This window comes from Scleropages formosus, chromosome 6, assembly GCF_900964775.1.
Source record: "Scleropages formosus chromosome 6, fSclFor1.1, whole genome shotgun sequence".
NCBI lineage: Eukaryota > Metazoa > Chordata > Actinopteri > Osteoglossiformes > Osteoglossidae > Scleropages > Scleropages formosus.
In genome coordinates this window covers 20073982-20146070 of record NC_041811.1, presented here as the reverse complement: position 1 = coordinate 20146070, position 72089 = coordinate 20073982, and the positions used below count along the sequence as shown (strand labels likewise).

The 72089-nt window shown below is 40.1% G+C and overlaps 2 protein-coding genes and 1 long non-coding RNA gene across 4 annotated transcripts in view; 1 reads left to right on the top strand and 2 right to left on the bottom strand.

Annotated features, from left to right (window-relative positions):
• Positions 1–4025: 4025 nt before the first annotated feature.
• Positions 4026–5161, bottom strand: LOC108925048 (uncharacterized). The gene is made up of 3 exons (XR_001965373.1): positions 5014–5161; positions 4443–4528; positions 4026–4276 (listed from the first exon to the last, which is right to left on the bottom strand). It is a non-coding gene; the product is annotated as an uncharacterized LOC108925048 (long non-coding RNA).
• Positions 5162–17912: 12751 nt separating this feature from the next.
• On the bottom strand, positions 17913–51253 carry antxr2a (ANTXR cell adhesion molecule 2a). Of its 2 annotated transcripts, XM_018736810.1 has the most exons (18): positions 50919–51253; positions 50548–50718; positions 47954–48025; positions 45517–45588; positions 45139–45220; positions 44256–44360; positions 44054–44122; positions 43245–43325; positions 38284–38344; positions 38106–38201; positions 36284–36353; positions 33018–33096; positions 32825–32920; positions 29888–29932; positions 29331–29426; positions 28953–29120; positions 28536–28616; positions 17913–19018 (listed from the first exon to the last, which is right to left on the bottom strand). In XM_018736810.1, exons 2-18 carry the CDS (start codon positions 50697–50699, stop codon positions 18980–18982), a joined length of 1464 nt encoding a protein of 487 aa, XP_018592326.1. In that variant the 5' UTR covers positions 50700–50718; positions 50919–51253; the 3' UTR covers positions 17913–18979. The 2 variants fall into 2 exon arrangements, with proteins under 2 accessions (XP_018592326.1, XP_018592325.1); XM_018736809.1 differs by having other exon boundaries at positions 50548–51253.
• Positions 51254–68937: 17684 nt separating this feature from the next.
• LOC108924972 (PR domain zinc finger protein 8-like) overlaps positions 68938–72089 on the top strand; it is a 6316-nt gene continuing 3164 nt past the window's right edge. The window contains exons 1-3 of the mRNA XM_018736660.2: positions 68938–69189; positions 70403–70630; positions 71429–71651. Of these exons, the coding sequence (XP_018592176.1) occupies positions 70406–70630; positions 71429–71651 (448 nt within the window). The 5' untranslated portion in view covers positions 68938–69189; positions 70403–70405. The remainder of the gene's footprint in view (positions 69190–70402; positions 70631–71428; positions 71652–72089) is intronic.

Here is a 72089-nt window from a genome sequence, read left to right as displayed (position 1 = left end):
AAACCCTGCAGTGCGTATCGATAGTGAGCTTTCTATTACATCTAGATATTTGCAATATGAGTAATCAAACAAAATGCAAAACATTCAAAAGACCACAAGCAGTCCATTAGCTAACCAGCTGGTTAGTTATATTCTATGAGCTGGCTTTGCTCAGTCGGGGAATACATTTGTTTGTAATGCATTGTAACATTGAATTGAGAAGGCAATGGTCTGTATTCTGTGCATAAACCGCGCTCATTTTTTTTTCCCCCCCAACATGATCACACAGTACAACACATCCTTTCATATTTCACTGTTAATGCTTTATACAGAACCTTCAGTGTTGTTAAATAAATTATTTCATTTATTAAAACAGATATAAATATTAAATAATTATATACATTGTTATTCACAATACAAAAACACTTGACTTGCTGAGAGGTAAACAGAAAAACCTACCATCGGATACATTTTTTGTAATGGTTGTCAAGAGTATATAAATGTGAATGTATCTGGTGTAGATTTTTAAGTGTCACCTATTTAAAAACTGGCTCTTTGATCATTACTAGATTATAAGACCCTGTAGTGATCTGAGCTTCTTTCCTTAAATAATGCCTGAGGAGTGGAGGGCAGCAGGTAGTACAGCCTTGAACATTGTTCAAATCCCCATACCTCCTATAGTAACCCTGAGTAAGGTGTTTACCCTGAATTAATATAGTACAAAAATACCACACCATATAAATGGATAAATGATTTTAAGTAGGTTATTATGCAAACCCAAGAGTTTTTTTTTTTTGAAAAAGGCATCATCTAAATGAGTAATAGTGCTATAGACAAGATGCCACACGTATTTAGAGTTACGTCTGGATTTCATAGCTTAATGTACACTTCAAGATGGAATCCAGCTTCTTGTTTTCTAATGACATGATGTGTGTGGTGTGTTGCACACTGATGATTTAAGTCCACTGCATAGTTTCTGGTCTGGTTGTTGTTACTAAGCAGTGGTGAACAGATTTTTGTGTGCCAGCAGCATGTGCAAGGAGCTGGGCTCACTTTCCTCATCCATGGCCTCATCTTTGCCCTCATCCTCTTCCTCATACTCTATCCTCACATTACGGTTCTGTTGGCGATTGAAGCGCCTGGCCTTCTCACTAGATCGGGCAAGGGGAAGGGAACGCACTTGTTAACATGTCAGATATTGGTGATTTATTCATTTAGGAGACACAACGTTCAGCTACTTGCAATGATTTACCCATTTATAGATCTTGTTTACTGCAACAATTTAGGGCAGGTACAGCAGGATGTGGGATTCAAACCCAAGTAGACTGAATTTAAGATATTGACAATAACCACTATGGTACCTGCTGCCTGAAGTTATGAGCTAGTTATTTGTCGTTTGAAGTTGAGATACTGACCAGTAAACTTGTCGCTCCTGCTCGGGCAAGGCATGCCACAGGCTGGCCAGCTCCTTGGTGACTGTGGTGGATGGTGTACCTGGGTGGGAGCTGAAATAAAACCAGAAAAACAAAGAGTTTTATTATAAAGCATTTAACAGATATTTTAAAATATGACAGATTTCAAGGAAAGATTTTTTTTGTTTTTTGCTATTATAACCTTTATCCAAGTGAAGAGATTATGATTTTTTTATTATGTCAGGACAGAAGAACCTAGGAGGTGTGCTAACTGTAGACAGGTAGAATTGAGGCCAGGTGTAAAACGGCACAGTGGAGTACTTCAGAGACCCTCACCGATGGTAGAGCTTCCTGTTGATCCGACAGAACATGATATAACCATTGACGCACTTTTTCCTCAGGTTTGGCTGCGGAGGAGGGTGTGAACAAGAGCGCCCCCTAGGACTGGACTTTATTTTTCTTTTTTGATTGGTCAATCTCTGAGGTCCCCTTTGAGTGGGTGTCCGGTTTGAGTCCTTATTTTCAGTCTCAATGGATGGCACACTACTATTTGAGTTTACCACTATCACAGGGAACTTTATGGTTGCAGCAGAGTCACCCGCACCACATTCTTCCCCACCAGGTGAAAATGTCTTCTGCTCTGTTCTTGGACTGCCTGATGAGCATCCAGGCCAGGCTGGAGCATCAGAAGGATCAGCTTCTGGGCTGAGCCACATGTCTTTAAATAGTCCTGTAGCAAACGGAAGATAGTCACACAAGTGGCACCGAGCTCCAAAGTGTGGATTGAAGGTCCATTTCTCTCACCTTTCCGCTCCTCCTCTCCTTCTGGGAACAGGCCTTGGCAGGGGGAAGTAAACAGAGAGGGGCTCAAGTTGAGGCACTCCATAGGGCTGGAGTGGTGGAAGGGGGACACCAGGGAGCGCCATCTGCGCAGAGACCCCAAGCCAAGATGGTTGTCCTCCTCATCCTCCAAGAAGAGTGGCCCCAGCATGGGGTCTCCCAACAAAAGTGACTGCATTCTGATAGAAGAGACAATGTACGATGCACATTTACCTAGAGATGTATTTCGAATGTCAGTGAAGTCACAGCTAACATTGTACATCTGAGGTTGCCGTCATGCCAAAGGTAATTAACATAAAGAGAATGGGTTGTTAATCTTTTTAACACCCAAATATAAATGCTTTGGATGTATATGAAATGAGAAAATTATTATTATTAGGGTGACCAAAACATGGAAGATGGCCTGGGATATGTGCTAGTTACTTGAAACAGTAAAGGTTGCTGTGAGGAAAAAATAATAGAGATATAGAATGTGTTACTTGTTTCTTTTACTTTTGTTTCTTTTTCAATATTTCACACATCTACATATTTTGTGAATGCCAAATTTGATATACACCGGTTCCTCCTCATACGAGGACAAGTAGGACTGAAAGTCTGTTAGTACCTTGATTTATTCGTAAATCCAAAATCACTGTTAGCTATAATAAATTATTTTAAAGACTTGTTTAATCATTTTTTAAACTTCTAACAGTATTAAAATGAGTTAAAAATTAGAGAAAAAAATTCTGTCATTTGCACAACCTCCTAATCAATCCCGACGGGAGACCAATCCATTCCATTAGCAGGTGCAGTGTTTGTCAGCTTTTGCCCCCTTTCAACTTTCTTTATTAAACACATTATGTGAAACTTAAAAATACAGGCATCCTGTGATATACTTAAAGGTCAGTTTCTGTAAAAGCCTAGAATAAGGCTATAATATACTATACAAAAAAACTACAGCTTCCTATTTTTATTAACTTCAAACTGCATTAAATTAAAACATATTTAAAATGACTAAAATTAGAAGCATGGCATTTCATCAGACTCCTATTTTAATTCCACTTGTCGTCTGATTCATGTTATAAACGCGCAGTGCCGTCTCGTTATCGATCATGGACACTCACAATACCAGACTTTAGATGTAAACACTACGGAAGGGCACTGAATGAAGGTGGTCTCACTCTCAAGCGGAGAAAATGCAGTTTAAGAAATTATCAGGAAAATGTTTGTGTCTTCAAAAATGTGTAACTAGAACGTTCATAACACAAGTAGCAAGTGCATATATTTTAAAGTTGTGCAGTTCATAAAAAGAGCTATTATCTTGATTGAATAAAAAAATCCTATCAACGAAACAAAAACATGACAAGCAGCTAACCCTGCATGACCAGCTAACCCTGACGTGGAAGCTTCCAGAATGCTGCTATCAGAACTGTCATCTTCACTGAGCGCTAGGTCCTCCCAGACAGAACAGAGGTCACTCTCTGCGAGCAAGGTGAAATCTGGTTCCATACAATCCCCTGGAAAGGTAGAAACGGCATGTTTTGGATGTATAACCTGCAAAGAGGGGGAATTCAGGACAGTCTTGGAAAATTTCAGTGGAATAACAACACATTGAGCAGCTCTCAAAGTGGCCACGGCAGAGCACGTCTATAGTGCTCGTAATGGTACTCTAAATGCTTAAACTTGAAATATCAAATCTGGATGTTGATTATTATTGTTGTTGTTGTATTGTGGCAGCTTCCCGAAGTGCTTTCAAATTAAAGGAAAAAGAAAAATACAGCACATAACAGTAATAATACATTGGATTTTGAGTCTGTGAAGAATTCCGACAAGGTGTCTTTCTCACTTTTTAACCCCCAAGCAACAAAACACAAACGCATTTGTGTCATTCAGACAGTGCCGTCTTTGTGTGGTCAGAAATATCTAAAATCTAATACCACCGTGTCTTTCGTGTGAAGAACAGAAAAAGAGTCTCCCTCACGTATGTCACTTATGCTGAGGATGCAGTCAGGGGGGAGTCTGTTCTCCAGGTCTTGTATAGGTTTTTGGAGAATTTCCAAGTAGGACTACATAGAGACAGCGGGGCAGGGCCAGGGGTATACAAACAATGAATGATCACATTACACAATAGAGTACATATGAATTTGATCATATTCACTGCAGAGTCAAGGTGTCATCAATCAGCAAGCAGGAAGGATCAAAGTGTTGGCTGGAGAAAAGGGTCAGAAATACCTTGGCAAGAATGCAGCCTTGCAGGGTGTTGGGGATGGGCAGCATTGTCACAGTCTTTCAGGCAGGAAACACCTTGCTGTCTGTTCCTACCAGAGGTATTAATTTTTGTTATTAGTATTAACTGGTACTTAGAGTACAGAGACTTAGGGTACCTGATCATTATATACAACAGAGTACTCTTTGAGTCTTTCTGGAACAATTCAGGGTATGTACCTTCGATCAAGGATACAACATGAGTAGCATGGAGCGGGGCTTGAACCTGCAACCATCAGGTTTCAACATTTATAAACCACTCTTTTTCCTATGCCTTTCTAAGTCTTGTTGGCAAACTCTTTATAGCATAAATCAATCCACTGATGTAATAAACTGCGAGTCGTGCCAATTAACAGTGTGAGCTACTCTTGTCTTCGGCCCCAGTTGCTCCCGAGGCCATTTTCTCTTTCTGCCGCTAGGGGGCTCAAATAACTCATTCGTGTGCCAAATAACGATCCTTATTTTGACAGTTGCTAAAATCGTAAATCATATTCGTTCAGCTATATTCGGCTAAGTCGCCAGCAAACAAGTTGCTCACCGAAATTCAGTTGTGCTGGCGAGGCGATGATTTTAAACACCGACTAAAAACCAGGCGAAAAAATACATTTAAAAAAGAACAGCAAGATAAAGAAACAACAGTACAACGAAAATCTGTTAGGGGAGATGTACAAACAGTAACCGCAGCGCAGAAGTGAGCGCCCGCACTTTTCACGTTGGTTTGTTTACAGAAGGCTACGGCACGTTGCTAGGTGAGATATTCAGAGGGCGCTTGCTGATTGGACAATCTCATTCCAACGCGTGATTGGTCCAATCGACCTTTCACCTTTTACACTGTACATGGTTGCCGGTTCCGTATTAGTCCTTGATGCCGAGACCGAGCGTCTTGACTGAGTTGTCCCTATAACGATCCAGATCAAACTGGACCCAGAACCTTAGCACGTTCAACCTCTGGAGACAACGTCAGCCAAAGAACAGTATAGGGCATACTTGTTGAGCACTGCATGTTTTTACGTAGTATATTGTAGCGGCGGGGTGAGGAGAGAATTCCCACAATGCCTTGCTTTCGTAGTAGTTTTTTTCTTTCTGTTTTATTTCTTTAAAATGTGTATTTCGATCTGTTAATGACATTAATAATGTGTGCTCGACGTTGAGTTAGGTAGTTCTACACAATTTATCTGTAGCATTTCGTTGCCCGCAGTCATTATTTCTACTAACTTTACGTTTCTTTTCCTCACCGTGTTTGACTTAAACTTTGTGGGGCCCGAGTGGCGTTTGGAGAATCATGGAGTCGGCACCTGACCTGGGGGATTTTTGTTCGGAAAAGGCTTTGAATGTGATTTTAAAAATGTTATAAGGGTATTTGTTTTTTAATAATGTGTAACATTTTCAGTCTTTATGGTTGTTGTATGAATGTTTGGGTGTATTTGTGACAGTGCTATTTAGAGTGTTAAATTGAGTTTTCGTGATACCACGTGACTTGTGACTTATCCTCTGGGGGTTTTTGTTCTAGTCACTTATCAATATCTAGTTACTGTAATAAAGTCCCAAGTGTGTTCGTAATGCGGTTATTTACAATTTCTCTTATGTCAGAATATATTGTCTGTTTATTCAAAATGAGTTGGTGGTTATTGTACACATTAGTGATTTTTTCTGTCACTCAAAAGCTAGAACTTAGTGGTATATGATGTGTATTTTTTTTTTTGTTTGTTATCTGAAGTGTTTTTTAACTTTATAGATGTGGTGTTTGTTCAGTGTCAGTGATATTTGGTTTCATCTGTGTAGTAGTCCCAACAGTAGTCAGTGAAAGACAATCATTACATTTATTTATTCAGCAGATGCTTTTCTTCCAAGCGACTTCCATTACACTATGTATTGTTACTATCAGCCCACACACCTTATTCACCAAGATGACTTACACTGCTAGATACACTACTTACACTGGGTCACTCATCCATACATCAATGGAACACACTCTGTCCCTATGAGGAAAATATTCTCACGTGCCGCGTAATGTCGCTCGTATACATAGCTGAATAGCGTCAATGGACAACGTATTTCCTATTCTTCTGTTTTCTGCTAGGCAATTGCTGGAGCTTCCTGACCCAAACCACATCCATGCCAGCTGACAGGTCTGGTCAGTAGGAACACACCACATGTTTAAGGCTCGTTAATCCCATTTGATACTAATCAGGTGTTAATGAGTGTAATTCTTACAATAATTCAGCCCATGTGTGTAATGGCTACAGATTAGACTAATCGGTCACATTTGATTAGATGTCAGGTGTAAGAAAAAACAGTGGGACTGGGCAGACTTGGGAAAGCTTTCTGACCTGACCATTCAGTGCATTTTCTGTTTCTCTTAAAACTTTAAAACAACAAATGGAATCAGTGTATATGTATATGTATGTATGTAGACAAATGTGATTTGCTGTAAGAGAGTGAATTCAGACTGAATATTGTATGGAAGCTGTGAGAATTGTTTTGGTTTCCTTATTTAGAATGAACAGTTTTATCTACATATATTCATATAGCTGTAACACCCCCCCCCTCAAAAGCAACTACATTATTAATCAAGTTATTTACCTATGTGTACAGCTGGGTAATTTTTTACTGAAGTAATTCAGGGTAAGTTTCTTCTTCAAGAGTACTATAGCTAGATGTGGCATTCAAATATGCAGCCTGCAGGTCCAAAGGCACTGGCTCTAACCACCATGCTACCAGCTATCCATCTTAAAGCTAATATGCTTCTTGACCACTTTGGTTACCATCAGTAATCTGTAATGATACAGGGGTGTTCATGTCAACAAGTAACTGGTATTCAGCTTTGTACCAAAAGATTTTTTTGTGTTGTGTTGTCATTTGTGTTGTATGTCCTCCATTGCTTTCTATGTTTCTCCCACACAGTTCTTCTAATATGTATGTTGGTTGTTATCATTTTCTTTGTTGCCTGTTCCTTTGATTTGGGTTTTTATGTTTACTGTTTACAGGTCAAGGCCTTGGGGCAGCTTTTTGAGGAGAATGCTATATGGGGGAAGAAATGGTATAGATTTGTAAATTTGAGGAAAATGGGGGGGGGAGAAAAAAAAAGGTGTTTTATGTTGCAAGTGCACCCATTTTAGCTCACATCTAAATGACGTGGTGTATGAGAACAAAGGTTTCCTGCTAGGAAAACACAGGCATGCCATGGTTCTAAGAACATCTGGTCCAGTGAACCTCTTCATAAATTCTTCTAGTGACTGTAGCCGCTCAAACCACCCATATATCATTGCATCACTGTTGTGAACAGCTTAAATCCATACTACTTACCATCTTTACAGTCCTTACACTCACTGAAAATCTGTTGCATTCTGAAGCTTTCATAGACTGTATAACCAAGCGAGCAGGACTTTGCTCCTGCATGTTTGTGAAATTCCTATGGACTGAGCGTGTAATAAATTCAGGCTGCACTAATTACTGTCGCTCTTTGTAGTGCAAGTGTGAGTCTCTTACAGGCCTTAAGTATAACTTTTTTTTTTTTTTTGCTTAATTAAATTATACTTACTAAGTTGTATGTTTGTTGCAGCAGTGAACAGGTTTTTCCCCTGATACCAGTAAAAGATGAGGAAGGAGCGAAGGGCAGGAACGCAGTGTCTGGGGTGTGTCTTTGTGGTGATAATGTATGCAACAGCAGCATGTTGGGGATCACAGTAATGTGGCTAACTTGTTTGGGTTGTAATGAAAAATAATGTGTGTGGGACTCTGACAGTATGCACGTTTGTTGCCAGAAGGACACTCTTGCTGCGGCGGAGAGTTACGGACAGCTGGGAGGGAAGGGGTGGATGCTCATAAGTGTGGGAAGGAATATCAAGTGGCAGGAAAGTGAGTCAGTCTTGATGTCCGTCACTTAAAAAAAAAAAAAAAAAAAAAATGTTGTGATCAGCAGCCGGTAACTAAGAGTCAGAGCTACTCACAAGTGATTTATGCTGCAGACAGTCCAGCAGCAAGTGTTGCACAGTGTGCAGTGTTGCAGACATTCCAGACAAAATCATATTCCACATATTCATACAGAATTATGGCATCCAGCACTTTCACTGCACTTTTATGTTACTGAGAGTTGATAAAATCATGTGGTTTTATAAAAGAACCGGTAACTGGGAATGTCATGTTGAGAGATTTACATGGCAAACAAAAAAAAAAAAAAAAAAAAGGAAAAAAGGGTCACAGTGACCTATAAATGCTGCCAAAAAAAGCCCAATATTTTGGCAGTGCACATATTATCATTGGCTTCACTGCCACAGCTTTTCGTCCTGAAGGCAGAAATGTTGCCAAAGTCAATGCCGGAACCAAATGTTTCATTTTGGACGTAGTTTCAAAAGTCTTATGCAAAGATGTGGGCTGGCTACTCAAGTTAGAGCGGTGCTGCCATTTGTAAACAAGGCTTTTTATGTGGGTGTAACGTCTGTATGCAAGCTGTGTTTGCTCTGCTTTTGTTGAGCCTCGCTGGTAACTTGGGTGTTCTCCATTTTGGAGAGGGGCTGTTCCATGGCAAGAGGCTTCCATCTCTGGGATCCATCACATCCCTCCACGGCTTTGACTCGAAATCGCTCCCCCGGTGACGGAGTGAGAGTGGGTGTGGCATCCCACATGTGACCCTCATTTGCTCTTGAGGATTTTGGACGGGGGAATGTAGATTCAGGGGAGGCTGGAACTGATGGAGCGTGACTGTTTCTGAAACACTCTTACAGTAGACCTAAGACTGCACTAAGCCAGGAGAGGGATTTGAACTGCATGCAATGCAGCTGAAGTAATCTACCTTTCCTCAAATACCTCATCACCCCTGCTTACAGTATCAAAATGTCACCATTAAAATAATAGTTTACTGCTTTTTGCACTTTGTCTATTTAAATAGATAGATGGGAGGTGGCTGCTATGTTATCCACTCACTGTAAAATGTTTTACTTTTTTCAATAAAGACTCATTTGTAGCCACTGTGGGCATAACATCTGGTTTATCTGTGGATACCTTTATTGCTTCTTCTGTAGATGATAATATTTGAATCAATATTTTGACTTGGAATTGTGCACAGCTTTAAGGTATTGTTCAGTTTGCCTCATTAAAGCTACAGCTGTCGTGAGTGTTTAATTTCAGTGTTACAAGCTTCATACTTGTAATTTCCTATAATAGCAATGCTTCTATGAATTACTGCACCACTTGGTTTGTTTAACCTTTTTTGTCTCAAAACCAGCTTTAGTCTTTATTAGGTCAGCAATAATGTTGAAACTGCCACTGTTATCAAATGTTAACTAAGTGACAATTGGGAGCTTAACTGATACAATAGAAGGTTGTGCGATGGTCTTAGTCATCCAGAGTCTGGTATATATTGTAGATATAAATATTTGTGTTGGCATGCACTTCATAAATGTATTTAAGCTGCTAGATGACCATTGTTATGTTCATAACTTGATTTATTCACAGATCCAAAGCCACTTTTACCACTAATCCTGATGTCCCTCCCTCCATTTAGTCATCTATAACTGAAACCCAAGCTGGACATTTCAAGATACGATACTGTTCAGAGTACATGGCTGTGTCTTCATTTGCAGCTTGTGTGATTATTTTAGACAAACCTGTTGCTTTATAGGTGCAAAGCTCACCAAGTTATAGTACAAATGTTTTGGCTTTCTTTATACATCTTGAACCTCAAGTATGTGCTTACATTTGAGAGATAACACTGTAGCCCTTACATTTTTAACAAGTGACCAATAAATCAGACTAATGGCAGAGATGGTTGATGTGTTTTAGCTGAGAAAGCAAATCCAGGCAGATCTGGCAACAAAGAAAAAGACAAGATGGTTCCGGAAATCATGAACCTGAAGTAACAGAGAACCTTTTTAATGAAGCATGTTTTATTGCATTTCTGCCTGTATTAATTTATGGTGGTTTTTAGTAGGATTGTGGGTGGAAAAAGAACGTTTACAGTCACTAGTCCAAGTTCATAGTTAACAGTCCCAGTGCCAATATGACGAGGCTCAAGTTGAACATATCTGACGTGGCTGGTTTGGAGAGGAATCTCCTACGTCACTACAGTGTTATTTCTCATAACTGCAACTGGGAAGATGAAACACTTCACATTAGTAATGCCTGCTCTGAACGAGAACTCGTGGAAGAGGAAAAAGAATGAAAGGGAGAGGAAATGCAAAAGGTACAAAAGCAAAAGCTCGAAGGTTCTCGGTTCTGGCTCCAATGTGATGGAACGGCCTCCCCCTCTCACTCAGAACTGCTGAATAATTGTCCACATTTAAAAATGGTCTTAACTCACCTTTCCAGGTTCACCTCACCCATGATCCAAGTTCACATAATGTATAAATGTTCATGCACTATAACTTTGAGATCTTACCTGTTAAACATGTTCTTGTTCAACATAGCTTTTTCAAAGCAATGTTAAGCAAGCCTTCATGCAGCTACTCCTGTAATGCAATATAAATGTTTATATTATATGTATTACTAGGAATCATCGATATTTGGATAAAGTTTAATGCTGCTATTTGTGTGATGTACATTGGTTCATATGGTGGAAAGTCACTACTTTAGAATCGTGCATCTGCATCTAAATTTCTCTTCCTCCTAATGTAATGCACACATTGTATTTTCTATGAGATGTACATCACTTTGGAGAAAAGCATCTGCTAAATGTAAAGATTTGTTTTTATCTATCTATATAGAAATTTTACACTTGAGTTTTGAGTTAATAATTTTGTTTTTTTCCAATATGGATTTATACAAAGCTAAGTACAGTCAATGGCAGAGCCCTGCTGATAGTAATGTTTACAATTATAGGATAGTATTACTGCTAAGTAGTGTAGATTCTCAACTTAATTTCAGTCATTTACTAAACTAGTCCTGAGGCAACAGAGCAGGTAATTCTGGACAATTACAGTCTTGTGAACGCATTGCAGCACATCAGCAATGTTAGTTTGATTTATTTCAAGGCATGTATTGATTTTAGAAAAACAGATATTATTACCTTGATCCACATCAGTCATTAAGCATTAATATTCATCAAGCAACATTATCTCCCATTCTGAAACTTGCTTGTGCTGCGTGTGCATTATCAGCGAGCCGAGGCCAACGCCATGCTAATGAAGTTGTAAAGATGAGTACATTGCTACGCACAATTTGGCTATCCATGAAATGACTTTAATTTGCTTTTATGGCATCAATGAAAAAGTTCTTCCTGTCTGTCTATCCTTATAATATTACAATGCCACTGTAGCTCTTGGTTTCTATAAAATTTTCCTTAATGTTCAAAGATGATCTTAAACACCATGAATTTAATGGGTACTGCTTTGTACTAATGAAGGTGATAAAATTGAGTTATTTCTGTTTCTGAGAAAGTACTTGGTGAATGTAAAAAATGGTCTCATTTACATGTTCTATTGAGCTTGTGTTTAAGGAGAATCGTTTATATGCCCTGTTCAGAAAAGTGTGAAAATTCGTAATGTAGTTCTTAAAACACAAGAAATGTGCCAAAAAATTTTTCCTCTTTGTACTGGTTACCATTTAGAAAACCTGAAAAAGTAAAGTGGTGCTTCCTCTGTTTTACTTCATATATTGATTGCATTTCTGTGCAATTTTTTTTTTTTTTCTTCATTGTGACAGATACTGCACATTTTTGAAAGTTGATGTATAACTGTCAAAAGAGGGTTATAACACTATATGTTCAGTTGGAATCCTGAATTTTATGTGAAGGAAAGAAATAGTTTTAACTGCATATAGTACAATACATAATCATTCCGGAATGATTTGAGTTTGTGAAGGAGGTGCGTTTCATGGTACGAATGGAGCTGTCGTTCAGCTGGGGTAGTTGAGATTGTGGAGTTGTGGTATTTGTTTAGAGTGAAGGGCACCTAACGTGTGGAGGGGGTGGATCTGGGATGCCAGATTGTTGAGCCTTCCGGAAGTTTCGTGAGCCTAATTCAACGAAGCACCGACAAAGAAGGTGTTCACCTGACAACCTCAATGATATACCCATGTTGGTGCCTTGTGGTTGTGTTGGTTAGGGAGGGAATTTAAGTGTCTTGATATCAAATCAGAGGGGGCGTGGTGGAGCAGTGGGTTGGACCGGGTCCTGCTCTCCGGTGGGTCTGGGGTTCGAGTCCCACTTGGGGTGCCTTGCGACGGACTGGCGTCCCGTCCTGGGTGTGTCCCCTTACGCCCTGTGTTACCGGGTAGGCTCCGGTTCCCTGCGACCCCGTATGGGACAAGCGGTTCAGAAAATGTGTATGTGTGTGTGTGACATCGAATCATGGAGATATAGCTGTTGGCAAAGTTGGATGTTGTCCTTTGTGGCTTCATGGTAATGTTGGTTGGACTGGGTCCTTGTGTAAGGCCATTGTAATATATGCACGGGATGTAGCATCTTGTCTTGTGTACCTTGAATGTATATAAAAATAACAGCAAGTTTTCCATTGGTGTTTGAAAGGATTTCAAGCAAACATTAAAGCAAAAACAAAATGCAAGCTATAGCTTGCATTGTTTTTCAGTGAAGTCAGTTCCATTTTTTTTTTTTGGATACTCCCATAACTGTGTGTGTGCATGCAAATAAAGGAATTTTTAGAAACTGCCAAAACTCTCATTCTATTGAAAAACAAAATTAAAATGTATCGTCTTTCTTCACATATAGTAACATAATTAAATAGATGTACATTAAATTACATCTTACAGATGAGCTTCTGAAAAGGAACATACAAGTCAGAGTAAAAAACATATTATAGACGTTTTGTTTATATGTATAACTGGGTATGGAAACAAATACTTTTTTAAAGCCAAGCACTAAAGAACAAAGCTGCATTTAAATATAAGCACTGTTCTGCACTGAAGGTTAATCTATATTAAAGTTAAGAACATGTCCAAGAACATATTGCATTCAACCTACATGCAATATGTCATCTGGTACTGCCAAAGTGATAAAAAGTGTTTGTGTGAGAAATAGAAGTCATTTCACAAAATATGACATCTGTAGCACATTGTGTTAATTTCACACCACATAAGTAATAATCATCTCATTGTACAACTTACTGCAACTCAAAATCTTGGCTCCATATACAAGTATCTTGATGGTACAATCTTTCATTTGTTTCCACATATAATTATTAGCACGATAAATGTCAATACTAAGTGTTTAGCCTTCTCTACTATACCCGGGGTTACACACTTAAGCATGTCAACAGTAACAAAAATAAATGGAGTGTATATACCTCTTTGAACCAAATACACTGTAATACTCTATTGCCGTTTTATAACATGTAATACTGTATTACATTCACAGGCAATGAGACATTGTGTTATTAGGATAAAGATAGATCAGATGAGGACAAACCTCTCTGGTTCATTGAACATTTATTTTAGGATGAAGCAGGTGTTACTGCATGTTCGGTATTACACTTATGTAATTACAGGTGGCTTTTCCTCTTGGAATTTGGAGCTACGGTGCCCTACCCCGAAATGTGCTGCAAATGAGGTCCGTCCATCCATTGGAAACCTAACCCGGCAACGCAGGGCGCAAGGCCGGAGAGGGAGGGGACACGCCCAGGACGGGACGCAAATCTGTCGCGGGGCACCCCAAGCAGGGCTTGAACCCCGGACCCGCCCCACAACAGGCACTGACTGAACCTGCCGCACCAGGTAGATGAGGTGAAACCTTTAATTTCAATCACACTTCGAGTTTACTTTAATAAGGGAGGGAGTGGAATTATTGACAGGGAACATCATGGTTTCTTTTTCCAGAAATTTTCACACATTATTTTGTATTACATCCCGTGAACACCTATTTTACCTATGCTTCGGTGTTGTGTAGGCTGTTTTATTTGATCATTTAAGCAAAAAGCTACTTACTCTGCTTCTTTGAGGGTTAACTGGAATATAGGTTCTCCTGACTGTCCGTTTCTCACAAGGCATCAGTACTGATTAACACAGTTTCGACAGCCATCCTGATTTTTCAGGACCATGACTCCCACGGTTGGCAAAAACACCTTATGTAAATCACCAATCTGGAGCATGTGGTGGTCAGCAATAGAGGCTTGGTTATCGCCAAGGACCTGGGTTCAAGCAGATCCTCTGTGGAGCTTTTACATTCTATCTAGACATTCTTTAAAACTGGCAGCTTCATAAACTAAATAAATTTCGTCGAAGAGGCAGGTATTAACAGTGTTACTATGTGCTTTTGTTCTTTAGCACTCTGTGGCTTTATGGAACCATACAATGTTTTACTCTGTAGTTACACAGGAGTCCACAAGGACATCTCATAATACATAAAAGTCCATTAACTGTTCTTCCCTCATGCTGCCCAATATTATTATTAGAAAACGAAACCGCTTATCGCGTGCCGTATGGGGCGACAGTCACATGAACAGATGTAAGGCATCAGTGTTTTCACTAAACAAGGAGGTCAGATACGCATTATTATAAAAATCAAATATTGGTTAATACATAAAATTCCAAATTTCAATTGATTTCTTGGCTTTGTCATTTTAATGACATGGAAGGGTGTGTTGATTTTATTAGCAGCATACTAGCAAGTACAGTATATTGATATAGGAGATTCTTAAAGATTTGACTCATTCCAGCATCCCTTTCAACCTAATGGGCCTTGCCTCTGGTGCCAAGTCCATCTGTCAGTATTTATTCTTCTGAAATTGAAAATCCTTTGCCGATCGACTCCCTCACAATGCCAACAACATCTGTCACCTTGAAATATTTGTGTGTGAAATAAGCACATCTGGAAAGTTACAATTAATAAGATACATTTGCAACTGAAACAAATTCATATACAATTGAAACTGCTTCAAAAGTAATGCTTCATAGTACCACTGCTGTAATTTTCGGAACAGAAACACAACATAGGAAACAATCTTGCAGTTTGTTTAGAATTACAGTAATTTATAGACTATTTTGGGGGGGCGACACACTAGAACTTTGAAGTGCAACTGCTTGATTTTTAGCTTTATAACTTAGGCTAGAACTCTAATCATCATGAAAAAATAAACAATTGGGCAATGTAAATTAAGGGAACTCATTTATAGCTGACATTATGGCCCTTAAAATAAATTAGTCCAGACTAATAAATTTTAGGAACATTGATTTTCAGGGTATGAAAATGTCACCTTTTCATTTTGTCTTTTAAAGAATCATTGTTATCTATATTTTCACAGCCTACATATATCACTGAGTAGAATTAGATGTCTTCTCAGCTTGGTGTGACTCCCCTTCCAGGTGTTCATTGCTCAAGGACATGTTCCTGGAGGTATCAGTGGGAATATTCAGAAGCCCCTCCTTCCACAGACATATCATCTTGTGTTTTTGACATCCCTCACCTTCTTTCCTGCGTTCCTTCTGACGGGGTCAGCCTTTAACAACGGACAAGTCAGCACACTAAAGTTCGGCCATCATAATTAGCATCAGGACCTCAAACTGGAAGACCCGATACGGGATGCAAAGCAGACAGTTAATTACAATCTCATCTTCACAAGGAGATTTAATGAATTTCAAATTGCATCAATTACAAGCTAATAGTGTTACATGCCTGGATGTTGGTAGTGACTAGTGAAGGGTGGTGAGACATCCAGTGTTAGTAATATTTTGCTTGATGAAAAATACCTTTTTGTTCACATTGATGTGAAACTCCCATACATTTCATTACAGAATTGGTCACTAAAGGGGCTTCTCAATCTTTAGTAATAAACTTTATAACTAGGCAAAGGTATAGACTTGTTACATTTATAAAATGTATATTTTTCACTTAAAACAAGGTGGATTTAGAGTTTGATACCTTACTGTAGGAATTCTGATAGAATTCAAGATCAAGTCTGCTAGTGCCTCCAGAGACATCAAATTTTGGACAGTACATGAATATAACAACATGAGGAGGAAAAAACAGTAGGTGTCCCTTTAAACATTCATCTTCTCTCTGGTCAGATATCTCAATATTGAGTCTTTCAACTTGACTGCAGGGGACATTATCTGAGTCACACATCAAATTATCTGAGAATAATTTGATGCTTGAATCATCATGACATTAACAGTATTCTAGTGCAAATAAATACTTAATACACTTTACACTTAATACACTTTAGAACTATATCTAACAGTGATTTGTGCAAGATCAGTCAATGTGGAGATGGATAACATATAAATGAATTTAGGCTGGCTTTAGACTGAACAAAGCAAAACGAAAGATTAGCAAAAAGTCACTCTAATGAATAAAGTGATTAATCATTACATTTATCAGTTTTAAGCTGTCCACCAAGTGGACTATGATGTCAAGTCAGTCACTTTCAGCAGATGACAGTCTCATCCAACTCAGCAACGTATAGAATTAAACACTCATTTAACAATTCAATACATTTACATACCAACATAAATGTCACTTTTTCTAAAATAAGTTTATTTTTCTTCCAACATTGCACTAATAGCAAGCGAAATCCAAACTGAAACCAGTATACATGCATTTGTGAAAACGCGTATGGAGATACACCATCACACTGGAACACTGAAAACACTACCTGCACACTGGTACTTAAAGCACACGATTCAGAGATCTGTGACCCTGCACACTGGGACATAGCGGAAGGGCATCTCCTTGTCCCATCAGCACCACTGCCTATTTGGGAGGCTCTTCTGGACACACCCCAGTCCTCTCTCCTCCTCATGTTCATCTGCTGGATCCAAAGACGCAGGGGTAGGTCTCACCGGGAAATAAATTTTCCCTGGGTTAAGCACAACTTACTAGATGACGTCTGTCTGGCCAAGGTAAGCAGATGATGACAGAACAGTAGATGCACAGTTACTTTTAAATGACAGACCCAGTTTTGAAGGTTTCTCTAACTCAGCATTTATGTATCCTGCCATTAGACACACACAAGTCCAGTATATTTTTTTGGGTGCATCAAACTGTACATTACTCATACATAATTATGGCAAGCATTTGCAATACCAAATATCTGGCAACTTTCATAAACAAGAGGGAAATTATGCAACATCCATGTTGTGAAAATGTGCTCATGAAAGTTTACCAAGAGAAAATGTAAAAGCAACATGCTGTTCTTATGCTACAACTGTTCACATTAGATTCATGATGCAGCTAAAATCAATCACTTGAATGGCAACCTCTGAATAAATGTTTTTTTAAACTTCAAAATCACACTAACTTAAGTGGAAGAGATACTAATTGCTGTAGTACTTAGTATTTAATACACAGTTTTAGAAATTAACATGTAAAAACATTTAACACGATATAAAAAGTAAACTAAACATTGTTTGCCAACATCATCATGAATATAATTATGTACTTAATTTTTTTCACCCCAGTGTGAAACAGTTGATTTTTTTTTTTCATGAATACAAAAGGCACAAATAAGATTTAAATTAAAAAAAAAAAAAAAAAGTAATAAAATAGTGCATGTGAAATATTTTAATTTGGGTACATGCTTGCAGTTTTTACATTACTAACAACATGATCTGTTAAAGACTACACTGTGAATTTAATTTAAAAAGACAGGGAAATCCAGGCTTTTAACATTACATTGACGCCTCAGAACCGATCAGACATAAAATCCAGTTTTGGGCCAGTGTTTAATTCCAACACTATGTGATATTTAGGAACCTAAAAAATCTGAAATCGTGGCAAAAAATGAGGATGCCTGTATTAAATTCAAAGTCTTAATTCTCTGCCTCCATGTCTCAATACCCTAAGTATCTTTGGAATACAGCTCTGTCGGAGAACAATGAGCCTTTTGATCCTTAAGCAGTCTGACTTTGAAAACTATCAGGGATGCCACTGTAAACTTCTTGCGCCTGTACCTTGTTCCCATTCAAGATTCCTAGAAAAAGAATTCCTAGAAACTGAACTTGCCTCAGGGCTGTGCGTACTTCATGCCATCCACTCAATGTGACCAGCAGTCAATAATGGTAGAACATAATTGGCATCAATGAGACAGCTAGAAGGGGTTGAGTCAGCCAGTCTATTTGAGCTGTCCGATGGCTAAAAGGCTCCTAGGGACACGTCAGACACCCAGTTCCCAGACGCCCACTTTGTGGAAAATACCTCCATTTTCTCACTTTGATCACTGCAGTCTATAAGAAATACGAGTTTCAATAAAAGGCACAACACTGTTAGAAAGTGTATCTTAAGGCAACAGTGTGATTAAAAAGGCAATTAACAAAGGCACACAATGAGGTGCAGTTGCTATATTATCTTTTTTTGTAAGTTTGTAAGCAAGAGCATACAAATCTTCTACTTCAATGTATTGAGTTATAAAGATTAAAAGCCACAAAAAAGTGCTCAAAAAAATTAAGGAAGAAATACCCTATATTGCAAAGTATAAGGATATCCTAAGTGCACATAAAGAATAGACGCAAAATGATAGTGGTTGTGGGTAAAGAGGGGTGAGGTCTTCGAGATCTGTCATTCTTCATATGTCCTCAGTAGGTAGTAACCATTCCATGCCAAAGACCGCAGACTTTTTCGCCTAATAGTTCTGGACTCGATTAAAGTTAATACAACGCCCCTGAAAGAAAAGGAAAAAAAAAAATTAATGGATAAATACCATGGTCAAACATAGCATTCACCAAGAAGTAACCATACTGAGCTGTTTACTGTCTTATTAAAAACTTTTTATGCAGCTAATGAACTTGTTGGTAGGGTCCTTTCATACAAGCTTCAATATAAGGGGAAAATACCCAAAAAACCTGTTAATGTGTCAAGAATATTTTGCTTGAATATGACATTGGACTGGAAATGAAAGGAGATTATATATCTAATAAATAACAGGAAAAAGTGGACTACTAACAAAATCATAAAATCCTTAAAGAAGAAAATACAATACATAAAAGCTCCCAATCTCCAAAAGAATCTCCCCCCCCCCGATGATTGTGACAAATCTCTATAAAATAACGTAGAAAAATATTTTTTTCTAAAGACTTCGTAATGAAACAAATAAAAACATTCCCATGGCAACAAGACTCACTAATGGTTGCAGACAAAACACCAAACAAAACCCGAACTTAATGAAGCAATCAGTGCCCTCTGGATTCAGCCAATAGCTTATATTCATGTAATCAGTTATTCTATAATCAATGGCATGTGTCACCAGCCACTCATTCTTTTTCTTCTTAGGCATACTGAAAAAATTAAAAAGTTCCAACTATTCAGGAAATAAAAAGAAAAACAAAGAAACTGCAGTCAAAAATGGGTGGCAGGAATGGTCAGAGTGTGTCAACATATGTTTGTGAGAAGGTCCACACACTGGGGAGGGGTCCTTACACCGTGAGTCCAGGGCCTGCATATGGGCCACACAGCAGTGCCATCTGTCTTACCAGTGAGCAAATCAGCACTGAAAATCCCAGCTGATGTGCATCTCTTATTGTATGAGACCAGCGAGGTACATTAAAAAAGGGAAGCATGCTTTATTCTTAGTTTTTCTTTTGTGCTCAATTTAAGCATTCAAAGTACAGATGTGAACAGACATGCCAAGGGAAAAAAACAAAACAAAAAAAAATTTTTTTAAAAATTTGTTGATAAGAACATAATAAACCCTCAAGGGTCACGGTGCCAATAGCAATCAAATATCAAAGCTGGGGTTAGAAAATGGATGAGACCACAAGGTCGCAGGTTCATGACCTTGGGTGGGCTGTACCCTAAAAGCAAGCTGCTTTTTCTTTCAGGCTTCGTGGGTTACCAAATCAACCACCAGGAGGCATATCCTGTCCTGAAGTTACGTATCTTTACTAAGACATGGTGGTCATATTTGTTGCACCTTAAATGCTCACATTCATTTTGAACTTTTTCTGTAGTATGTTTTCCATATGTGGAAAAACAAGTCTGTCTGACACATGTAGAATCTCACAGGTAAACCCCCCCCCCGCCCCCTCAAAACTTTTTTGCAATGCCTTCCCCTTAAACCCGGAAGTAGCCATCCTTTACTAGTGACACATGGTGGCTAAAAATAATCCCACATTGTCAATGACTTGGTGCAGCTGCTTCTCGTGCACATCCTGTGCAGTACCCCTCCCCCATGCTGACTGGTCAATGCCGGCGCGCATCATTTCCAGCGAAAGGCTCTGGGCAGCGTCACATGGACCCTGAAGAGAAGGGGGACCGTCCAGCCGTCCTGGCGACGGTGGCGAGCGCACAGACGGAGTGGTGAGGCGCGATGAGGCACAGATGGCTGCCAGGCTCCAGAGGGATCCTGTAGAGGGCCAGAGCGGTGCCACGAAAAAGACCCCTTTCCAAACAGCAGTGGTGTGTTCAGCCCTGTGCGGCAACGCTACAGCTAACATTTCACACACTGCTACATGATCAAATTTAGAAATACTCTTAAAAAAAAAAAACAATAAATAAATTTAAATACAAGAGGGATACATTTGGAGGAAAAGACAACTCCAAGTATTCTTCCTGGCAGAACATTTCTTTTGTAGATGTTATAAAGGAACCATCTTTCCTAATGTCATCTGCGATTTTTCCTTTCTTTGCTGGGGCCCTTGCCACATGCACACATAGGAGAAGAGAAAAGGAGAAAATAAATTACAGTAACAACTGCCATGTAAGACATTTCATTATGGAAGGTTTCAGATCCTCTACATTTATGTTCAGGTATTAATAACCTATACATTTGTTCTCCTTGCCTCTGACCGCATGAATTCCTAAGGGCAGAGCAACACATTTCAGACATCCTTAATGTTACTGCTTGTCTTTTTGTGTAACTATTTACACTCACTTCCAGGAAGGTACACATAAAGATTTGGAAATTGGCTTAATTCTGGAAAAAATAAATCCCGATCAAATCATTTAATTGTTACTGACTTCAGTGCAGATCTGGAGAAAAAAAAGTGTCTGGTAATGTAAATAACTGAAACTGACTGAATTTGCAGGGACTGTTAGATAAACCTATCTGCTCTAAATCTTAAAAAAAAAAAAAAACAGAGATATTCTATCGCAACTAAGGGAGTGTGGAAGTTGACCGTTTCAGGTAGTTCATCATGTTGCCTGTAGAGAAAAAAAGCTTTTAGGGCAATGCAGTGTGTTTAGGCTGTAGAGACTGTTGCTAGCAACCTGTGCTGATGCTTCTGTTGGCACAAAGAAAACATGCCAGTGTTATTCTATGGTGACACCAACCGAGAAGGAAAAGCAGCACACTCTTACAGTGTCATGCATGCAAGGAAATTAAATGCTACAACTATAAAAGCATTTTACACATAGCCCCTAAAGCACATTATTAGGATTACTGACAAAACCGTTGGTAAAATAAATAGCTTATACTGATGATTATCTAGACTCATTCGTGAAACTAGCTGATACATTTTTTTCTCCCCAGACGCAGCTTTACAAAAACAATTGAGCGGACATGTCTTATTCACATCGCAACTCGCTGCATTATCTCCCTTTTCACAGGAAATGTGTGTTATAATAGTGCCAATATATATCTCCGAGTCCGTTTCTAAAACAAAGAAGCCCTTCCAGTTTTATACAAAATCAAATACAAAAAAAAATGTATATAATTGAATAGGTGAAAGAAACACGATGATAAAAACAAAATGATGCCATAAGGCTACGTAAAGAAGCAATGAACAACTTTCCCATCACATGTGGATAAGTCCTATTCCCCCTTTCCATGCCCTCTGAGACAGGATTTTAAAAAAAAAAAAAGTAAAATAATTTTAAAAAACACATAGCACACTCGGGTGAAGGCTAGCGACAAGAGAGAGTACATCGTTTCCTCTCTGGCCACTGACAGCATATCTGTGTGCAAGCGGCCGCTTGTAAAATGGGGGCTGACAGGGAGCAATTATTCTAATGCAATACATCCTAAACTGAACAAGAGTGCCAGTGAAGAGGTGTCAAATGCAAGTAATTTGTAGTGACACGGGCTAGAGGTAGCCTCGGCAACTGGTCCCACCCCCTGCCTCCCCGTACCCGCTCCCTCGCTTAACCAATGCGAACCGCATAGTAGCAATACTGCTGGCCACAGTAATCACAACACTAGTATGATTTTGCAACAACAAAGACCACACTCCTCAAGCTACTGACTGCTACACAACGCCGCTTTCATTCGGTGATGACATCGTACCGTAAAACCGTTTTTTTTTTTTTTTGCGCGACAAGCAGCAAAGGATTTCATAAACATGTTTGCACAGATATGGTGAAACATCACCCTGACTGGAATTAGTTGCCCGAGTTGAGACAGAATATGGTTATTTTGGTTTCCATTGCTGGTGTTCTGTCACTTGATTTCTTAGAATTGATTTTACTCTTTATAAATTCCCATTTCTATTTGTCCACATTCTGAAATGTGGATGCCATTTAAGATTTTTTCTGTGCTGGTAATATTCCATTCTGTTTCAAAAATAGTCCTTTAATTAATTTAACACCTATTAATGCCATATAAGTGTGGAGAAAAAAAAAAAGAAAACATACATCTGTTACATACATATATTGTGAATATTTAAAAAATAAAAGAATTTCTTGCAAATTACTTATTTCATGTCCTTTTAATGACACACTGCAAAGGTGACATTTAATTTAACTGAACCAGAGAAGTCAGTCGTCACACAGAGGTGTAAACGGTACAAAAGTGCTCCATCACCAATCCAAAAATGATCTCCTCTGAACAACTGCTCATTTTCCAAGAGAGCAAGTTTCAATAAATACATAAACAACCAGCCCAGAAGGCGGTTACTGCTGAAGACTATCCACAAGAAAAGAATAACATAATTACCACTCGACTTTCTTATGAGATTAATAGAAAGAAGGTGGCGGCTATTTCAGTGAAAGCAAAAAGAAATGAAAGCTATTAGTATCAAAAAGACAGACTCAACTATATGTGGGTTGAAAAAACATTAATTCACTGTTTACAGTGAAAGTGTTCCAGGAACTATATCAAAAGTACCACATTAGACTCAGTACCTATTTTAGCTGATGTACATGACTACGAATTAAGTATGCACATGCCTATATAAGGGAATTTTAAAACACTGACTGACTTATCTAAATATACCCAAACAAACAGCAACATTTTACATTATATATAATTTATGTAGCATGCTATAATAAAATTAAAAACATACTTCAGGCACATTTAAAAATGACCTCTGGTGTGTGCATACTGCACGGCCAGGGTGTGCTTAATATATGACTAACAAAAAACTACCGCCGAATTTCAGGACAGAAAGGACAACGGGCCTCCCCCCCGTCGATCCCGAACCCCACCCTCCTGCTCTCCTCTCATTTGTCATTCACATCTTTCTCGCCCTTCTCCTGACCACTGAAAGCTTAGAGGGTCTCGAAAAAAGTAATCCTGTTAAGCGGGCCTGGCTGTTTGGGGACCCACCCAGATAAACACGACAGACATTCGCAAATTTACAACCAGTCGCGCGGACATCTGCCCCGCTTTCCGCAGTCATCCCGAGAGGAACTAATCTGGTTAAGAGCACAGGGCGTTCCATAAATCCACGCGCTAGGACGACGGTTAAAGCTGTCACGTCCCGTCTGGGGGAGCACACGCTGAATTGAACCGTCAGCCTTCCACTTACGCCTTGTTAGGGGTAACGAGCGTATCCGGTGATAGTGCTAACAAGGTACCCCGGGTCAGAGCAGCCCAGACAGAGGCTTGGGGGGGGATCGTGTCATGTGTCCTAGTATCTGTCGCTGTTGCCATCACTCACAGTCCTGGCTGCCTGTCCATCTACAGTTTGGGCACCTTTACTGAAAATAAAGGGGTCACTAATTTACCAAGTATGTACATTCTTACAAAACAAACCAATGTAGTGACTGCTCTCTAGAAAACTACGGGGAGAAATATTATAGACATCTCTGCTAATTCCATTATTTGTGTTTCTCTTCTGCTGCTATCTCAACCTGCTGACAGGGGTTCCACACTTCCACACTTACTTACTGTATGTTCATTTAAATGTTCATGACCAATACGATCTTTAAATTACACAGCAAATCTGTAGATGTGTAGGAATGATCTCAACATAAAGAGAGCAGTTTACTCGGGCCTGCAAACAAAAAGGACCCTTCAATAAAAAATTAAAAAAAAAAAAGAAAAAAAAAAACCTGGTTTCCCTAATCCCTTTGGCTAAACTACACTGTCAGTAGTGGTTGTCCAATGAAAATCTTTCTAGTCTAGGACAACGGCTTAATCTGGGTCCTAAAACTATGTCACGATTGCCTCAAATAAAACTAATTACCTATAGTGTGTTTATTAAGAACTACTGTCTTCTATTATTCATATCATCTCTGATTTTACATTTAAATATTGCAAATCCAATTTCTTACAAATGAACAGCATTTGAGTTGCATTCCACTGCACGTTGTTGGACATAATGGCGGTAGTGCAAGTAAAAGCTGTTTATCACAGCCAAACGCCACTACATGATGTAACAAACAACACTATACCCATAGTAAACAGAAACAGTAACCTCGGGCATTCATTAGGGCACTTCACACAATTAATTTCCACTGTGTGCAAACAAGGGAGCGTCATGGTTATGAGCTCTCGTCGGATTCAAGCTGGCTCCAGTGCAAAAAGCTTCGCTCTGGCAGAATTTGCCAGGGGACGTCTTGTCCCTCGGTTTATCATGGGCTGTCGACCTCATTCCACCGGATGTGTCACCCTGTGCCACAGTACTGCCTTGCTGCACTCCACATAGCGCCATTATTTAAGAGCGAGACATCAGCACCATGGACCATGACTGCATATTTACAATGCAAAAACACCCAAGAAGAATAACTTTTCTTTTTTAATTATTTTGGAAGGGAATTTTAAGTATTTACAAATGCAGTCAATGTCAATGTAGGGCTACTTAAGCTAGAACAGAGTTTGTGCTGGGTAATAAAAAAAAGTGTCATACTGAGAGTGGTTTTAATAAGGATAAATGCATGCTAGACCTCAAATAAATCAACGCAATCTCACTAGTTCAGTTTCAGTGCATCTTAATTGCCTGACTGAGCAGACCTTGACTATTAACACATCACACTTTCTTTCATGCATTTGGTCTTTTTTGCATTTTGGATCTATACTTTATATTACCACCAAAACCTGTTCTTGGGCACACATACTCAAGCTACCTCGCACTGGACCAGTGTCCCATATAGTGTGCTCCCTGCCTAGCCTAGCACATTATGTTTCCTGGATAGGCTCAGCACCACCACAACCCTGCCTCAGAACAAGCCATGTTTTGGATATTGAGTGTGGCTATGGCATATTTAAGTGACAGTAGAGGGAAAAGTGAAGATATGCTGATAAGCTCCAAGGCAATAGACCACTTTTCTAGTTGCATTCGCATTGTGTTTAGTCCAATCTCTTATCTCTCACAGAAAGCTGTACTGGAATGGAAGTGGATCCTACTTGATTCAGTTGTGTACAATAAAGTGCTTTACAATAAACAAAACACTTATCAGAACCAGGTGTTTTCCAACTGAATGAAACTATCAGGCCTATGCGTTTCATCAGTTCTTCACACCAGTTCAGCTGTGCACAGTATCAGCCACTGCAAGATACTTTACCATGGCAAAATCTCTCACTAAACCTTCACTAATTAAGAAAACCCACTGAAGTACTGTGAAGAACCCAAGTGACAACAAAATGGAACAGAAGACAATAAGCCACATAACCCACACATTCCATGTTAAATACCAGAACCGCAAGCCCAGATAAGCCCTTGAGTGAAGCCCACCACGTAAATGCCAGCAGCACTAATCCACCGTTCTCTTTCTCGTTTCACCTCAGTACTGAAGCATCGAGGGTTACTGTCTGGTTATTATGGTAATTTATGTACCATTTGTAAGTGAGCTTTTTAGTACACTTTGCGGCCTGCTGCTTTGTAACAAAATGCACAGATCCTGCCGAGGGAGCCGACAGGCTCTGGCGAGAGGGCCTTCAAAGGGGGCCAACCTCCCTATCAGGGCCTGTCAACTTGCCGCCACTTCGCCTACCTGGCCGTCCCAAGGCGCCCTGTGGAAACTTGGTGGCAGATGTTGCTCCGCTAAGTTGGCTCTGAAGGGCCTCTGCTGCTCCCCTGTCTCCCCGACAACACAGCCGGGCTACTTTGGATCTCTGTATTTGTGCCTGGGGCGACTTTCACTGCCGCAGCTGAGTCCAACCCCCGCCACTGCCTTTGGTGTGGGAGCCCCTCGGGCAGAAAGTGGGAGAGCGGGGGCCACCCTGCTCCCCTAGGCTGTCTCTTCTGACAATCCAGGAGTGTATGGTGGGGAGAAGGGGTGGGGACGGCTGGGCGGGGCAACGGACAGGGACCCCTGGGATTCCTTGTCAGGAACAGATGTCCGTGACAACCTGCTTCCTTGCACCTGTATGAGTCGCTGTGACAATGTGGATTTGCAGCTGAAAAATTCATAACCCTGGAGGTCTCCCACGCTACATCAAAGGCTCCACGTATGCAGTGTACTTTGGCTCCTGGGCAACTGTAGACACTGCAACTGTGCCTGCTACCAGCAGGAGATCAACTGCTCTTCAGGGCTGCATTTGGCCAACTTGATCAAAGACCCAAAAGTGCATTTTTCCCCTTCAGTGTTTATATGTCAATCACAAGTGACTTCTATGACACATTTGAGCTTCGAAAAATAAATAAATAAATTCAACACCAGCATTTATGTTATTTTCAGGAACAGTATTCAGTAAAATCAAAATTAAAACAAAATGTACTATATGACAGCCTCACAGTTGTTGCAAACTTGAAAAATCGCTGCTACATTCACATTTAGGACTACTCTATGGTCCCACATGTACCATATCACCCATAGGCAGCTCTAGTTAGGTGCACCTCACAGAAGAAACGTTTTGGAATCAATGGCAGATTAGAGATAGAACACTGTACAACATTGTCTTTTTTTCCTTTTTCCATATCACACACAGCTCATGTAGTGACTGATAATATTTCCTTCCCCAAAAATACAATATGTGAACTGAAAAAAGGACACATGACTCATACAGTCAAAAGAGGTAAGCTCACAAAACAAGAGGCCTTTTTGTAATGTGTCATAAGACATTTATATTAATATCATATTAATAGGGTATTTAAAAAAAGAAGGGGTCTTTCCACTTGGATTTAAGGCCAAATTAATGCAGAAACTTGGTATTCATATATTACAGCAATGATGCTTGATGCAGTATGGTCTAAATGAGCTCCTCATGCAACATTTGCATTTATTAATTTCACAGATGCTCTTCTCCAAAGTGACATACAATTTGGAGGTGGCTACTAAAAACTGTCCAGGATGCTGTGGGTGCAGACACCAAAGAGCAGATTGAGGTGGGGGTTTTCATGGGGTGGAGACAATATGAAAAACTGCAAGTGGGTTATGGTGTTGGGGTGGGTGGGGGCAGCAGCGTTAACTGTCGTTTGTGGTTCCATACTTTAATTATCTATTTTTTCCTGCAACTGCTGTGTTCACAGCAATGCAGTGGAATCTGGAAATATTAGGGCTATATATATACACACACACACACACACACACACACACACAGGATTGAAAAATACTATTTATAAAATCCATGCTGATCACTGCAGAGATCTCAACAAAGGACAAAACAATTTTGTTTGGAGGACAGTCCACCAACTCAATCACCTTCCATGGCCCTAAAAAGGGGACTTAAGCAATAACGTGTTCGGCTGAATTTTCACTTCCATATTCGGTCCTGTCTGTCACATCCTGCCGTGAACCACTCCAGCTGTTGGTAACATGACTAAACTGTGACTAACAGAAATAGAGATGCACAACACTTGGCAAATCTCACCTCTACAGCAAACATACCTTGCTGCACTGCACAAGGTAGAAGGCATCTGCAGGCACCACATTCAGTGGCTCTGTTTATGTTGATTCTTAATATATTTCCTGCTGTAAAATTTAAATAGCAGCTAATGACACGTCAGTACACATGCAGGGCATGTTTTGCCTTTACAAGAAGCAAAGTGCTACAAACAGTCTCTCTTGCTCTCTTTCATTACAGAGGTAGTGGTTTTTTCTGGGTCATGCCAGGCCCATTGTGTGTTCAGCTTGTGGCTAACCTTTTCTCCCCCCGTTGGCCTCATGAGAGAAACACGGTCATACTGCCGCCGTAGGAGAGCCCACAGAGCATCAAGACGCCCCTGTAAAGAAAAAGCTAACATTACAAAATGTCTATAACTGAATGGGAGTAGTCGAGGAATAAAAGAACAAGGATGAATAGGGTATTGAGACATTTCTGGTGTGCTACCATACTATGCAACAAAAATATAAGGTGACTGGGACAGCAGTTTCGAATAGCAGTGTAGTACAAATTAAGCATACTAGTCAAGGTTACAAAATAACTGATGTGCATTAGTTGAAGCACACTTCAGTAAGGTAATGTAAATTACTTTTTAAAATATCCAGTGTTATGCACATAAAAAATAAACAGCAATGTTATTATTAAAAGTTACAATTAGTGCACCACTTGGATTTACCTTAATAGGCGTATACCACTTGGACTCTTGTTGGTAAGTAGGGGGTGGTCTTTGAGGAGTTTTCTTCATGATAGGCTCCTCTGCCTCCTCTTTTATGGTCACCACTGCATTTTTGGCTTTCTCCAATCTTGCCCCTTCCTCCGTGGAGCCTTTTTCTCCCCAGCGCACCTACATCAATACCAAAATGGCTACTGGATGATTTTCCCCCCCGTTCTGCACACTGACCAAACAAATTCTGCGATACAGTAAAATATTTAAAGACATGAGAAAACAACAAGCTCAGTAGGACACTCACAAGGTAACAAACAAGGCCTTAGTTTGGTAGGCGTATAAGAATATAAACAAGTATGTGTAGGTGTTCGTGTACAAGTGGCTGACCTCCATTCGTTTAATCCCTCCGGCACCTCGTCCCCCATAGTAAGAAGCATCTACAGTAGGCCATTTTTTCTTGGGAAGGGGGTCTGGCTCAGGCTCCTTGACAAATGCAGAAAAAAAATATTATTTTTGTTGTTGTCAGACTCTTGCTTTTGTTCATTTACATTCAACGGAGACAGCAGAAATACTGCTGCTGCTGTTGTTTTTGTACCTTCTAGTCGTTTGCACTTCAAGAACTGCATTTTCTTCTCAATACTGGATATGTGCATGACTAATAGTCATCTGCCTTCAACATAGAAAATTTGTCATATGATGTAAACAGAACTTATATTGTGTTAATGCTTTCTCTAAGGACTAAAAATGCAACTTGACCTGTTGTGGGGAAAAAAGTAACACTGCCTTGTTTGACAAAATAAGGAAAAGCAGATTTGTAGCTCTTCTCTCAGTGGGAAAGTGAGGTTATCACAGCATTCAGCATTTCTGATGCAGAAGAAAAACAAATTGAAAACAAAATAAAATTGTTCTTATTCCAAAAAAAAAAAAAATCCCAAGCTGTTTACCGGTTCTCGTGCAGGTGGGGGTGGTGGAGGGGGGTCCTTGATAACCTGTAACGGAGTCAGAAGCATATGAGCAATGTGAGCTGTACAGCGTAGCACTCTTCCCCTCACTGTTTTCAGGAAGTCTGAATAAGCTTTCAACAGAACCTCTTCAGGCAAGCATCACTGCCCTTTTTAATATTTTAATTAACTGGACATGGTTCAGTGCTTTTAAATAACCCAACAAACAGTCTTTGAGATTTAATTAGCAGTCAGGCACTGCCCATGGCCTAATTCCACAGACAGGTGTCTGGTAAGGCCAAGTCAGAGCAGAGCCATCAACCCAGTTAGTTAAATATTCCTACTTGCATTTAACCAAACTAAATATTCTTTATTATTAAGCATTTTAGTATGAACATGGATTTCTTGACACCTTAAGATTTTTCAGTAACATGCAATTGAAAATTAGAATTTGCACAGAATGTCATCAACAACAGAATGGCATCATCCCACTTGAAGTGCTGCGTGAAAGTTTTTTTTTTTTTTAAGCCTCTAGTGCTCACTCACACACTGACCAACTATGTAAAGCTCAGTCATAGCAGTTCACGGCCTACACCGGAAGCTCACAGCACTATGCTAAGCAGGGTAAGCCCTGGACAGGATACCAGTTCATTGTCAGTTAGTCTCAGACACACACACACACACACACACACACACACACACACACACGTTCATGTACTACAGACAAATACTTTGAGAAAATACCAAACGTATTCAGCATTTTTGCATATGACCATCTTTCTATTAAAATGTAAGAAGCTTGAAAAAGTAGTTACACAGGGTACATGGCACAGTGGTGAAGATAATAATGCTGGTGCCTCACAGCTCCTTGACTTTGGTTTCCGATATGAATTTAAATCTGGCCTAGTCCACGTGGTGTCTGCATGTTCACCCCATGCTCACCCCATGTTCAACTTGGTTTCCTCCCACAGTCCAAAGGCATGCGCAGAAGGTGGTAATGGTAAACCATTTCCGTACCCTCCCCTACCACGAAAACCACGTGAGTGGTGCCAAGAGATTGTTTCGATTTGATGACACTTACCCAGCCCTAGAGTATACTGAGGTAAGGCAAGACACACCAAACAGCATACAAGTTCTATTTTACTACTGCATGAGGTTCAAGAGGAAGAAGAAAGCTGTGAAAATGTATTCTGCTACAATCCAACCTTAAAACAAAACAGCACTTTCAGACCTCACGTAACGTACATTTCAGGTCTCTGGTTTGAGATAGTGATTAATTTAAGCAATTTTAGGTACGAAAACCATGGTAAAATCTGCTTCTATTGAAGAACTCTGATAGTACATTTATTAGATGAAATAATAAGCGGTCATCAATATAGTATTTGAAATTAATCTCAAATTCTGACAGCATTATCTCACACACCTTCCTGTCTTCTTTTTACTACAACTTGAGAGAAGCCCTCAAAACGGGAAGCAAGCCACACTTCAAAAGACATAAATATACCATAGACATTTGATACTCCTTTACCAAAGTACTCTTATAAAAAAAAAATTCCAGAGAAATATGTCACATTATCAGCTGAACAACTGCTTCATTCATATTAAAGAACAGTTACACTATGGAACTGTGGTCATTATAATAGAAAATAAGCACTCAACGCCAATGAATTAGTCTAATATAGCTGGCAAACTGTAAAACAGTATACTCTTCATGTAGACCCCAGGCTGAAAAATTACTCTTATGTTATCATTTACCCATGGTCAAACACATTTTTAAGAAAAGAAAAGAAAAATATCATTGTGAAAAATGACAAATGTTGCCCATTCAAATCTCTTGAAGACTGTCTAAAACTTGTTCAATATAAAAACAACCTCAAACTTGGAATAATTTGCTGATATTTAATAAGAATTATACAATTCAAGGAGGGGGGCGCGGTGGCGCAGTGGGTTGGACCAGGTTCTGCTCTCCAGTGGGTTTGGGGTTCGAGTCCCGCTTGGGGTGCCTTGCGATGGACTGGCGTCCCATCCTGGGTGTGTCCCCTCCCCCTCCGGCCTTACGCCTTGTGTTGCCGGGTAGGCTCCGGTTCCCCGCGACCCCGTATTGGACAAGCGGCTCTGAAAATGTGTGTGTGTGTGTGTGTGTGTGTGTGTGTGTGTGTGTATACAATTCAAACCATTAACAGTAACAAACTAGCATTATAAGAAGCTCTTAAAATTACTAAACAATTATGGAGGATGTATGTGGCAAAGGAAGCCTGAAATTAACAACATTCTTATACAGCATGACAAATTATTCATAAAAAAAATCCATGTATATTTTCTACAGAGACAACCACGGACATAATATGACGGTTTTATGGAGTACTGGTTTTGGGTTCCCAAAAATATGATCAACTTGCACTTTAACTATATCCTCTCCAGATTCTCAAAAATTAACTAAATATTGCAGACAGTATATTTATGTTGACCTGATTTCAAAAGATGATCTGGCAACATCTGTACTTGTGAACTAAACACAAGCAGTTCCTGTACTTACTTTGAAGATCCCATAAGTCAAGAAGTGTCAGGATGGACTAGTGACATGATGGTTACTAATTTAATACCATGCCAATACACTGAACTTAAATATTTAACTGCAGAAGGATACCCCATATTATACAGACGCTACGATTTTAACTTTTTTCCTTGCATTAACTTTGCTTTCACATTTTTCTATTTACAGCCTGCATTTTGACTTTTATGAAAACAAAAATGCAGAATCCAATATGAGTGCAATACAAGTGGAAGGTAACAAACATGGTTTACTTAAGACTCACATGTCTGCAGCCATGTCTCTTTTTCTTAATGTAAAATTGGAGAATTTAGAAGTGTGCCACACTTGGATAATTTTTCAGGGTTGCAGTCAAATTAAAAGGTTTCATTTGAAGGCATTTCACTCACCACAGTGCAGCAGAGGGGCCAGAACCACCACATGAGTGCCAGGGCCAGAAGCAAGAGAAGAACCAGGAACACAATGATCACCACCGTGCCATCCGACTGACACACAAAAAATATGAATTAATCAAACTGGAGTCATGTCACTGAAATGACAAATTAAGGCAAATGGAGCCACAGAAAAAACTGTTACACTTACACATGTTGTGGCAGTGATGGTAACAGCACTTGCAATGAAGGAATGGCCGCTGTTCAAGCTGACCAATACTTCTACTGATCTGTTAGAAGGGGGGAAAAAAGAAAGAAAAATATATATAATTACACTATAAAAATCTGGTAATTGCTTTGCTATAGTGTATGGATCTACATCACAGGTCTTTGACGTTTTACAATATAATAATGCCCCATTTTTACTTAAAATGGGTTATATGGCAATTACTTAAGTGATGATTTGAATGAAGCAATAAAGAGTGTAGCTTGATGAAAAAGCAGCAAAACTTAAGTTCTCTGAGGACTGGACTTGAGCGTGTGTGCTATAGATAGGCCTAATGGAGTAAGTACACTAATGATAAATAGTGCTATAATTAACACATCATAATGTACTTTCCTGCTTGATAACCATTACAGTGCACTGGATATTTAAGCAAACTTAGGTGTAACGGGATGTGTATTGATACTACATAAGCCATTCCATCATGTATTGTACACTCAAATTCGGAAACATCCCTAGTTCATTATCTGAGCGTAATGCCGTGTGGTGCAGTGGACAGCTGGAAACCTGTGTTTTTCTGAGATGACAACTGCAAAGGTAGCCCTCTTTTTGGTTTTAGCCTCAGGCATTGCTGTTGGCCAAGCTGTACTCCAGAGGGTCAAACAATGAATAGCAGGCAGATGACTAGTCCTTTAATACCTACTGATTTCAATTACAGAGAAGCATTGCCCATGTATCTTGGGATTCCTCAGTACCATAGAAAGCCAAATAAATATAATTTTGTTTGCATCAATTACATCTGCTTTGCTCTTCACTTTCATTGTTATTGTTTATGTTATTGCAATTAAATGCACAGCGTTTTTGAATGTAATACCATGCAGGTAAAATTTTGTTTTTCTTCAATATCCTTCACACTTACTTTAATACCACTCTTAATATCTTTAACATGAACAAATAAGATATTTTGACAATTTCCTTGGTTGCACATGTAGCGGCCGTTGCCCTCTTTCAGAGACTCGAACAACGTTGTATCTGTACAGCAGCCCTGGTTGTCTGTTATCTGCTCTCAACATTGAGTCATATACAAAAATAAAAGGCCACTCTAGGCAGTAGAGAAGAAGATCAACCACCGTATATCTTGGAAGGACTACAACAGAGGGTCCATTGTTGATCAAGAATGGTCAGTCCAGCTGGACAAGATAGGACCGGATTCTCAGTTATTCCGCTGAAAACAGACATGCATTTAGCCCTTGACAAAAATTTTCCACAGTCGAAGATGCTAGATTCTGTGAAAGTATTCTTCAGATATATAAAAATATAAAACAAAATGTGCAAAGAAGTATTTTAACTGTAATTTTAATAAACATTGATTGAATTGCACCATACACTTGTTAACTGGGATATTTTACATCATTTAAGTCAAATGTGAAAAGAATAGAAGTGCAAAGTTACGCATGAGTCAGTGCAATATATTTCAGTTTAGGGTTTTTTAAAAAAAAAAAAAGGTTATCCTTCTCTGAATATCTAATATTGGGCAGCAGAACAGGTTGTTCAAACAGCAATGTTTCTGCAATTTTATGAGAAAGACTGTACGATTTTCCCCATTGTACAACACACACACACACACACACACACACACACATTTTCGGAACCGCTCGTCCCGTACGGGGTCGCGGGAACCGGAGCCTACCCGGCAACACAGGGCGTAAGGCCGGAGGGGGAGGGGACACACCCAGGACGGGACGCCAGTCCGCCGCAAGGCACCCCAAGCGGGACTCGAACCCCAGACCCACTGGAGAGTAGGACCCGGTCCAACCCACTGCGCCACCGCACCCCCTCCATTGTACAACATTCTGTATGATTCCCGCTTTTAATCATCAAGTAAGGACAGGTAAGATAAGCGGAAACATTTTCACTTCCTTATTTTCCACCATAAGCTGCTATTACAAACAGCTTATGACTGGACTTCTACATATTGCAATAGCAACATGGAGCACAAACAAAGAACTGGAATAAGAATCACCAAACTGCTAGTTCTCAGTTCACGGTTCCAAAGACTAGAGAGGAATCTAACGGTGTAACATTAGTCTTTGAATGAGACCCTATTCCTGGCAGCCCCTATCTGCCAAGACATGGTATGGGATAGTGACTGTGCCATATCTCTGACCGTTCCATAAGAACGGCTTCATCTGTACCCGACTCCAACCACACACACACACACACACACACACACATTTTCAGAACCGCTTGTCCCTTACGGGGTCACGGGGAACCGGAGCCTACCCGGCAACACAGGGCGTAAGGCCGGAGGGGGAGGGGACACACCCAGGACGGGACGCCAGTCCGTCGCAAGGCACCCCAAGTGGGACTCGAACCCCAGACCCACCGGACAGCAGGACTGCGGTCCAACCCACTGCGCCACCGCACCCCCTCTTTTTCGACTCCAACCACTGAACCATTATTTTACAAACCTGTTTACTAATACAAATTTGGAAAATTACTATACCTGCCACTAAAGTTTTCAAGTTATAACCCCCTTCTGTTTTACCATAAATGGAAGTGAAACATCAGCCATACAACGGTGGGATAATGAAGAATTTTAAAACAGTGCAATGATACAACAGCATGCCACAACTTATTGCCCCACCAGTGAATTACTGAAAAGAAATGTTATACAACCCAATCCATCAGATTCTCAGCACTTACTTCAGAGGAGTAATGATGCAACACAAAAAAGCAAAGGAACAATCCTTTAAGTTAGAGTCAGTGTAAGACTAATACCTGACATTGATTCTAATTACAGCAAGCCACGTCCGGACTTCTGCAGGACAGCAGTTTACAATAAACAAAAGACACTGAAGCTTATGGGGATGTAACAAGCCATGTGGAAGAAAAGTAGCTCATAGGTAAGTCCAAACAAAACATGGAGAGAATGCTACAGATAATGTTAGCGTATTACCATTACAAAAATTCACGATTTGATAAGTTGGATTAACTCTATTGTAACATGATCTGAAATGTGAAGTATTTCTAAGTTAGTTAAATAAAAACCTTGTTTGAACCTTTCAGCAAATGCTAGTGGGATTTGTGGTTCCATGACTCATTGCAAAATTTCAAGGGGATGGGCCTGAACAAAAATACAAAAAGACACAACCAAGTTATTCACTGTTTCTGAGCCAAACTGCATTCCCATAATGCTCAGCCATACTCCATTGCATATAACTCATTCGACGGGGATCTTGTCGCATACTTACTGTCCGACTTCATGCAGCACAGGTGCTGGACACAGGATGTAGTTGTCATAGGCTTCACTTGGCTTCTCCTCTGGAAAATGGGACATTGAGTGAGTTCCCAGTGTCAGATCATTCTGCAAGGGGAAGCTGGGAAGTGTGTTTGATTCCAGATGTAAACCATTAGCAGGCTAACAGCAGGATCCTGCTAACCCTAAGGCGGAGGGCTCCAACTCTTCAGACAAAGACCAGTTTTCTGCAAGCACAAGCTATTTCTTTTTTTTTTTTACAAGCTCCTGTAAAGGTGTCTCTTCAGCTTTGCTGAAAGCCTTGTCATTTAAGGGCCATGAAGTCATGTAGGCTAGAAAGCTGTATAAAAAGCATGTGCTTCCCATGTGTTTAAACGCTGTCATTATGGTCGTCCATAATTACAAAATAGCATCTCTCTCTCAGACATCTAGGGAGGAAGTCGGTGCTCATGTGGCCCAACCAGAATAGGCATCTAACAATTTGCATGGCAGCAACACAAAAGTACCAAATGAACCACGTACGGGTCAACAGCCTTATAGGCCACTCCAAAAAGAGACAAACCTATTTTAGCCATTAATAATAAGCTTTGAACCAAACTGTGGCAGATGACTTAAGTAATGTTATAACATTGATTCCAACAAGCAACTGGGCAGAAAAAGTATTAAAAAAAAGAAATTAAAGCATGACCCACCATTTGGCCAGTTACGATCAAAGTGGGTGGCTGAACCACACTATTTCCTAATCTGTATAGACCAGCAGACCCTGGTTCACAGGTTATACGTACAGTAAGCTCAAACAAAAATGTATGCCTCCAACTTCTAGCTCTTAAACTCATATTACAAGAATTGGACACTTATGAAACCTTTAAAATGCAATAATTTGTTTGTGCCACCACCATCTCACAAAAATGGGGCAAATGGATGAGTGAAGCAGGACGTTTTCATTCTACTTATATGGGCAAACAAAATCTAAGGCTCTTCCTTTTTTTTAAACAGATCCAAGTGCTAGAGAAGTCAACCAACCAACGTCAACAACTGCTTGTCCCGAGCAAGGTCACGGCGAGCCAGAGCCCATCCCGGAAACACCCTGGACAGGACGCCAGTCCATCGTAAGGCACCCCAAGCAGGACTCGAATCCCGGACCCGCCACACAGCAGGCACCGGCCGAACCCGCTGCGCCACCAAACCCCCCTACTACAGAAGTCTTGCTGCAAAATCCAAAAATCATTTTTAATTTATCCTAAAACTTAAGCAAATAAAGGTTTCCCCAAAACCACTGCAATGCAATTATATTGTAAAACTGCTATATTTAACTTTTTTATGCAGAAAAGCATCCCAAAAATATCATACCAGTGTATTATGTGAGGTTAAGGCTTAAACTAAATCTGGATGTGACCTAACGGATAAAATAAACATCCAACACTGTTACAATACAGAAAACCTTGCACATATGACACTCGACTTTATTTTAAACAATACAGCATTTACAAAAAGCATCACGGACATTACCCTATGAACTTTACCATCATCAAAAACTTCTCTGGCATATGAAGTAAGTAATGTTAATACTGTGAGCAGCGTACATGCTGAACATAGTAATAATTCATGTTCACATTAATGAGAAAGTACTGTTGGTAATAACAGGTGATAATGTGGAAAACATTCCCCTCACAAATCAGCAGATGCACAGGTCATGTACTTGGCACATTTCCACAGTAAGAGTTTATCATCAAGCAATGGTTAATCCTTTAACAAATCACTGTGTTGCACTGAAGTAAAAAATAAAAAAAAGCTTTACTTTAAAAAATTGTACTTACTATAGGTCTGTCCATTAAGAACGAAACTGCAGACTGTTGTATCTGTGCCACTCCTCAGTCTGAAACCGTTTCCTCTCACTACAACATTGAAGGTTTCTAAAGGATGTAAACATGAGTGCAAGTTAGTAAATGCTTCCACAATGGGGATGTGAACCATGTTAACAAAATTAACACGTACCATTCACGCAGACACTGGATGGTTCCACTGATGTAATTTCTATGCAGGACCGTTTCAAAATCTGTGGAAATATGATTAAAAACATTAATGTGTGTGTCTGTTAATGTGTGCGGTATCTGAGTCAGCGTAAGCAAGTGTACTTTTCTACTTAACTGCCTGTTGGACTAAAGCATTTTGATAAGCACTTTGTCCAAATGAGAAAATAAAAGAAAACATGTTATGGCTCAGAAGTCAATGGGAAATATTCCTCAACGTTAAATTTTTTCATGTGTCCTACTCTAATAAATCTGTATTGATGCTACGACAGAACTGTTACAAGCATTAGCATTCTGTACACTGGAACAATAAATATTTCTTACAACAACACTGTGGGTAAATCAGGCAGATCTCTCTCACACACACACACACACACACACACACACACACACACACACACACACACATTTTCTGAACCGCTTGTCCCATACGGGGTCGCGGGGAACCGGAGCCTACCCGGCAACACAGGGCGTAAGGCCGGAGGGGGAGGGGACACACCCAGGACGGGACGCCAGTCCGTCGCAAGGCACCCCAAGCGTGACTCGAACCCCAGACCTACTGGAGAGCAGGACCCGGTCCAACCCACTGCGCCACCGCACCCCCCCAGGCAGATCATTAAATTGGAAATATTTGTATTCTATCACAAATCTCTATTTTCACTGATGGCCAGTCATCAGTGAGTATTCCAATGCCACAGCTTGGCCATACAGCTATATGTATTCAGCAGCCCTCAGGTGGCACAAAAGAGGTGGACAAGGTGCGATGCATTGATTAAAATTACTGATTTTAAAATCTGTGACACATTTGAGCTGGAATTTCTTGGGGATGGGTTAATTCTGTGGTACCACTAGACAGATTCATAAACTGCTGGACTCTTTGCTCAGTGTGTTAAAGAGCTCATAGCAAAGGTTAATGAAACTATGAATTTATTGAGATGATGTAAAATAGTGCTTGTGTTCCATGGCACGGGGGGGGGGGGGTTGGCCTTTGCCTGCTCTCTGTGGTGGGTCTGGGGTTCAAGTCCTGCTTGGGGTGCCTTGCAACGGACTGGCATCCCATCCTGGGTGTGTCTCCTCCCCTTCTAGCCCTGCACCCTAAGTTGCTGGGATAGGCTCCACTTGGAACAAGCGGTTTCAGGCAGTGTGTATGTGTATGTGTTTTACGGCACTAATAAACAAATACCATATATTTTTTGGATTTAGATCTCTTACCAATGCCAGTGTAGATGCCATTGGCAGACCCATCTTAAAACAACTTAATGCCATGTTTCCCACCCAAACTCAGAGAAATTAGTTGATTGCTCACTTTTAATGGCACAAGTGCCGGGCAAGGCGCAACTGGTGTTGTACAGAGAAAAATTCAGAAATTCCATCGTAATGGCTATTATGTTCAGTTGTGTGCTCAACAAATTAATTTGATCATACAGAATGTAGTATTGTACACACCAGTCGCCTGTGTTTTCTTTTCAAATCTCAGCTTTTCTCCCCCTAAATTAGCAATGACAACTAGTGTGCTAGACAAAATTGTGGCAGAAATACTCTGAAGACTCTCTCACACCAGATGGAACTTCTGCAGAAGAGCAGTGAAAGACCTAATTTAATGTTTCCAAAAAATGCAACAGTCCAATATTTTAGATCCCACTACTGTCTGAAAAACAAGGAGCATCCTCAGGCTGCCGGAGGATGAACAGCTCCATTTTTTCTGGATTCATTTCACTTTGTAATGCCCCACATGGATGTTCTTTTCAGCCAAAGCAAAACACAGAGAGTGTATGTCCAGAAAGCTTTGTGAAGAATATAGAAATGCTACAGCAGGCTGTTTTCTCTTTTGGCTCCACAAACTCAGCATGTCATTAATGTGTCCAGATTAGCAGACAAAAAAAAGAGGATAGCCAGTGAGGTGCACGACCCCATCACTGCACATGCCAAAGAGATATGCGCCTTCATTAAACATCCGGTAAGTGCCACTATTTTAAAGAGTGATGCTTTTAACACCTACAAACACTGCTATTATGATGTGGCACTTATATGCACAGTGCAGGCTTACCCTTAACAGCTGTTGGACTTTTGTGACAAACAGCTTTCACGGCTGAAGTAGCCCTCTGGCTCTTTTCAAAGAACAGCATCCAAGACACTTTCTCTCACGATAACGTTTATACAGATCTACACTGCAACATGTCCCAAGACTGCAGAGAGCACTCAAGGTCATTAAAGCAGAGAAACAACTGGTCGGTTTCCTAGATGACACTGAGCAATGCTAGTCAGTGCCGTTTCAAACACAATGACCGCCAACATTTATTTAAACCCAGCACATAATACACGTTCAAAACATTATTAATATTTTGTATTTTAATGTAATGAAACTGGTACCCTTGCAGACTATCAGGTACATATATTGGCTACTCATATGCACCGAGTTGTTTGGGTGTAGCTTCAAATCCAGCTCACGCCAAGCGGAGTTCTCGTTCTCCTCGTGTCCGCTTGGGTTTCATCCCACAGTCCAAAGATACATTGCTCAGGTGGAGGAGAAGCAGTTAACATGAGTGAGTCAGCACCATTTCGTTTCAATGTGCTAAAGGTAAACATTTCAGTATCAAATGATGTATATTTTGTTTGTGAGTGTTAAGTGTACAGTACATAAATACAAAAAATGGCTGAAAAGCGCAGGTACACAGCTACACAGTATAACAAAAGTAAGTAACGAAAGGAAACTGACTTGTTATAAAGTGTTGTTCTATGAATGAATTTGTTGCCAAAAAACAAAGATGTAACATGTAAGGATGTCCACTCTTGCCAAGCTCAGGAAAACACCCCTAAACTCCAAAGAACAAATTCCCTGGAAATATTTCCTCTTGCCCAACCATCTCCAGGTGAAGAGCCCCACTTCTTCACCAACAAACTCCAAGTAAATACTGTATTTCCAATTTCTTTCCACCAGCCACACACACACACACACACACACACACACACACACACACACACACACACACACACAGAGGCTGAGGCCGCTTGTCCCAAGCGGGGTCGCAGCGACCCGGAGCCCAGCCTGGCAACGCAGGGTGTAGGGCTGGAGCGGGAGGGAACACACCCAGGACAGGATGCCAGTCCGTCACAAGGCACCCGAAGCAGGATTTGAACCCCAGACCTGCCAGAGAACAGGACCCGGCCAAACCCGCTGCGCCACCGCATCCCCCTCCACCAACTATCTCCTCATAAATAGTCTCCATTTATCTCAAACAACCAACTCCCAAAAACATATCCCCATTCCTCTCGAGAAGCTGACGGCCGACATTCGAGGCCAGCAGTGACTTCATTGTTATCCTGCCAGGCCAAGTACTTGACAGTGGAATGGCCTTCAAACAGAGGAATGCAAAAAGGATTTGCACGGTCCCTATTCATTCAAATTCATTCGTTTTCATTCTTTCAGTACCAAGCAAATCCAAAACCATTAACATGCACAAAATGGTACTGTCGGGGAAATGTTTGGCAAATGGAAAGTATGGCCTCAAAAACTGGCAACTGTTCCTTAAAAAACTGGCTGCTCTGGCAACTTGTATATAAACATGATGACTTCAGACCTTGATCCCCTGTCCCTGTTGTGTTCAGAGAGAGCTCAATAACACAGCTCTGAAGGGTCATCCAGAGTTAACCCATATCATAAATTTGATTGAATATAGCCACCCCCCGACTATCTCGAAACACAAAGGAAGTAGGAAATACTTCACAAAATGTTCCTGTGGCACAATTAAGCAATTGTGTCCAGCTGGCCTACAGGCTAATAGTTTCCTCCTGTATCTAGTAAATTAATGTTCTGTCTGAATATCTGAGTAAACTTGCTATAAAACACTACCAAAATAACCAGTTTCTTCATGTACCAGAAATGTGTTTTTAAATCACCTTTTACGCTCTTGTAGTGCATGCTTCGTGGCTTACGTCAGAGTAAAACAGCTCTGATGGAACGAGAGATTTACCACATCAGTCATTATGTACAAGGCACTGATGTTTCAAAATGTACACAGTGCCTCGGCATATTTGCCTAAAAGACCTGCAAATACACAAATGAAATTAGGCTCTGATTAGCATAAAACCATAAAAGCAAATTGAATTCTCCCCTTATCATTTCTGTAACTAGCACTGGAGAAAGTGATACCTTTAGTACATTTACATAATCCTTGTAGGTTACATATAAAACCTCAATATACTTCTTAAAATAGTATATTTATACAACATTTAGTATTTTTTGCAATTTTTTAATCAGATCAAAAATTAGTTTTTTTTGTATTCAACTTTTGGAAATTTTTTGCATTTTAAATTATTTAAAGGTAATTAACTGGTGTCTTGCATCTTTTGCCACAGACAGCATGTTTTCTAAGAATTAAAACTAGCACTATACTAGTGGTACTGCAGTTTGTCTTTCCTTAGTAAATCAGACTGCACTGCAACCCTCTGTGCAAAAATAGGAAGAACTGAAGGACTGAGATTAATAAAAATAGAGTTCAAACAAGCTGCTGGTAACTCCACTGGCTGTGTAAATGCTACGCTGATGATCCACAACTATGAGATGACTTCTGAGATATTTCTGTCTTGGCTCACTTGGGAAACCCTCAAGGGGAAGGGTGAGGTCTGAAGCAGTAAGAGATCCTCAAAATCTACTGATGTCTTCTGTTCCAGAATTCATTGAGATCTGCAGCCCATGTAATAGTACAGCTGTTCTAACATTGAAAACATTCACATCGATTCAAGCTTTTTTCTCCTCTTTTTTCCAGTGAAATTACTGATTGGGGGAATTCCTCTGGCTTAATCAGTCCAGCTATTGTAGAACATGGTGTACAACAGCACAAAAGGAATCACAAAAACAGATTTAGTCTCTACCATGGCTGAACAGTTAAATCTGTGAAAAAGACAAATACATTACAGAAACCTTACCGAATTTACAATGCCTTTTAGAGCTTGAAACCCTCCTATCACGGGGAATACTTGATCTTTTGAGTCAGCCACATCTGCAAGCTGCAAGCAAAACAATGCACATAAATTTCACTGTCAATGCAGTAAAATAACTGTTGGAATGCTGAATTAACTTTTAAAAAAAAAAAAAAAAAATCATCAGTTTGACTGCTCCACTTTCCTGTAATTTTGACAGCAATTTCCTATTAGTTAAGCCTGGACTTAACTGGTAGGAAATGACTGCAACCAGGATGGAGAGCATACCACAAAACACTACAGAGTATATAGAAAACAAAGACTACATAGAGATTTGACAATTACAACATAGCAGCCTAGTGGTTAAGATAGAAGAGTGACTATCCCACTATGCCATTACAATGTATCATGCAATAAACACTTCAGAACATAAACAAAGGGGAGCATTATGCCATTTACTTTAACAGTGCAGTGTTACAGTACTTATTTTAAGTCAGGTGCCTGGAGTAAAAGTGAAAAATTTGAGGACAATTTTAAAATTGTATTAAATAAATAAAAATAGTAAAATAGCAGTGAGGACTTCATTTAAAAACACAATGTTACAAATTCAGCTGAAATAACGAACTGTGATTCTGCCAAATTACATTATGTGTTTTGGCCTTCACATGCAGCTTTGCCTCACATGCTGCTTCCTTTACATTTCCCTTCTCTTCCCATCCTTGTCTAACATGGGTAATTTAAGCTTCCTGAATTCCTTTCAATGGGACTACAAAAAGGAACTGAAAAGGGAGAGGGCCATTCAGTCAGCACCCTACCTGGTCCTCATCAAAGTCTTGCACACCGACACAATAAACCCTTGCCCCGTACTCCCTTGCGATGTTTGCCTGGAATAAGCAAAAGAAAAAAAAAAAAAAAAAAAATCAGATTAAAAAATTCAGTTATTACCCATCATTCATCTCATCACGTAATAACGAAGTGCCATTTAACTGTACAAATAAAGGTGCATGTGACACTCACCTGTTCCACTGTCAGTTGGTACAGGTAGCCCTGCAGCTTTCCATCTGTCAAGGCAATTATGATGCTGGATGACTTTTTGGCTTGTGCCTTCATCTGTTCGGATGCCTGTGCAAAAATGCATTGAGAACCATTTCAGAAGTCATACTATAGAACAAGTTTATTGTAAGATTTCATAACATATTTACTAATGTTTCACTAACTTGCAAAATGCTACATACACATTTGTTCAAACACTGCAAATGCAGAATGCAAGTGTGCTGTTACTAATTAAATTTCATCTGATCAACCGTAGCCTTAAACTAAAACTGCTCTTCAGAGGTTCTGCTGGGAGGCAAAAAGAGAAACTCCAGCTTGACAGGAAGTCTGATTTAGATCAATGAGAATTTATTTCCTGAATGTACATGCCAAGTGAACTGCTGGAACCAAACAATGATAACAGCTTTCGAGTTTAAGCTGGGCAACCAACAAGAACAAGAAGGAAAAAAACTATAATGCAACAAAGGTGGATTGCTGGAATACTTATACGGAGTGTGTGGTTATTATAGAACACAAGACTCTACTAACATAAATGTTTAAGAAGGATAAACCTTTTGAAAAAATTAAAGGAAAAAAGTGCTCACTCTGCTCATATTTTCAAAGGGAATTTAACTGTCATATTTCATTAAACATGCACATGTGGCAAGAAAATTAAATCCAGTATTTCAATAGTTGTACATACAATTACTGTATTTGTAGTAAGGTAATCAAATGAGGGATTTATACAGTTCACACTTTTAGAATACCAATAACCAACTATATTCCTTGATGTAAACAAAGACAGCACTCTGCTGTAAGTTTCATATTAAATATCAAGCCAACATATCTACTACAGTTGGTGGCCTACCTTTTTAAACCCTTCATGCATATAGGTTTCACCCGCTGGTTTGACAGCATGTAGTCGATTTAAACCTTGTTCTATTTCATACCTAAACCAAAACAAAACACAGAGCACGCACGTAATTAATGTTTAGCAACCAATTAATGCTGAAAATGACCAGGTTCTACAGATGTTGACAGAGCCTACAGCACTAGTCAATGCTAATTTTGCAAATGTCAGACATCCACTAATTCTATTGTTTTCATTTATTGTAAAATGTCAACTTGCCAGCGGGTCAAAGCATTCCAGGAGTTATAAATGTATTGCTGATGCCCATCCCTTCCGTGTTATTGGGGGAGGGGCATTATATTACACAAGACTTTAAGATGAAAATCCACCACATACCTGTTTCCAGTAAGGGGTAACATCACTTCAGCCCTTGATGAGAAAACAATGAAGGATACCCTCATCTGGGGGCTGAAACAACACATTCACAGGACTTAGGAACCAAGAACAAAACACCTTGCGGAGATATAGTAGGTCAAGGTATGCAACACGCAGCACATAGTGGTTATGTAGCCTAGAGGTTGCACGTTCAAACATTAGGAAACAACCCAGTGCTGCACTCCAACTGAGGAGTATGTGTTATGCTAGTTTATTAAAAGTATATTAAACAAAAGCAACTGCTTAGCTTCCTTAGATTATCAACCATAAAAGCTGAGTGTGCTAAACCACATTTTTTGATAGCTGCACTACTGCATTTTTTTTTATCCAATGCACCAATAAGAAATGATGAACATATTAAAGCTATGCAACGTAATAACGACAAAGCAACCCTCCTCTGGTGTAACTGGTAACTGAGAAACAGGCAGGAAGCAACTTTTCACAACATGATTCAAAGGTCTATCCGTTTCCTTGAGAGCTGCGCACCTACCATGTCACAGAAACCTCAAGATGAACTTCATCAAAAAATACGGTGAAAAAAGCACATCCACTTGTTGTTGCTTTAAAGGAAACTGTGCAATACATTGTGGCAGGAGGTAGGTGTTCTCTGTGCTGCTGAGGTCTTCTTGCAACGAAGACTGGAACTACATTTCTAACGTGATCGACTAGAAGATTCAGTTTTGCTCAAAAACGTGACTCGGTGATAGGATCCCAGAGCACCCTAAGACACAACTTCTATTCACTTTAGATACCCAGTTTATTCAGTATAAACGAGGGGGTTACATACACCTACTTATCCTGTCCACACTGATTATTATATTTGGCAGTGACAGTGTGAGCATACCATTAATTTTGTTTTATGTTAATTTTCACCATAACCATTTCACATACCAAATGCAACAGGCTACAATGTCTTTGTAAGACTGACCCCAAGCATTCTGCATTTGAACATAAGAGGCTGTTTATCTTCATATCACAGAAGTGCCATTTATCATCACCCACGAGACACATGGCACCTTCTCTGTCTTCGCCCACAATATTAGCACTTTGATATTTCAAATTCAGGTTTTAAAGTAGAGAAAATAACAGTAAGCTTCAACAAGAAATCAAAGTGGTAAATCTGATTTACTGCTCAGGGTATCGGTATACATGAATTCTATCGGGTCTGGCAATGCTGACCATTTTGAGACCTTTTTTTATGCTGATCTTTACATTTATTTATTTAGCAGACACTTTTCTCTAAAGCAACTTCCAACGAACTCTATTAGGTGGTATCAGCCCACACACCTTATTCACCAAGGTGACTTACACTACTTACAATGGTCAATCATCCATACATCAGTGGAACACACACTCTCTGCCACTCACATGCTATGGGTGAACCTGAACAGCATGTCTTTTGACTGTGGGAGGAAACCAGGGCACCCAGAGAAAATCCACACAGACACAGGGAGAACATAGAAACTCCACACAGACTGAGCAGGGGTCAAACCCATGTCTTCTCACACCACCCAAGCACTGTAAGACAGCAGCGCTACTCGCTGTGCCACCGCGCCGCCCCACATTCTTTACTTTAGTAAGTTGTAAACTTTTGCACAACTTGTGCACATGTTAAAATCACAAATCAGCAGAACTATAAAGCTAAACAGTAAAAAGTCTAATGGGACAGTGACAGACACAGAACCCAAGAGCACCCCCATCGAAAGGACCCATTAACAATAGTGCCACAGTCAGACCGCTCAAAATTAAAACTCAGAAAACTGAGCTAAGGGCTTGATTATTCAGTGTTTGGCTTTGCAAATCTGTTGCTAACATTACTTGTCCATCAGCAGCGGCTACATTATGTGGTGGTATTGGAACCATCAGTCCAAATGGCCATCCTCACAGTCCAGAAGTCTAATCCTCTGCCACCCACTCCCACCTGGTCCTTTGGCTAATTTCAACTGCAAAAAAAATCTTATATTTTGGACTGGCCGTCATCATCAGTGATTCCCACAAACTGAGGTAACACTGCATAAGTTAATATTGATCGCAAAGATCAAAACAGATGACTTTTTAGCAGCGATGCCATCTTTCAAAAGAATGTGTTAACTCCACTTCTCTGTCCCTCATACACTCACGGAAAGGTCCAGAGCAGCATAAAGAAGACAAATTCTGGTGTTTTTAAAATCTGCTTTATGTGGAATTATTTTTACAGACATGCTTCCAAACTTAAGATCCAGAAAAAAACTGAAACCCTTAGAAAGCTGCTTTTTAAAACAAAACTCTATTTTTCTTAATTTTTCCTATTGTATATATGTATCAACTTTTGTATTTCCCTTCTGATACATTCAAGCAGTATTTCTCCAGCTTGGTTTTTTTATGAGTATTTTGGTTTTTTAAGTAAAGGGATATTTACCTCACAAATCGGGAAGTAAGTTGCTCCACAAATCCATAGATCTCATGCCAGTTGTTTGCCACACTTCCTGACCTGGGAGGGGTAAAAAAAAACCTTAATCATACAATGACTACCTTGGATGCTGTAAACAGGTGAAACAGTATACTCACTATTTGCTCATGGGTACACCCATTACTACATCACTATTATGGTTGAGGCATGTTGCCTAACTTCCTGATTTATAATAGATGTAACCCTCAAGGTCCAGCAGGCCCTCAAGACCTCCAGGCATGTGTCAGGTAGCATAGAGGTTAGAGCTACTACCTTTGGACCCAAATGTCACAGATTCCAATCTCACCTCTGGCTTTAGTACTCTTGAGCAAGGCATTTACCCTAAAAAGCACCAGTAAGTACCCAGCTGTACAAATAGGCATATAATTGTAGGTATCAGACTTAACACTTTAAGGTGCTTTGGAGAAAAACGTCAACTAAATGAATGAAGGTAGTAGATTCCTGGACTCAACCCTGAAGGACTGTATTTAAATGACTGAAACATGACTAGATCAAAGCACTCAAAGCAAGAAAACTGGAACACACATTATCATTTGTTTTTAGACATTTGTAACACACCGCTATTAAATGTCTAATAAATTCTTTGTGGCCTAGCTAATAATAAACATTAAAGTGTGTTTGATGCAAACTGGATTATGCACTATATGGACTACTGTCAATATGGACATATGGCAACACTAATAAAAACACCAGAAGCCTTGAAGAGGAAGATAAAAGAAGCCCTGAAAGCACAACTGAGATTACAAAATCATTGAACAATATTCAATGTGAATATTAGTTATTACAATGACTGCAAACAGAAGCTTTGCAGCTATAAAAAATAGAACCATTTTATTTTATAATTATTGAGACCAAGAGTAAATATCAAGAGACAAAACACTAGAGTCAGCAAAGTCAGGGCCAACACTATGTTTCCCACCCTCAAAGCTTCATTAGTTATAGTTTGGCTGAAGTGTGTGTGTACAGTTTGACCTTCACACAATGACTATTCTGCAGGCTTAATTCAATTAAATAATTATGGCTCAATCTACATAAAGAGAACATAAAGGAGAGTCAAACTGTCAATATTTCTTTTCCCCTGCTCCCAGTGTCTCCCTCCTTGTCTTATCAAAACCTTTTGTTAGGATGAAGAGGTCAAAAGCTCACAGAGTATGTCATATATGGTGCATGCTCTCCAGGTGACTTGTATTTGGTGCATTCAAAGTGCATAAAGCCATTGAAAGCTTCACACTTGTAGAGCTCATCTATTAACTTCAATTGCCCACAATGCTTCATTTGTTTTTAGCATTTGGTAGGAACATATGAATTTTTTTTTTTTTTTAAGCTCATACTTTTATCCAAAACAATGTAGCACATTTGTACAGTGGGGTGTGTCAGTAGTTTCGTAATGGAAATGACCTTAACCTGAAGATACTACAGCACCAACTGGGACTGGAACCAACAGGATGTAAGTCACAATTCCATCTTTAACAACTAAACTATGTGCTGCACTGTAAATGAATCATGTTAACAACTGGGTAACAATGTACTACCTGTTTCAATTAGGAGAGATTAAGTTGAAAAGTAGCAGCAAGTGGTTTTGTGCTTAGTGCTGTTGCCTTACAACTTCTTTATGTTTATTCAAAGTGAATTACAATGTTAAGGTACTTACAATTATATACAGCTGGGTAATTTTACTGAAGCAATTTAGGGTAAGTACCTTGATCAAGGGTACTACAGCCAGAGGGGGGAATCAAACCTGCAACCTCTGGATCCAACGGCAGTAACACTAACCGTTATGCCCCTAGCTGTCCAAGTAAGAATACCTTTCTGTAGAAAGAGATAAATCATCATGAAACTGATTATGTATCACTGTAAGTCACTTAAAGGTAAGAGCCGAAATAGAGAGTTAGAATTTGTGTTCTCCTCCAAGGTCAAATAATACATAAGTACTAACATATGAACCCTGGCACACAGAACAAAGCAGCCAAACAAAAATAATAAATACAGGGTAAGATTCAGAAGAAAAGTGGCTATATTCCACACAAAACTGCACGGTTTGGTTTCCCTGGGGCTCTTTCAGTTGGATGAAATGTCACTGCTGGATTGTTGAGTCCAACAGGTTGAAAAGTAAGATTCACACATAAAAAAAAATTATTGTCCATGCTGGGTTGGAAATCAGCCCAATGTTTACACATGTTTACACACCGCAGTAAAGTGTTCTGCACCTCGAAATCCCACAAACAGCTGCAGCATTTTTCTCACACAGAACTGTCAGCTGTGATTTCTCAACTGATCGCGGGGAAAAGTGACACTTCTTTTGACTGAACTTGAAACGGTGTTTGAAAAGTTGTCTTCAATTTATCGCAGATTTTTTTTTTGTTCTGGCAGTAACAATGCCTATTGTCTTCGTGTTCTGCAAAACGTGTGATGCACTACTAAAACGTACGAAGTTCCTGCGGTGCTTGTTCAAGTCGCTCCGCTCACGGATCGCTCCTCGTCGCGCAGCCGCGCAAGCGAAAGCTGCCCTCTGACACCGGCGCGTGCGTGGTTGACACACTTACCTGTCCAACACGAAGTAGAGGTCAAACGCTCCGCTGCAAGACGCCTCCTCGGCGCCACAAAAGCCGCACAGTGTCGTTAGGAGCACGAAGAACGCGCTCGCACAACTCGGAGTCAGACCCTTCTTCTTCTCCGCCGTTCTTTTCGCGTTCATGACGCACGCTTCCCGCCAGCTGCGCGTCGCAGCCACCAAGCGCGAGCCGAAAGCCGAAGTAACACAGGCAGATGTGGTGGTGGTTATAAAAAAAAAAAGTTTGGAGGAGGGGGGTGAAGACACCCAAAATATTCAGCAGAGCGCGGAGGAACGCACGTCGCGAACAGCGCGACCCTGGTTTGCGCGCATCTCAAAATTTGCCACAATATATTTAGTTACCAGAAGGTGTAGTTTTCGGCTTCCTTTATGAAGAAAGACAATCGGGGCACTGACGTCACCGGAGCCCGTTTCTTCACGCGTCCCTGTAACAGCTGTATCCTCGAGCAACGCGTTTCGCCGTGCTCGCGCGGGGGCAGGAAGGTAGGCGCGGTACTGTCCTCTTCTTCCCGGAAGTTAAAGAGAGCAGCGCTCCCCTGTCGGCATCCGAGCCGACGGCAGGCAGATGTGAGCCTGTTGGGCTGCTGGGCTGCTGGGCTGCGTTATACTCGCAGCAGGGTGTCAGAAATATGAAGGCACTAGTACGGCCTCGCTTAAAAGAAATGGCTGTAAACAAAACAGAAATCACATATTTTCTACGGTGACGTAAAAAAAGAAAAAAAAAATTGAAAAACTTTAGCCTGAACTTACCAGTGACACTTTCCACAAAATGACTGAAAGGAGTAAACGGTGACACAAACCAGATACTTCATCTGAAAAAGCATGTTTTATTATTATTTTAATTGTTTAATTCCCTGTCTACCTTTAGTGTTCTGTTCTTACAAGACTACTAGATGGCAGATGATGTCATTCCAGGGTGAAAGGATGTTATTTTTTTAATTTATTTATTTATTTTTTTATTTTTTTGATTTAACCACTATGGCATGGGACTGGACCAAACACAGTTCTTGAACGAACGAACAAACAAAAAAAACAGCCTTCAAGCAAAGCCTGGCTATTACAAAGAAGGACTACTCAAGAGCACAATGAGCTTCTTATCCTGTTTCTTTTTCCACTTAATAACAAAAAGCTACTTCACCAAAGTGTAATATCCTCATACTTACAAGTCAGCTGCTGTGGAGTAAAAAAAAATGGGCTCAACTCATAGAAATACGATGGTCAGGACTGGAGAGCCACGTTGGAACTTTGGCCAGACACCAGAACTAAAGCTCCTGCTCTTTATTGTTTCTCACCAAGTGCTTTCTTGAACACATAGTCCAAGAGTTCCAGTTTTATTATGTGTTGCTTCTAATAATTATTACTCATAATAATCAATTCACAGACATTCTTTGTACAGGACAAGTTGCGACATTAAGATCTGACGCATAGTAAACTAACGTTTCTCCTTGAACGTATTTTAAAGCGTACAAAAACATCTGGACATTTTACACAAAATCCTAATCCCTTAAAACCAAAATGCCTGCTCAGTAATATTTTTGTGACCAACCAAAATTTACATTTATTCATGTAGCAGATGCTTTTCTCCAAAGCGATGTACATCTCATAGAAAATACAACGTGTGCATTACATTAGGAGAAAGAGAGACATAGTTGCAGACGTGTGATTAAGTACAATTAGTTTCTTTGCACTGTATGCACCAATGTTCATCACACAAGTAGCTGCATAAAGCTCAGAATATCAACGATTCCTGATCACCTTCCTACTAATTTTTTTTTTTTTTTTTTTTTTTTTTTTTTTTTTTTTCTGAGATTAATATAGACATTTACGTACATGACAGGAGAGGCTGCATAAAGGCTTATCTGGGCATGTTCTTAAAGTTCTCATGCATGAACATTTACACATTACATGTACTGAAGAGATCATGGGTGAAGTGAGTCTGGAAGAGGTGAGTTTTCAGACCCTTCTTGAATGTGGACACAGTTTCAGCAGTTCTAAGTGAGAGCAGGAGGTCATTCCACCACAACGGAGCCAGAACCGAGAACCTCCGCGCTTTACCTTTCGTGCACAGGACCACCAAGCGAGCAGAAGTAGGTGAATGAAGGGGTCTGGCTGGGGTGTAGCGGTTGATCAGGTCAGGTCTTGTAAATAGCTGGGAGCAGTTCTGTTGATGCATTCGTAGGCAATTACCAGGGTCTTAAAGTTGATCCGGGCAGCTATAGGAAGCCAGCGCAGAGAAACGAGTAGAGGAGATACATGGGGAACCCTTGGCAAGCCAAATAAAACTCGGGCAGCAGCAATTTAACTCAGGGTCATCTCTATATGATTATTACATTTAGTGTTTTTAACTCTTGGACTTCATGGTTGGGTGGGTGGGTGCAGTGGATTTGATCGGATCCTGCTCTCCGGTGGTCTGGGGTTTGAGTCCCACATGGGGTGTCTTGTGATTGACTGGTGTCCTGTCCTGGGTGTGTCTCCTCCCCTCCACCCTCATGTCCTGTGTTCCCGGGTTAGGCTCCGACCCCCACATGGGACAAGGGGTTTCAGACAATGTGTGTGTGACTTCGTGTTCTGCATTATGTTACGTCTGTTGACTTTGCCATAACCTTGTTGTGATACATTCTACATACCATACAATTAATGTTAATCTTTCTCATATGTATGGAGGGCAATGCCCAGTTTTTTTTCAAATGTCCATGCCAGTGGCACTGGACATCATTTTGTAGTTAATAAATATGTAGCATACCTTTGAGACAGATGACAACAAGTAAATATTTAAATAAAAAATTTTTAAAAATTGTTATTGTATCTGTTGTCAATAATTGATAAGATGACAGTGTGCTCTGGGTATTTAGACTATTAACATAAGCATTTTCTTTAGTGCATGGCTCAGAAAATTCCCTAAAATTGCCTGAAGGTAGGGATTCATACTGTATAATATCCCAGCCGGTGATGGTGCTTTGGGAAATTTTATGATTGCAGCGCTCATGTCCTTGACTCTGTTAGTCATTAAAGGTGTTTTATATTATTTCGCAATACCTCGAAGGTGCTGGATGGAGATTAGACATGGTTAAAGTTCTTTATACTGAGGAAGCACATATTTTACATGACTAAATTTTAGCAACTGTTTATCCCATCAGAGGATATGTACACATATAATACAGAAGAAAAAATTTGTACCCAGAGTAAATTGATTCAATCCATTGTGTATCCAAGAAATACAGAATAAAACAAGAAGTAAAAAAAGAGGAAGTAATAGTAAGATAACTGATATGATGGAAAGGAGGAAGGGGATGTAAAGAGAACACAAAAATGTTTTATGCTTAAGCAATTTTAAACATGTAGTTATGGATTTAGGGGAGTGCGGTGGTGCGGCAGACTTGACCTCTGCCTGTTCTCTGGTGGGTCTGGGGTTCGAGTCCCGCTTGGGGTGCCTTGCGTCGGACTGGTGTTCCATCCTGGGTGTGTCCCCTCCCCCTCCAGCCTTATGCCCTGTGTTGCCAGGTTAGACTCCAGGATAAGCGGTTTCAAGACAGTGTGTGTGTGAGTTATGGATTTAAAGGTGTTCAGAGTGATTCTGACATTCTGTACCTGATTCTGAATTTGACCATGTATGAAATATATTCCAAGAATTTTTCATGTTTTGTTTAAAATTTTGTGGCACAGAATCTCTTTATTTATGCTTCCTATTTAATGGTAATTAAGATTTTATCAGAGTCCATTTTTTTTCAGCATATTTTAAGGAACAAATTATGGCTACTGTGCAGGAGAAGCCTGTATTGGTTTTCATATTCAATAGTAAACTGGAGCTGTTTTTTGAAGGGGGGGGGGGGTACGGGGGCGTGGTGGTGCAGTGGGTTGGACCGTGTCCTGCTTTCCGGTAGGTCTGGGGTTCAAGTCCCGCTGGGGGTGCCTTGTGACAGACTGGCATCCTGTCCTGGGTGTGTCCCCTACGCCCTGTGTTGCCGGGTTAGGCTCCAGCTCCCTGCAACCCTGCATGGGAAAAGCAGTTCAGACGGTGTGTGTGTGTGTGTGTGTGTGTGTGTGTGTGTGTGTGTGTGTGTGTGTTGAATTTCAAAGGTTTAACAATGACAATAAGGAACGAAGATGGTGACAGAAAAAAAATTTGTTAAACATTTAACAAATACTTTTAAAAAGTTAAAGCAGCATTCTGAAGGTGTATGTTATCCTGTCATTTGAAAACAAGCACTACTACATTTTATTTAATTTCAAGACGTAAGTTTTAAAAGTACATTTCGTGTAAATCAATACTGCAGCGTGTACTCATAATTTTGTACTATTATGCTAGAATATTGCATTAGGGAGTATCATATCCGTGACAATTATAAAGGAAAGGAATTTGCAGAAACAACAACAAAAACCATCCACGAGTGCAATAATTCAGTAGTTCAGAAAATAGTGTCATTTAACTTTAGGGGCAGAACTAATATTATTGTCTTGGTGAACCATTTGATTACCACAGAGGTTGTATTCAATCATGAGGGTATTGTTACACTGCACATTTATGTCTGAATAATGATTATGGCAATGTATTTGAAAAGGCAGTGAGCTGAGGATAAATTTCATTTCATTTCATGGTACTAATTATACATGAGCCAAGAATACAGATACAACTATCACTCCAGAAATACATGAACCAAATAACATGCAAAAGTTAACCCTGGCACCTCATACTCCATCTGCATCTCCCGCAGAATACCCCATTATGAACCACGATAGCTTTTTCCAGGTCCACAAAGCCACGATCAGTCCAGTATCCTTGCTATGATAAAGAGTTGGTCCTTGGTTAGATGGCAGTGAGAGAATCTGTTGTGTTCCTGCAGAATCTAAGGCTCAATGGTAGCCTGTAATCTTTTTATCAGAGCCTTTGCATAGGTTTTAGCAGGAAGGTTAAACCTTGATAGTTAGAACATACCATCCAGGCTTCCTTTTAAAGACAAGGACCGCCACTCTACCTGCCAGTCCAGTGGTTTTGTGCCTGCTTTCCATGCAATATTGAAAAAGCATATTACCCTGGACACAATGTTCAGCACTTACAGCATTTCTGAGTTAATCTCAGTGACCCCTGGCACCCTGCTGCTATAGAATTCAATCACTACCACAGTAACCTTAGCCAGCAAAATGGACTCAGACCTACAAAGAAGCTTCTGGCATTGCCCCTTGAAAGGAAAGTGTTATGACCCAAATGTTGTCTACATTTACATATTTAGCAGATGCTTTTCTCCAAAGTGACTTCCAGTGGATACTATGTTGTTATCAGAGTCCACACACCATATTCACCACAGTGACTTACACTGCTAGATACACTACTTACAATGGGTCACTCATCCATACATCAGTGGAACACACACTCTCTGTCAGTCACACACTATGGGGGAACCTGACCAGCACATCTTTGGACTGTGGGAGGAAACCAGAGCACCCAGAGGGGGTCCATGCTGACACAGAGAGAACATGCAAACTCCATACAGACTGAGTGGGGATCAAACCCATGTCCTCTCGCACCACCCAGGTGCTGTAAGACAGCAGCATTACTCATTGTGCCACCATGCCACCTGTTTAGAGGTATACAGTGGTTTTTGTAGCAAGTTATGAATTGACAGGCAATAGCATGCACTAACAGGAGTGTGTGTTTAATGTTCTTGTGAAAGGGCAAATATTAAAAGCGTACAAAAATAAAGAGCCAACAAGAAACACAAAGAAAAACCCTAACTAACCTGAATGTTTTCAAACAAGCAACTTTCTAAATCAAACCCAGAAACAGAGGTCAAAACCCACATCAAAGTCTTCAGCTACCTTCCTCACTACACTACTTTTATACTTCCTACAGAAAAAAGAAACAACCAAACAGATGTGAGCTTTATGACTTTCCTTCTCCACACTCCTTAGTATAGAAGTGATAGAAACAAAGAAGCAAAAATATCAAAATCCCAGTAAGAAAGTAAACGGAAAGAGAGAGGGCACTAACGGAAGCATGCGAGAATGTTTTTTCCACAAGCAAGCTCTCCAAATGGCCTACAGGAAGTTGCTTTTCAGCATTTGGGAAGTTTCTCCTTTCTGCCTTTGGGTTTTTCTTCTGTGGCTGATACTGCTATGGTCTTCCTGGTCTGCCAGATCTGCTAACAAAGCGCCCTCCTTAACCAAATGCCTTTTTTCACTTTTGGTGTCTTGCAATGGGTTGATGATTTCATGACTGGCAGTATCTACCTTCTGAATGATGCTACATGTGACTACTTGTACAGGCCTATTCTCCTTTTTTCCTACCAACCTTGGAATATGATAAGATCCCCCAAAGGTGGGAGTTTACCTCTACACACGCCAATGTCTCTGCCAGGCATTTCCAGCACAGTGCTTCTACTGGTTTGGACCTCTCAGGTCTGTGCTGTGGTCTCCCCTGACCCAACCCATCAACAGGTTATGATCTGCTGATGACTCAGGACCTGTCTTCCACCAAATGTCCAGAACATATGGCCTTGGTTTGAATGAAAAAAGTAAAAAAAAAAAATCAGCTTTTGTCACAAGGTGCTCTGATACACTTATGAGCTACCTTGTGTTTCAATATTGTCTTTCTTATGGAATTTGAAAGTCACTTTGGAGAAAATCATTGGACGTCGCTTTGGAGAAAAACATCTGCTAAATAAATAAATGTAAATGTTATTGCCAGTCTGTGGCTGGAAATGAAGTTCAGAAACAATTCATCCCTTTGATTCAGATTCAACAGTCTGTCTGAAAATATTATTGTGTTCTTATTAATAGATGGCACAGTGGGTACAGCCTATACCTCACAGCATGTAGCCTGTGCATTCAAACATAGACTTGAATCCGTGCTATTTTCCTCCAGGTCCTCTTATTTTCTCCTACAATCCAAAGACAGGTTTCAAGTAAAGTGAGCATTCTGAATTTGTGTGTGTGTGTGTGTGTGTGTGTGTGTGTGTGTGTGTGTGTGTGTGTGTGCGCGCGCATAACATGGCTCAGCTTTCCAGGTGGGTGAATGATTGTAGATAGTTTATCATAGTGTGTCTAGCACAGCAAGTCTCAGAGCAAAGGTGTCAGCTAAATAGTAGTGTATTTACTATAGCCGTAGTTTTATCAAGGCCATTTGGAGAAAAATATCTGCTAAATGAATATTTCATTGTGTATTTGTACATTTACAAGTAATCATGTAAAGATCTTACATCTTTCTTGGAACATGAAATCCAGTAAGCACAGATGACAAAAAAGAGACAAAATAAACACAAGAAATTGAAAATAGAGGTGCAAGGATTTATGGCAGAACTGATGCTTATCATTGTCATATTTTGTTTTCTCTTGCCACTGAAAAATCATAGATATATTTAGTTTGTAAGACTAATGGAGACCTGCTCAAATGTGGGATTGTTAGAGCTCCATCAGTGGCAGTTTGACTAAAGACAGAGAAGAGTCTCCTTAATGGGCATCATATTAAACTCCATTCAGGTCCTAGTGTCACCTCTCATCACGTTCCCTTCAGCACATCCACAGTTGAAATAATCCACACTGAATGGAGTTAATCGGTGCTGTTGCCAAGCCTGTCAGACTAATAAGAACGGTCTGCACTGAGCCTTTCTCGACACCTTAAAAACCACCCACCCAAAAACACTCCCTTGCCCGGCTTCCAGGGCTACTGGTTTTGCCGACATCAAGGCATCTTCAGCAAGGGGAACAATCTCGATGGAGATCTGAGCAGACAGGGGGAGAGTGTTCAGCAGCCTCAGCCTGCGAAAAGACCTCAATCAGGGCCAGTGCCCCACCGCTTCCCTGAGTGGTGTGTGGCAGCAGCTTTGCACAGCCCCAGCCGTCCATTCACGCTCCAATTCATCCCACCGGGCTTGCGTACCTGTCAAGAGAGGTGCTACATCTCAAGCCTGTCCACAATTCAGGCAAGGCCCAATGCACCAACTGCACAGCTCTTACAAATCAAGCTGGGAAGCATTTGCCTTAGTAACTACATCTTATGTGCAGTATGCCGCTATCACATTTGGGAAACTAAAATTTCATATGTAGAAATATTGAAGACTTGTCTTGATGACAAATCAGTTATAAATGCAGTATACAAACACATTAGTCCCATGTTGTATTTATTTTATTGTTACTGAACTTTATGTTGTAAAGGCGTGTGATGTTTTGTGCGAAAGGGAAGTCCGGTAATTTGCCTGCTGTGTATATACGCAATTTCACAGCACACTTTGATAACTAACCAGCTGACTTTAAATCATTCTGTGAGCTATTTTTAAAATTTACCGCTTCTTGGGAAAGGAAACAGGCAGTGAATAGGGTGACATCCTCTTTTCCATCGTCTTGATTTTATGTATTGCTCAATTCTCTTAAGGAAAACACACTTGGAAAGGAAAGTATTTGAAATGTAATGCATGGTTAATGTGGAATAAATAATGTCAAATCAGATTTTCTTCACCTGCTTTCCTCTTCCAAACACAGATTTGTGTCTAAAATGTGCTGCTAATTAATATTAGGGTGTACGTAGAGTGAACGTAGTGAAAATGCTTTTCTATATACATATGCTGTATATGTATGTTAAAACTAAAAATCTTTGTTCACCACAGATTTCTAGTTTTTTTTTTTTTTTTTTTTTTTTTTCCTTCACTTAAGAATTTACATATGCTCTATTAGGGAATGTAAATACAGTGTGTTTGTGAATTCTTGATTTCCTTTCATGTGATGTTATTTCTGTAGACAAAGCGGTTGTGGTTAGATGAACAATAGTAATGTGTTGCGGTTACATGTACAATAGTCAGTCAAAGTATTAAGGCCAGATTAAACCAATTTTACTTCTGGTTTATTTACTGTATGTTTTGAACTTAAAACTTTATCTATTTGCATGAAAGCTCTGTGCTAAGATATACTTGGAGAAAAGTGCTGTTTGATGACGTTCCCTTTGAAAGTGCAGTGCAAAGAAATGTCCGTTATTGTTTGAGCGAGAATTGAACAGGCAGTAGAACAAAAAGAAACTGTACAGTAGTAGAGGGACTCAAGTGAAAATCAAAAACAGACATCTGAGAAGAACTACTGGAAAAGCAAGCACGAGTTTCTCTTTTTACATTATTTCAATACCATCAGCAATTAAAGGACGATGCAAAACAAAAATGGTGACTTTAGAACGGGAAGTGATTGCTGACCAAAACAATATTCTCAAATCTAGATTAGGAAGTCCTCAAATAAACTGGAAAAAACCGAAAAATTGTCAATATTTTTATTTCCCCTTTAGCAAATGAAGGCATGGAGCTTGGATGAAGTACACTGCTGTCTCTCCTAAGAATCAGTTAATTTACTACACAGCCTGCTCCACCAGTTCGGTTTAGTAACTGAGATGCCTTTTTGTCTACTATGTTTATATGGTGTGACATGAGTTTGTATCACGTGTCCGTTTTCCAAAGTGAACTAAAAAGGTTGGTTAGACAGTGGGCAGTGTCCTTTTCACTACATTCTGGAACAGTCTTCTCAACGCTCGAAGGTTAAAGTTTTTTGACGTTAATGAGCGACTTGGATGTACACTTAACGAGCACATTTAAGATACCAGCAAACCACAGGCAATCTCTGCAATATTTTTCTGGACATTGAGTCCTTGAGCATGGCCTTCAGTCCATGTTATAGTCACTTCTTAGTTAGAAGCATAAAGGATGGCCACAGCAGAAGTTTGGTTAAATTCTACCGAAAGCACACTACTGGCAGAAATTAAAACGATGCTTACTTGATTTGGAATCTGAGCATTTGGTGCTCAAGATCGTCTCTGATCCCATCCACTATTTTCGTATCAAGATGTTGGTAAGGCCAGATATATATGGGACCAATTATAAAGACTGGAATTGGCATCGCTTCTGATGAAATTCCTGACAACACATTTTCCAGTTCTTTTTCACATATTAGCATTAAAATATAGTTTTGACTGTATTTATGAACAGAAAGAGTAGTTTTAGAGGTTCTGACAAAACCTATTTACAATAAATGTGTAAAAAATTGAAAAGAGAATGTCACTTTAGAACAGACTAATATTTCTTGTCTTTGTCAGCTTGCTTGCTTGCTTATATACTTAACTACTTCTTGCTTATGTAAGGATGCAATGTCAACTGTTCAGTATATGATTCCTGTGGCTTTTTAATTACAATAAACCCTCTCTGATCAGTTGGCCTGAAGACATAAAGACACTTCTAAACTGCTAGCATCTTATCTGCAAGTGGTTTCAAGTTGCCATGTTCCAACTTCTACTTAATAAGTGTGTATATAGCATTCTAAAATCACGAGTGCTTACGTGGGTCACTGGCAGCGCATAACTTTGATTCAAATATATCTAATTTTGAATGTTTACTGGGAATTAATTCAGACACAAGCTGTATTTCTGAGTTTTCAGTTGCATTTACATTTATTCATTTAGCTGACACTTTTCTCCACAGCAACTTACAATATTAAGCTACGTACAGCTATTTAGCCATTTATACAGCTGGCTGATTTTACTGGAGCAGTTTTACATAAGTACCTTGCTCAGGGGTAATACAGCAGTAGGTGAGATTTGAACCAGTAACCTTTGTGTCCAAAAGCAGCAGCACTGACTACTGCAAGATCCAAAGTACAAGTAAAAAAGGCAGCTATTCTGATTTTTTTGGTAATGACTTCACCAGTACTTTTTCTGCTGATACAAACAAACATGGGATTTTGGTTTCAGTAAAGCAACATTATTTTTCAAATTTAAGTATATCAACAGGAAGAACAAAATGGATGATCATGATGATCATGATAATTACTTTGCTGCTACTTGCTCTTACTGCTTTATTACACTAAATTCTTACTTTGAGCTGAGGATTCTGTGCTGGCAATTGACCAATGATTAAAAAATTCTTAAATATATGAGATTTTGTACAAATCAGCCTGTAAGAAATTAGGTCTAGATTTTTGTAAACATAAAAGCAAGCATGTGCTTTTATTCTTGGACAACCTAAATTAGTCTATATTAACTCAGGAAGGATATGGTTAATCCTTTAGTGAAGAACAGACTGGGCATATTGTGGCTCTCGAGAGCATTTTTTTTGTTCTGATTTTTTTTTTTTTCTTTTCAGAACTGTTTTGTTCGCATGATGCAGTCTCAGGTTTCCCCAACAGATCCTGAGCAGGGTGACTCACTGGTCACTAACGCACATCATATTACTAAACCTCTGTTATTGCAATGTCTAAAATCTTCTAAGAGTCATTCCCACAGAACACTGTATAGTGTGTTTCCTACTAATGATGGCTTATGTTTGAGAAGCACCCACAAATATTTAAGAAAATCAGATTGAACAGGGCATAAACCGCTAAAAATATACAGCTGCTGTGTGCATGCTTTGAGAAACTGAAGACTGAAGTGTAACTATTACATTTACATTTATTCATTTAACAGATGCTTTCCTCCAAAACAATGTAAATCTTAGAGAAAATAAAATGTGTGCATTACATTAGAAAAAAGAGAGACATTACATTTACATTTATTCATTTAGCAGGCACTTTCCTCCAAAGTGATGTACATCTCATAGAAAATACAGTTTGTGCATTACCTTAAGAGACATAGTTGCAGACGTGTGATTCTTAAGTACAGTTTGTTTCTTTCCACCATATGCACTAATGTTCATTACATGAGTAACACAACCCAGAAAAACCACCAATCTTGGCCATCAGTACTTAATACATAATCACTCTAATGTGAATGAATATATATGTTGTACAATATTTATAAATGTACTCAAAGTATTAAAAAAATACATGTTTTTGCTCTCTGACCTTTCTGATCCAGTCATAAGCATTTGTTACATACAGTTGTATTTTATTGTCTGTTTTTTTTTTTTTTTTCTTTTCAGAACCTCTATCATGTAGTAAAGAAAAACAGATATATTTAAATGTAAAACATTGTTCCTGTAATTCACCATTCATGTAATTAACACTTGTTTCTTTGTTGCCGGTTTCTTTATCTAAGCCCCCATCATGCTTTTTTTATGGTCATACAGCAGAGTGAAGTTCCTGGAAATGTTTTCCTGTGGCATGTTTCTTCAGTTGTCATGATCATGTTGAAATACTTTTATGTCTGCTCTGCTTTTGAACCACAAATTCCCAGACTGTCACGGTAAACAGTCACTTGTTAAAACTATCCAAAATTTAAATACACAAACACTGGCTGAAACCGCTTATCCCGAGCGGGGAGCTGGAGCCTAACCCGGCAACGCAGGGCATAAGGCTGGAGGGGGAGGGGACGCACCCAGGACGGGACGCCAATCTGCTGCAAGGCACCCCAGTGGGACTCGAACCCCAGACCCACCAGAGAGCAGGACCCGGCCAAACCCGCTGTCCCACTGCACCCCCCAAAATTGAAATATCCTAGCCAAAAACAAAATCAAATATCCATAGCCTACAACTCATTGCTCAGTTCCTTCCAGTTACACCAATGCTGCAAAGTTTGTCAAACTCAAACCAATAAAGAGGTCAAACACTTTACATTTATTGTGTGATTAGCTAACATCAGAAATCCTGTCATAATCAAATGTTTTATAGTTACTCCAAAAATATTAGCCGCTACATTTAAATATGGCAAAGGCCAACTTTTCAAAAACGATCATTCACTGAGGTATCAAACTGAATAAAGTTAATGCTCATTTATTGTAACTGCAAAAACCAGAAGAAAAAGCATGACAAGAAATGAATATAAATTGTAATGTAACCGCAGAGAGGTCCAAAAAACTGTGAGTATATGGTGATTTTCTTGCTATTAACAAAACGTCAGATTTCATGGAAGATTTATGAAAGTTAGTAGTGCAACTTAGTTAGACTGACTTTAACCCTTCAGAGCCAGTCTTCCACACACAGGCAAAGGCTAGGCCTAAATTTCCAATGACACCATAAGTTAGTCAAAGACCAGGCTTCATCTCTATCTGAAAACAAGCATTCGACGGGGTAGTCATCAACACATTTCAAATTGCGCAATATCATGAATGTACTCTCCATGCATGTTTCAGGAGCAAGAAAAAGATGAAGCTTGATCTATCTTTGACCTTTGGCATGTAAGAGGACACTTTCAAAAGAAATACAATAGCGTCATGTCTGTTTCAAGAGAAACGCAGGTGTTATCCGGTGAAATGTAAAATGTGATTCGCAACACCATACAAAGAATCCTGCAGCACCGAGCAGTGGTCATGCCAGACTCGGTAGCTCAGCGCAGAGCGCTAATGCAATAGGAGTGATTATGTCAACCGCTGACAGCACTGTAGCTGATACTGGAGCTCAGCAGAGCGTGCGAGAAGCGGCGGCTCCTCGTATATAGCTCGTCCCCGCCCTCCGCCTGTCAGCCGGAAACAGCGGGACCCGCGAAAAGGGCTCACGGGCTCAGGCCCCACCAGGCAAGGGGCCCCTCGCAGTCAGCGACGAGGCGAGCAGATGCCCCAGGGGGGCTGGCAGGCCTGTGCCACTAAGGCTTGTCACAGCGGTTCAGCTCGGCGAGTCCATCGGCTTTGCGAAAGGTGGGGGCTGCGGTAGGGGTGGGGTAGGGGTAGGGGTAGCTGTAAGGGGGTGAAAGCCACCCTACAGTCCATCCCCCAGTCCGGAGCTCCTTTTGTTGGTTGAGGCCAGAGCAAAGGCTGTGTTTTTAGAGTCGACTGCCCACCTTCCACCGGCACCGATCGCTCGTACTGTTTACGCGCTCTGGGTCCACGCTTTCCTTCGTCCGTGAGGTAAAATGCGGCGCGCTTTACGAATTACGACACGCAGCGTTCGTCTTTCTCACATATTGGCGTCTGTGAAAACTTAAGACATTTAGTAATTTTCAAATGAAGAAGTACTTTGGAAGCGGAAGCTACAATGTTTTTCATAGAACCGCCAAATGAGGTCACATCTCTTTCTGTGTACACAGCTATTTTCAGTGTGTACACTGAAGCACTGTGCGCTTTGCTAAGGCTGCTGGGAATGTTTGTATGAAAAGATAGCGGCGATAACTGTTGATTACCGTGCGGGCGGAATCTGAGAATCTGCATCAGGCAGAATTTCCTTCTTTATTCCTTCAACGTCGGTTCGCAGGGAAACAAAATTTGCGCGCGCGGTCGATGCCGTCATCAGGTCGACTCGAAGCAAAGTTGCGGCTCAGAAATTCCTTGCCTTTTGTGCGAGTTGCACAACGGGAGTTGCATGGAAGGACACCAGCGCAGTGGTCAGAGTGCTTTTGCACTCAACTTGCTGTGTTTTTTCAGAGGTTATAACATCCCACCAGCATGTGCCATGGTGCGAGCTCCTGTGAAAACTGGCACATATGGCTGCTCAAGTGCCATATGCCACACAGACTTTTTCCTGGCGATGGCCACCAATCGCATAATCACTGAACCCATATTAAAGTGCCTCATTATGAATTAGTTCCCACACTTTATTTCTTCAGGAGAGTCATTTTTAGGGGACCTTTTGAAGAAGACCGACAGCACCAAATTTTCCCAAATAAAGTTAAACGTTAATTTCAAGTCGTCTGAAACGGAGGAACAAGTATTTCTTAAACTAAACCCAATGAAAAGATGTGATAGACTGGACGCACTTAAAGCAGGAGGAAGATTGTATAAACGTATTAAGCACTTGGCGGGCCCCCCCGCCAGAGTAAATTTTCCCTGATGGTAACCCAAGGCTTCTTTTTTCATACGGACGCAGCAGGATCCATTACAGGAAGGAGCAGCCATGTGAGCGAACACGCTTACGGAAGACTCTCAGGAAGAACGTGATGACGTTATATAAACAAGGTCATGATCTAATGAGCAACAGGGCTGTTTGCAGGGAGGGAGTGCCGAAGGGAGGGAGGAAGAGGCAGGGCAACTCTGCTCGGACTCACGCGCTCTGCTCTCGCCGTGACTTCTCTCTTTCTTCTTCTGCCCTCCTTTGGAAAGAATGAGGGAAGTGCAGCCATGAGCCGCTTCCGCGACCCAGAGCGCGGCTCACTCCGTCACACACAGCTGACTTTCAACACTGACTTTGTGTAGTCCGGACAGCATGAGACGTGACGGAATTAGCAAAAATATTGTTAAAACAAGTTCCAGCAGCACGCTGTAGCCTAAATGCTATGCGAGTGATGAATCTTTTTGTCAATTACACATTGAATACTGTATATGAAAATACTTTGTATTGTTTACACGTATTTTTACAAAATTTTGTGACACCGAAACATCACACATGCTGCAGTGTATGTGTTGTCAATGTGAGTACACCTTCACCAGTGTATTCAGTAATGAAAGGAAAGGAAGTCTGAGAAATTTTACATGGAATCAGACAAATGGCTTCAAGAGAACAGCTGAAAAATGTGACATTTGACACGTTTCTCTTATGTTCTTTAACGCTACTTGGACATAATCAAAAATGGCACCAGTTTTTATTCTTCATTTAATATTAAAGGATATTCTGGGGAAATTTGATGCTGGATTAATGCAATTTAAAAGCAGAATATCCCAATAATCCAATTTTGCATCCCAGTATAAATCAGTAGGTAAACCACTATAATAAAATAGCGCTTTCTCACTAAAGGAGTTAAATCCTCCCAGGCCGTAAGTCATTACAAGCACCACAATGTTTTTCTTTCATATTTGAGGTTACATATTGTTACTGTAACCTTACACATCTTGGAAAGAAAAAAAAATACAATTTAAGCACCGATTTTTGGGCATAAGACAAACAAGTCTAATACTGAGGCAACAAATTGCTTTCAAACTTAAGCAAGTGAAAATATTTTAAATTTTTTTTATTAGGATTGAATAAGAAAGCAACGTCACAGCATTATATGCAACATATGAGTTCAAACGGCTGAAATAGTTGATTGGAACAACAATGAGGGTAAAATATAGCAAGTACTGTTGATGTAATGCACTCATGATGTTTGATGTATGTGAGATGTATGTCGCTTTGGAGAAAAGCATCTGCTAAATGAATAAATGTAAATGTGAATAAATATAAGTACTCTTCATATGTTTAGCAAAGAAAACAGTCATTTCAGCAATATCTTCAAATGCATTTTAAAATGAATATATTTGAAAACAGCTGATTTTTAAATCATTTCGCAAACTTATTTATCTTAAAAAACTCAAAGCAAAAACTGTCTTCTGTTCCGTATTCTTGGACAGCAGCTCAGTAAATTGAGCTTGTAGAAAGAAGCAGGATCCAACGTACCCACATGACTAATTAGTAATTGTTAGGAAAAAATGAATTGCACGCCTTTTCTCCCTCAGCCAGGGTCTATTACAAAGTGCAGTTAGGGGCACCTGCAGTCATCTTCCTGCTACCAGCTCCTACTAAGATTTAGGAAAATGCAAGTAAGTGATTGTTCAATGATCTTCATGGTTTTTCTTTTCAAATATTGTATGAAAAAGGAAATGTTTGGATATACAGTGGCTGGAAGGAAAACATTTGCCTTAATCTTATGATGTATATCTTGAGTTGTACTGCATTAGCTTCTATTAAGCTACGCTTACAAAATGTCCTGTTTCAAAAATACAAATAATACATTTCAGTACAATATGTTCATTGCATGCTGTAGGTCTGTTTTTTTAGATCTTAGTTTTATTCTTGCTAACTGATCTTGTTTTAGAGGCAAAATAAGTAAACCTGGTGCCTTTTCAAGAAATAATCAAATAATGATTATATAAAATAGTAAATAATATAGAGAAGAATAATAGTAGCAGAATGAGTCTAATTTATAATCACATAGTCTAAATTCATGCTTCATTTTTATTTTAACATTTTTTTCCATCTTCATATCATTTATAGCACATTAAAATTTAGATAAAATGAAATAATGGAAAAGAAAGTACATATGGTAAAAACTCATAACTGTTAGCCATGCCATTATTCTGCATGGCTAAATTTCATTATTCACATCACTCCATCTTAGGTACACTTTAGTTCCATGAAGTAAAAGGCCATTTAATGAGTTTTACTGTAAAATATTTAATTAAATACTAACTTGTTAAATAATAATATCCAATGTCCTCTTATAAATGATCCTCACTGAAGGGGTGTAGTTTAAGTAAAATATTTCTACATGTTTGTTTAATCCTTAAGATTATTACACTTCAGCATTTCAGTTAACTTGTGAAGGAAAAGGTATAATGTATAAATGTGAAGTCAGTTGACACAAAACTTTTCTCCATTTCATATATTTAAAATATATATAATAGTTAATGCTTAAAAAAACATTGAATATAAACACAAGAAAGTAAGACATGTATGAGCACTGCAAAGTTCTGACACATACTGTGATGCTCAAAAAATCCTTTTGTGAAATATATTTGCTGTTTATGTACTAGTGCGATACTATATTTTCTTAAATCCACTTATTATAACAGGGATCTTCCGCTTGAATGAAAAAAGTTATACCCTTTTCCTTTTCAGTAACTGACTCTGGGGCTTAAACACAATGTGCTATGATTAAGGTTACACATGCTGACATATTCTGATGGGATTAATGAGCACTTTTTAATTACAAAGGTCCAGGGCCACAAAAGGTTAACTGCCTAGTGCTGTCTATAACCTGCCGTGTCATCTGTCAGGCTCATCCTAGTTTTGGAAGACAAGGCACACACACGCACACACGCACACACACGCACACACACACGCGCACAGACGCGCGCGCGCACGCACAAAAGACACAAAAAGTGTGTATACCCACCCGAAACTGACAAAAAGCGCTGTCTCAATGACAAACCCATGCACTTAGCGGGCATATTGGAAGTCATTTTCTCGAAAACCACACTGACACGTACACATTGTCTACAAATAATCCAGAATAAAGGTATAAAATAATGATATGATTATATATATGAAATCTTACATTAAAAATCTATTTATTATAATACAGCTGAATTGAATAATCAGATGTATTACAGAATCTGCAATACCGCGTGGTTAATTCAAATTTTTTGCAAAACGAATTTTTCTCTAATTATTTTGTTTAAAAAAAAATTTTAAAAAAATCACAACATTCGAGACATTAGACATCTAATAATCATGTACAAGCTAACAAACAACTGGCCTGGCTTGGGCTGGGGCGGTTTACCTATTATTATTAAAAAACTAAAGTGAGGAGTATCTGGAAATGGGAACTTACCTGTTTCATTTCGGATTGCTCCGTCTAGTCAGTGAATATATTTGTACACAATCAATAACATCCAATAAACAGGCGGGTTCTGTGTTTTAGCGTTAAAAACACGGGGCGCTCACACACAGTGCGCGGAGCAGGTGGATTTCCCAGAGACGCGCCCGCCCGGGCAGCGAAGAGTTAAAAGGAGGAGACGGGGGAGTGACACGCCTCATTGGGCAGATTATGGGCTGCGAACAAAAAGTGTGCGTCGGTGGGCCCTCGAGCGCAGTGCACGGAGCCCATCGGCGCGGTCCCGCAGTCGGCGCGCGGCGCACGAGGAGGGGGGCAGCGCGTGAGCGTGCGAGCGCCACTTCGCTTTCGCGCGTCGGGGAGATGCGTTGACTGCCTTCGAAGGGGGGCGGTGGGGGGCGCGAGAAATAGTTCTGTTTCGCAGGCACCTCACAGCTACGCTCGCTCGATCGTTCTGGAATATTATCTTAAATAAAACAGGTAAGTTTGTTTTCAGTTTCTTCCTTTTTTTTTTTTTTTTTCTTTAGCTATTCCAAGTTCTTCTGAAGCAATGGATGATGATCTGGAAAAGGCAACGAAGGAAACTGATCCAGCGCGCATCTTCTTTATGAGATTGCAGGGTGTTTGTGAAACTGCGGCTGTATCATCATGGCATGCTGTTGATTCGTGAAGCCGTTTGTTCCACGGCGCATCATTTGTTTTATGTAAGCAGAACAAAAGGTGCATTTTGTTGCATTCACCACAGTTCTAGATGTTCCCACCATTTGCTGTCCGAGTTCATTGAAATGCGAGCGCACTTCCCAATCTTTTGTGTCCTTTCCCCTTTATACAATAAGGGGCCCGGCTCGGGAGAAGATTTACTTTAAAAAAAAAAAATAAAAAAAAGTTGCACACATTTAGATTTTGGACAGAAAAGTGCACAAAATGCAGTCGCCGACACTTCCAGCTCACAGCTGCTTTAATCTCGTACTTGCATAATCATGTACTTTGTCATTAAGAATTTCTCAGTATTAAGCGCATAATGCTAATTTATACTTAATGGAATTTGGTCCTTAAAAATGTTTGTGACAAAGTTAAATGCGTTCTTTGTATATTCTAAATAAAAAGCATTAAAATATGATGTTAAACTAGCGATTTTTGCACTTTTTAAAATGCATTTTAAAGGAATGTTTCTACCATTGATTGATTTTTTAAAGAACATTTTATTTACATGTAAACTATTGTTGCAGGAGTCATAAAATATTTAAACTTTACAGTTTTCCCTTATGCAATAAAATTAGGTTCGTTTTAAACGTTGCGATCCTATCGAGTTTCCAACTGAAGCGACTTTTTTTTTTTTTTTATTAGAAATTATAAGTTTGGAGACTTATTTGCTGGAGTGACGCCTTGCGCGAGAATAATGACGTTGCACTGTGAGGGATGCGACACTGTACGCGCGTTTTCCATTTCTTGGCGCCCAGCTTTGAGCGCACACTTGGCGGCAATGAAGCCGCGCATCCAGGCGCTTTCTTACTAGAGCGGTGAAACCCGCGCTCCCTACGTAACGGTAGCGCTTCCGCCGCAGTAATGACTGAAGGGAGCGGAGCGGAGCGCGGCGCGCGGCGCGCGAAGCCAATTAGATGACGCCGACTTAACGAAGGAGCGGGGTCTGCCGGTAAGCTGAAGCGCTCCTCCTGCTGTTGTCCACCGGCAGGGGATGATGATGGAGGAATCCAGCTCGGACACGCTGCTGTGTGACGGGGACGCCAAGGCGGTGCAGCAGTGCTTGACGGACATCTTCACGAGCGTGTTCACCACCTGTGACATCCCGCAGAACGCCATCTTCGGCCCGTGCGCCCTGAGCCACACCTCCCTGTTCGACAGCATCGCCTTCATCGCCCTCAAGTCCACGGACAGGCGGACAGCGCCCTACATCTTCAGGGTCGGAGCACGACGTTTCCTGCAGCGTTAGGGCATCTTTCTTTACTTTAATTCTTCACCCCAATTAAACAGTCTACAAATTATTATAATAATAGTCATAATTATAGATTCAGCAGAGGTGCACCTTGCCTCATTCCCTGCTCTTCTGCAGGCTCCTGACTACCAACACCTTGCACTGCACAAGTTATCGACAACGGATGGACAGATGGACAATAAAGGGACAATTAGGGTTGTTCCTGTCAAACTGAGGGGTGCTTTTTCAAATCCCACTGCTACCGTAGTGCCCTGAATTGATTCAGCACGAATACCCTGCCGTTGCATTATAAAGTTATCTCCCATTGCAAATGACTTTGGATGAAGGCGTGAGCTAAGAGTAGTAATTGTATTCAAGGTACCGTAGAGCGCATAGACACAGGTTTCCCCGCGTTTGTGTTAATGCGGCCGGTCTGTCGTTCTCATATCCATTTCCTGTTCTAAAAGCCCAGAAAACATTTACATTTACGTTCATTCATTTAGCAGACGCTTTTCTCCCAAGCGACGTACATCTCGGCGAAAATGCGATTTGTTCATTACATTAGAAACAGTTTCACTCTCCAAAACTCAGACATTTAAGTCCTGGAACTGTTTGAATCTCAAAGAGCAACGTGTGACACGAATGGATTTTTGTTTTATATTTCTTTTCCATGTAATGTTACACGTTCAAAGGTTTGTCGCACCACCGCAGGGAGCGGCTGCTGAGGTGCTGTCGTGCTGAACCCATCCTGACGGCATTTTTTGCACGACCTTCTCCGTCTTACAGGTGGACACCTCCACGGCCAGTGGCACCACAGAAAGCCTCATGTGGCTCCGGCTCGTGCAGTCTGCAAGAAACGGCGACGAGCAGAACCTGGAGGCCTACGTGAAGAGCGGCCAGCTGTTCTACAGGTCTCTGCGAAGGATTGAGAAGGACGAGGAGCTGCTGGTGTGGTACGGGAAAGACCTTGTGGAGCTTCTCCTTCTCAGCTCAGGGAGGAAGCTCAGAGGTAGGTCCATATGGTGTGATGCTCCAGTATGGGTGGGGTATATAGACTATTCCATGTGAAGAACAAAAGCTGGCATGCTGAAAATTACTATGAATACATAACTAGTTATACAGATTTATTTAAAATAATAGAATCATTTTTAAAATTTGTTTCATGAACAGCACAGGTTCACAGCAGGCGTACAAGTAGAGACAGTACCTTGAGAAATTGCGAATATTTCCACATACAAAGAGCGAGGGCTCAGGGTCATAAGGTTACGGTATATCACAGGTATGAACATGTAGCACTTTCTAATAACTTCCGGAAGGGTGTCCAAACATTCCAGAATTCATTAGAATTGTCATGCAAATCGGGGGGCGCGGTGGCGCAGTGGCGCAGTGGGTTGGACCGCAGTCCTGCTCTCCGGTGGGTCTGGGGTTCAAGTCCTGCTTGGGGTGC

Bases quoted from the DNA above. Each gene is read 5' to 3' on its own strand.
- antxr2a (XM_018736809.1), bottom strand. From the start codon at position 50,699: ATGAACGCGAAAAGAACGGCGGAGAAGAAGAAGGGTCTGACTCCGAGT. The intron at 38,345-43,244 runs GTAAGGTTTCTG...ATATTTCCACAG, and splicing joins TAAAAGGCATTGTAAATTCG to ATTTTGAAACGGTCCTGCAT. The intron at 29,933-32,824 runs GTGAGTGAAATG...ACTCCGTTACAG, and splicing joins GGCCCCTCTGCTGCACTGTG to GTTATCAAGGACCCCCCTCC.